The 60,948-nt window shown below is 38.6% G+C and overlaps 4 protein-coding genes and 4 long non-coding RNA genes across 18 annotated transcripts; 4 read left to right on the top strand and 4 right to left on the bottom strand.

Moving 5' to 3' along the window:
• The first annotated feature begins 623 nt into the window (after positions 1–623).
• LOC122294187 (protein PIN-LIKES 3-like) lies at positions 624–11,032 on the top strand. 5 transcript variants are annotated; one of them, XR_006237550.1, is made up of 12 exons: positions 624–842; positions 1,596–1,775; positions 2,089–2,168; positions 2,262–2,386; positions 2,994–3,115; positions 3,384–3,623; positions 4,145–4,237; positions 4,545–4,645; positions 4,996–5,048; positions 5,183–5,368; positions 5,451–5,525; positions 10,705–11,032. XR_006237550.1 is itself a non-coding variant. In XM_043102699.1 (11 exons), exons 2-11 carry the CDS (start codon positions 1,641–1,643, stop codon positions 10,827–10,829), a joined length of 1,260 nt encoding a protein of 419 aa, XP_042958633.1. In that variant the 5' UTR covers positions 628–842; positions 1,596–1,640; the 3' UTR covers positions 10,830–11,032. The 5 variants fall into 5 exon arrangements, 4 of the variants coding, with proteins under 4 accessions (XP_042958633.1, XP_042958635.1, XP_042958634.1 ...); XM_043102699.1 differs by lacking the exon at positions 5,451–5,525 and having other exon boundaries at positions 628–842; XM_043102701.1 differs by lacking the exon at positions 5,451–5,525 and having other exon boundaries at positions 629–842; positions 3,384–3,617.
• A 205-nt stretch (positions 11,033–11,237) lies between these two features.
• On the bottom strand, positions 11,238–12,286 carry LOC122294198. The gene is made up of 3 exons (XR_006237560.1): positions 12,066–12,286; positions 11,597–11,954; positions 11,238–11,456 (listed from the first exon to the last, which is right to left on the bottom strand). It is a non-coding gene; the product is annotated as an uncharacterized LOC122294198 (long non-coding RNA).
• Positions 12,287–13,058: 772 nt separating this feature from the next.
• LOC122294189 (protein PIN-LIKES 3-like) lies at positions 13,059–19,071 on the top strand. 5 transcript variants are annotated; one of them, XR_006237551.1, is made up of 11 exons: positions 13,059–13,305; positions 14,042–14,221; positions 14,531–14,610; positions 14,704–14,828; positions 15,900–16,021; positions 16,298–16,537; positions 17,058–17,150; positions 17,457–17,557; positions 18,122–18,174; positions 18,290–18,494; positions 18,746–19,071. XR_006237551.1 is itself a non-coding variant. In XM_043102706.1 (11 exons), the coding sequence occupies exons 2-11, from the start codon at positions 14,087–14,089 to the stop codon at positions 18,868–18,870; spliced, it is 1,254 nt and encodes a 417-aa protein (XP_042958640.1). In that variant the 5' UTR covers positions 13,063–13,305; positions 14,042–14,086; the 3' UTR covers positions 18,871–19,071. The 5 variants fall into 5 exon arrangements, 4 of the variants coding, with proteins under 4 accessions (XP_042958640.1, XP_042958638.1, XP_042958639.1 ...); XM_043102706.1 differs by having other exon boundaries at positions 13,063–13,305; positions 16,298–16,531; positions 18,309–18,494; XM_043102704.1 differs by having other exon boundaries at positions 13,065–13,305; positions 18,309–18,494.
• LOC122294195 lies at positions 18,492–20,362 on the bottom strand. Of its 2 annotated transcripts, XR_006237555.1 has the most exons (4): positions 20,102–20,362; positions 19,850–19,990; positions 19,394–19,492; positions 18,492–18,896 (listed from the first exon to the last, which is right to left on the bottom strand). It is a non-coding gene; the product is annotated as an uncharacterized LOC122294195 (long non-coding RNA). The 2 variants fall into 2 exon arrangements; XR_006237554.1 differs by lacking the exon at positions 18,492–18,896 and having other exon boundaries at positions 19,177–19,492; positions 20,102–20,356.
• Positions 20,363–29,221: 8,859 nt separating this feature from the next.
• LOC122294192 (protein PIN-LIKES 1-like) lies at positions 29,222–43,126 on the top strand. Its single transcript, XM_043102711.1, has 9 exons — positions 29,222–29,268; positions 29,362–29,486; positions 30,094–30,215; positions 30,485–30,724; positions 31,232–31,324; positions 31,640–31,740; positions 42,179–42,231; positions 42,365–42,550; positions 42,802–43,126. Exons 2-9 carry the CDS (start codon positions 29,369–29,371, stop codon positions 42,924–42,926), a joined length of 1,038 nt encoding a protein of 345 aa, XP_042958645.1. The 5' UTR covers positions 29,222–29,268; positions 29,362–29,368; the 3' UTR covers positions 42,927–43,126.
• A 120-nt stretch (positions 43,127–43,246) lies between these two features.
• Positions 43,247–44,380, bottom strand: LOC122294196. Its single transcript, XR_006237556.1, has 3 exons — positions 44,142–44,380; positions 43,889–44,029; positions 43,247–43,528 (listed from the first exon to the last, which is right to left on the bottom strand). It is a non-coding gene; the product is annotated as an uncharacterized LOC122294196 (long non-coding RNA).
• Positions 44,381–45,209: 829 nt separating this feature from the next.
• Positions 45,210–51,630, top strand: LOC122294643 (protein PIN-LIKES 3-like). The gene is made up of 11 exons (XM_043103546.1): positions 45,210–45,323; positions 46,064–46,249; positions 46,579–46,658; positions 46,751–46,875; positions 47,479–47,652; positions 47,804–48,111; positions 48,633–48,725; positions 49,927–50,027; positions 50,626–50,678; positions 50,812–50,997; positions 51,248–51,630. Exons 2-11 carry the CDS (start codon positions 46,115–46,117, stop codon positions 51,370–51,372), a joined length of 1,380 nt encoding a protein of 459 aa, XP_042959480.1. The 5' UTR covers positions 45,210–45,323; positions 46,064–46,114; the 3' UTR covers positions 51,373–51,630.
• A 43-nt stretch (positions 51,631–51,673) lies between these two features.
• Positions 51,674–52,863, bottom strand: LOC122294197. Of its 2 annotated transcripts, none has more exons than XR_006237557.1 (3): positions 52,723–52,863; positions 52,341–52,480; positions 51,674–52,000 (listed from the first exon to the last, which is right to left on the bottom strand). It is a non-coding gene; the product is annotated as an uncharacterized LOC122294197 (long non-coding RNA). The 2 variants fall into 2 exon arrangements; XR_006237558.1 differs by having other exon boundaries at positions 52,697–52,835.
• Between the last annotated feature and the right edge of the window lie 8,085 nt (positions 52,864–60,948).

Below are 60,948 nucleotides of genomic sequence, written 5' to 3'. Positions count from 1 at the left end.
ACAAGACATATCAAAACATTAATTAAATATAAAATATTTTTTAATTTTTTGATTTTTAATTTTATCTAATTATTATTCAAATAAAAAATCAATATAATTTTTACAAATTTTAAAATAAAAATAATGTTAAGAAATTATATTTAAATAATTTTTTAATTTATAATATTTTTATTCGATTTTTTTGTATTCCCTTTTAAAACTGTATAAAACTGAAAGACATTTACAAATTTATGAGATAGTCCAGCGTCCAAACATACCGTAACAATGTTCGAGCTACTATGAGAGTGGTACTGCAATGATTGTGATTGAAGCTACCCACCGAAAGACCCAGAAGAAAAAAGAAACAGATAAAAGAAAAGAATAGCTCTTTAATCCTGCTTGGGAGGCCACTGAAATGTGGGGCCAGGATTCTTAACTATCAGTCAATGCGGTATCCAGCTTGATTTGGACGAACTTTGTAGAACAATTTACTTAATTAAAGGAAAAAACAGATTTGCATGCATGCTTAAATTATCATGAAGTTATAATGCTCGGAGATTACATTTTGTAGCTTTTTTTTTTTTTTTTTTTAGCTTAAAATCGACAAAAAATGGTGATCACAAGAAAATAATAAGAAAAAGACGGTATCTAAAGATTGTGTCAGCCAAGTATCCAAGGAGTGTTCAACTACAGTAATCTCATCGATGTCAGATTTTTGGGATCCCTGACCGACGGACACCCATACAGATAGAAAAAGACATCCATCCAACGTGAAAAAAAAAAAAAAAAACGTGTTAAAGAGGAGTCTCATCATTTTCTTGGCATCCATGAAAGCTTGAGTGCATCAGCAGCAGCTGTTCAAGGTTAGTCATTCGTAGAGGAAGGAAAATCACTTTTACTAAGCTTTTTGCAGCAGCAACTCTTCAATTTTTTTTTTTTTCAACCAATTATATTGGTTCTGAAAGATGGACATTCATCCAATCTGATGTATATGTAACCACGCTTCTTTGCTAAAGAGAGGAGGCCAAATACAGGAATGAAAATTTGTGAGCACGCACTCGGACATTGTCTAAAGACTCTAAACTGGGATTGGGTTTTGTTTTCTAAATGAACTTCTGGGATCTGAGCATCACATGTTTCCTTGAAGTTATTGCTCTTGTTTTTTGGTAGATTAAACGAGCAAGATCCTTCTGAAAAACTTTGAGAGCAAAAAAACTATAGTGTAACAGTATCTTTAACCCTCTGCCGGCCCTGTTTATTGGATTTGGAGTCTTCCCTACTATTCTCTGTCTTATAATCTATCAGAATTCAGAAGTGACATGATTCTTCGTTTATGTTGTAATTAGTCTTCTAAGAAGATTTATGCATGCTAGGATAGCAATTATTGTTGCATGCTAATTATTTTCATAAGCTACATAATGTAAGTTTATTTTTCAGTTTCTCTGAGGAACATTTGATTTTCTTAGTATGAATTGATTAATGAATCTCATATGAGCTCCATAATTTCTTCTTTAGAAGCGTGAATATTCCGATTAAAGTTAATTGTATAGAACTTGGAACATTTTTGTTACTGTTCTTTAGCTGAGTACTCATGATTTGACATTTGTTTTGGATAGGCGTGCTAAAAAACTTCCACTCGAGTTCAGTGAACGAAGTTTGCAATGGATTTTCTGTCTCTATTCATTGTGGCATTGATGCCAATTCTGGAGACACTCATAGTTACGGGTGTTGGTCTTTTTCTTGGAATGGAGCGTATAAATCTCTTGGGGGCAATTTCCAGGCAGTCTTTGAATAAAGTCAGTTAATTTTATTATTAATTTTTTGACGATGCTGTACTATTTTCTTGGTTTAATTCTTTTGCCAATGTCAAGCGTGTTGGCTACTGATTTATTCATAGCAACCAGCACATGTAAGAATGATGACATTTCACAAGTGAAGATAGCGGCCAAATATTTTCATAATATGCTCTATCAAAACAAGTCTTTTTTTTTTTTCCCTAAAAAAAAGAGGAAATTTAAAAATATGGTATTAGAGCAGTTCTAAGGGATGACTTGATATAATTCTTTATTGTTTCCTTGAGGAATAACGACATTACTTCTTTATATGTAGCTAGTATTTTTTGTGTTCACTCCTTCACTGATCGTCGCCGACCTGGCGGATACAATTACATTAGACAGCTTGGGAACCTTGTGAGTTCAGCTCTGTCATACTTCTAAAGTCTTTGGCCTCAGCCTCTTTTAATTTTTCTTTTCATCACTGAGTAACTTTTGATTGATCTGTAGATGGTTCATGCTAGTGAATGTCCTTATCACATTCCTTATTGGTTCTGCACTTGCATGGATACTCATAAAAATCACAAGAGCTCCTCAACATCTGCAAAGCCTCGTCATTGGTTGTTGTGCTGCAGGTAGACAAAATCCGAATATTTTAGGATTCATTAAGATACCCAGATATAGGGTATATAGAATTGTGATGACTTACTGCAATATGTATTGCACCATAAAAATTTCAATGTGGATCATATCATGCAGGCCAAAAGATTCATGGGATTCATATCTTCAGCATGATTTGTAATTGGGATAATACAAACTCGTTTTAAAATTCAGTCTAAAGCAAAAAAGACTTAAAACTGACTACGTCTACCTTAGTAATTGTAGAATTGGGTAAATCTTGTATTAGTAATAAATATAGAAAAGCTTAGTACTTAAAGTTGATATGTCTGTTATATCTGGTTTCCAAATGCCGGAAGTTTTTTGCACACTTCTTTGAAAGAATACGTTATCAAACCTAAAATTAAATATAAAAAATAAAAATAAGATCGACACTGAATAGGGTTGTAGGAAAGTAGGAGAAAATTATTGCCTGCCAATGCTCAGCCCTCCTGAAGTACATGACTAACTAATTGTGCCACAAGTTTTACAACTGCATCTTTTTACTGTCTTATGCACCAATTTTGTAAATAAGTGAAAGGAACTTGCCCATCATAGTATTTAGGGAGAGATTGTTTTGTGCAGGAAATTTAGGGAACTTGCTCCTGATTATCCTCCCAGCTGTCTGCGAGGAAGATGACAGTCCGTTTGGAGATTCTTCTGTTTGCTCTACTGATGCAGAGGCTTATGCTGCTCTTTCTATGGCGGTAAAAGTCCATTTTCCTTACTCTAAAATCACAAAAATAAACAAATGTCTCAGTAAGCCCAGCTTGATGTAGTGATGAGATATTTCCAGTCCTTCCATTACCATATCTCCAATAGCCACCACCTTGATTGAGATGTCAGTCATGAACTACATAAATTATCAATGGCACAGGCTCTTCAGAACTGGGCTGCCTATTGTAAGTCTTACATTTCCAAAAATATCTCTGGATGAATTTGAATCTTTTTGTAGCTTCTGTCTTGATTATGCAGTTAGGTGCAATATATATATGGTCTTATGTGTATCCTATCATGCGGATATATGCAAACAAGGCAACTAAAGACATTGCCACGGATGGCTGTACGACAAGGGATAACATTTCTGGAGAAACCTTGTGTTTACATTCAGAGATTGGCACAGCACTGCTCCTTCCTTCAGAGGGTTGCCCAAGCTCAGAGGAGTGTATGTATCAAGTTGAAGTCCATTCAACTGGATCTGAAGGAAAAGTAAAGGTTTCTTCTAGCATGTTGTGGTTTCCTTTTTATAATGCTTAAAAGCTTTCTTCTCTCAAAGTTTGATTTCCACTCCATATGATCAATACAATCAATGGGTGCTTAAGAAAACTATACCTGAAATCAGACGTTATACTAAACAGTTAAATGCTATATTAAGATCGGGTGACATGAAGAAGCAGGTTATCACATGTTTTTGTCTGTAAGAAACTGCATCTCAACATATGAAACCATTCACCATTTTATCAGAATAATGGTTGGCATGTGTTCGGTAAAAGAAGAAGTACATCTTTTTGTTAAGCAATTTAACAATGGTTGAGTATACATTGTGAAACGACATCTTCCCTGTTATACATTGTGAAACAATTTCACAATGCTTGGGTTAACACATTTTTCATTCACTAATATCCGATGTTATTAGTCTTTTTTCTACCTAATATCCTTGCTAGTTAAGGCAACTTAGTTTTTCTCCTTCTTATGTCTCCTTGAATGAAATAACCTTTTAAAGATTTTTCTGGTAGGTGATGTTTCTGGAAAACACTATGCTGCACCTTAAGAAGCTTATTGGGCATGTGGATCTCCAAAAATTGTTTGCGCCGTCTACAATTGCAGCAGTATGCTCATAATGCTTGCTTATTTAGGAAAAGCTTTTTCTTTGAGCTGTTATCAATCATCCCTTTTCCCCTATGTAATCCCCATGAAGGGGATAGTTCTAATATCAAAGAAAAAGTAGATGATCTGGGAAATATATTCCATCTTGCCCTCGAGTTGGCAAAATTAGGACTAATGAAAACTAAAACACTGCCACAATCATCTCAAATGCTTTACATAGTTGCATTTGTTTTTTTTCCAAATTTATTTCTTAGTTAATGTGTATATGCCACAGAGGGATCTTAAAATTATTGTGTTTTTCCTTTGTAGATTTTTGGTTTTATCATTGGAATAGTCTCTCCAATTCGAAAGGTACTGATTGGTGATGATGCTCCTCTTCGCGCCATCTACAGCTCTGGGAGTTTGTTAGGGTATGAATCCTACCGCTGGCTCAGTAGAGCTCCTACTCCTTAAGCCTTTGATTGATTTGGGGTTCAAGTTTTTGCTCAAACTTCTAAACTCCAAAATTTCTATATTCGCAACTTGAAGTAGTGTTAATATTTATGTGAACTTTTAATAATTTGAACTTTTTAGTGAAAAGGCGAATGCATCAGCTTTATCATTAATGTACTCAAGGAAACTACATATATGTTTAGCAAAATCTCTCTCTCTCTCTGTGCCAAAGTATTCAAATTATATTAAAAAAACAGGATATGGAAACCCAGTGACACTGATATGGAAATTTGCCTTAATTCCTTTTAGCTTCCTCTTTCTTCTCCAGGGAAGCAACAATACCATCTATGACGCTGATAATTGGAGCAAACCTTCTTAGAGGTAGCTTGTAATACTGATCTGCTATTTATTTTGAGTGTCTTGTGTTGGCTTGGCTTCGTTATAGTTTCTTCATGAATTTCCATGAAGAGTTTCTGATATTTTTTATAAATTATAGACATCATTTCCATTTACAGGTCTAAAAGGTGCCGGAGTAGGTCCTGCACTCATTGTAGGGATTATCGCAATTCGGTACATCATCATGCCTTCACTGGGTATTGGTATTGTTAAGGCTGCAAACCATTTTGGCATTGTGGGATCAGATGCATTATATCAGTTTACACTCATGCTTCAGTATGCTCTTCCACCTGCGATGAATGTAGGTATGTATGCTTACTACTTTCTCATTTTCGTTTAAATGTATGAGTTCAGCTCCAGTCTAACAACAAATCTAAATGAATTTAGCTTGAGCACCTTAGCACTCAAGTCGACTTGGCTCGACTTTTCTACAAACATACAGTTTGGATTCTGAAATGGAAAGTACGGATTGATTTGAATCTAGATTGGTGAAGTTTGGTTTGTTGAGTGCTGTGGAGTCTGGTCCACACCGCTCGAGCGGAGGCATTGGCCGCTCGAGCAAAGTTAGGCAGAGTCGAACGCTCGATGTTGGCTCGACAGTGAGCTCGAGCAGGAGGAGTTCGCTCGAGCGGAGGCATTGGCCGCTCGAGCGAAATCAGGCAGAGTCGAACGCTCGACGTCAGCTCGACAGTGGGCTCGAGCGGGATGCGGAAGGAAAGTTCGCTCGACGCGCGCTCGACACGCCGCTCGAGCGAACATACGATTTAGGGATTCCGCCGTTTGAACTATAAATATGATTTTTGCCTCTTAAGTCTGTAACAGAGCAGCTACGAAAACACTGTGGATGAACAGTGTTGTGACCCATCTTGTAGTGTGATTCCTCAATAATAAAAATCCTCTGCAGCTCCCGTGGACGTAGGCAATTTGCCGAACAACGTACATCCTGTGTCGTGTGTGATTGCGTGTGTGATCGTTTTTCATTCGGTGTTATATTTCAATTCATTGTCATCGTTTTTCACAACAATTGGTATCAAGAGCCAAGGTTCGGGTCTGAGGAGAAACGATGGCTGGAGATGAATTGAAGGTATCGGGGATCGAGAAGTTTGATGGCACGGATTTTGGATACTGGAGGATGCAGATAGAGGACTACCTCTATGGGAAGAAACTCCATCTTCCACTATTGGGGCAGCAACCGGAAAAGATGGATGATGCTAGTTGGAATCTGTTGGATCGACAGGTTCTGGGGGTTATTCGATTAACCCTGTCGAGATCCGTTGCACACAACGTCATCAAGGAGAAGACGACGGCGGATCTCATGGCGGCTTTGTCAGGTATGTATGAAAAGCCGTCAGCGAATAACAAGGTACATCTGATGAAAAAGTTATTCAATTTGAAAATGGCAGATAGTACGTCTGTTGCACAACATCTGAATGATTTTAATACTATCACAAATCAATTGTCGTCTGTTGAAATTGAATTTGATGATGAGATACGTGCACTGATACTATTGGCTTCATTGCCAAATAGTTGGGAAGCCATGAGAATGGCTGTTAGTAATTCTGCTGGTAAAAATAAACTGAAGTATGATGATATTCGTGATTTGATTTTGGCTGAGGAGGTGCGCAGGAAAGATTCAGGCGAGACCTCGGGTTTGAGTTCAGCCCTGAATGTTGAATCTCGAGGGAGATCACATGACAGGAATTCAAACAGAGGAAGATCAAAATCAAAGTATAGGGGCAAGAGCAAGTCGAGGCCTGGTCAGCAGGCAACTTGCTGGAATTGTGGCAAAGCTGGCCACATAAAGAAAAACTGCAAAAACCCCAAGAAGACGGAGAATGATAGTGCTAATGTGGTAACTGAAGAAGTACATGATGCACTATTGCTTGCAGTTCATAGTCCAGTTGATGACTGGATACTGGATTCAGGGGCTTCCTTCCATACATCTTCCCACTGGGAACTAATGAGGAATTATGTTGCAGGTGATTTTGGGAAGGTATATTTGGCTGATGGTGAGGCTTTGAACGTAGTGGGGATGGGAGACATTGACATTGCACTCCCTGGCAAGAACAAATGGACCTTGCAAAAGGTCAGGCACATTCCTGAGTTGAAGAAGAACCTCATTTCTGTTGGGCAGCTTGATGAGTGTGGTCATTCAGTGGTGTTCTCAGATAGCACCTGGAAGGTCACAAAAGGGGCATTGGTACTAGCTCGGGGTAAGAAAACTGGTACACTTTATATGACTACTGGTTTAATTGACACTATTGCTACTACCGTTGCAGAGAGCACAGCAGATTTGTGGCATTGTAGGCTTGGCCATATGAGTCAGAAGGGCATGACGGAACTTCTGTCTAGAGGCAAGATACCAGAACTGAAGACAGTTGATCTCGGTATGTGTGAGAGTTGTGTTATGGGGAAGCAAAAGAAGGTCAGCTTCTTGAAAAGTGGCAGGACGCCAAAGACAGGAAGACTTGATCTTGTGCACACAGATGTGTGGGGTCCTTCTCCAGTTGCATCTCTTGGAGGTTCTCGCTACTATGTTACGTTCATTGATGACCATAGTAGAAAGGTATGGATTTATTTTTTGAAACATAAATCTGAAGTATTTGATGTTTTCAAAACTTGGAAAGCCATGGTTGAGACAGAGACAGGCTTGAAACTGAAGTGTTTGAGGTCTGACAATGGTGGTGAGTATGTTGATGGCGGGTTCAAGGAGTACTGTGCAGCTCAGGGTATCAGAATGGAGAAGACCATTCCTGAGACACCACAGCAAAATGGAGTTGCTGAGCGTATGAACAGGACCATTAATGAGCGTGCTAGAAGCATGAGGTTGCACGCTGGACTACCACCCACTTTCTGGGCAGATGCAGTCAGCACTGCCGTTTATTTGATAAACAGAGGGCCATCAGTTCCACTGGATTGTGGATTGCCTGAGGAGGTTTGGAGCGGGAAAGAGGTTAAGTTTTCTCACCTTAAAACCTTTGGTTGTCTTTCTTATGTGCTTGTTGATTCTGATGCTCGCAGTAAGCTTGAGGCTAAGTCAAAGAAATGCTATTTCATTGGCTATGGAGACGAGGCATTTGGCTATCGTTTCTGGGATGATCAGGGTCGGAAAATCATAAGAAGCAGGAATGTGATTTTCAATGAGAAAATGATGTACAAGGATAAGTCGAGTACAGTTCCTGCAGTAGCTCCTCAGGAGTCTGAGTTTGTAGGATTGGATGACCTACCAGAGGTCACAGTGCAGTGTAGAAATGAGAGTGACGGGGAGAGTGGGTCCAGTACACCCATTCCTATTATTCCGCAGGCAGTTTCAGAACCGTCTACTCCTACAGTTGCAGTTCGCAGGTAAGTTAGGACTATACGTCCCCCACAGCGTTTTTCACCTACTTTGAATTACATTCTGTTGACAGATGGTGGAGAACCGCAGAGTTATGAAGAAACCTTGCAAGATGAGAATTCTAGCAAGTGGGAGCTGGCCATGAAAGACGAGATGGATTCCTTGCTAGGGAATCAGACATGGGAGTTGACAGAACTTCCATCAGGGAAGAAGGCATTACACAACAAGTGGGTGTACCGGGTGAAAACTGAGCATGATGGCAGTAAGAGGTACAAGGCTAGACTTGTTGTAAAAGGCTTTCAGCAGAAGCAGGGTATTGACTACTCTGAGATCTTTTCTCCTGTGGTAAAGATCACAACTATCAGGATGGTACTGGCTATGGTTGCCACTGAAGATCTATTTCTTGAGCAGTTAGATGTGAAAACAGCTTTTCTTCATGGAGACCTTGAAGAAGACATCTACATGCACCAGCCTGAGGGGTTTGTGGTACAGGGAAAGGAAGGTTCAGTTTGCAGACTGAAGAAGAGCTTGTATGGCCTGAAACAAGCTCCTAGACAGTGGTACAAGAAATTTGACAACTTTATGCACAGTGCAGGGTATATTAGATGTTAGGCAGATCACTGTTGCTATGTCAGGCATTTTGGCAATTCTTATATTATTTTGCTGTTGTATGTGGATGACATGCTTATTGCAGGGGCTAGTATTGATGAGATCAATAATCTGAAGAAGCAGATGTCAGAGCACTTTGCAATGAAGGATTTGGGAGCTGCAAAGCAAATCCTTGGCATGAGAATTGTCAGAGACAGAGTCAGAGGTACGTTGAGACTCTCACAGGCTGAGTATGTGAAAAAGGTACTCAGCAGGTTCAATATGGACAAGGCCAAACCAGTTGGCACACCCTTGGGAAGTCACTTCAGACTCAGCAAGAATCAGTCACCAGAGTCAGAGGAGGAACGAGATTACATGAGTAAGGTTCCTTATGCCTCAGCCATTGGTTCACTTATGTATGCTATGGTTTGTACAAGACCGGATATTGCCCATGCAGTGGGAGTTGTGAGTAGATACATGAGTAACCCAGGAAAGCAACATTGGGAAGCAGTGAAGTGGATTTTGAGGTACCTAAAGGGTTCCTCAGAAACCTGTTTATGTTTCTCTGGAGAGAGCTTGGAGGTGCATGGCTATGTTGACGCTGATTTAGCTGGAGATATTGACAGCAGAAAGAGTACCACGGGCTTTGTTTATACACTTGGTGGTACTGCAGTGTCATGGGGTTCTAATTTACAGAAAACAGTTTCTTTGTCTACAACAGAAGCTGAGTATATTGCAGTGTCAGAGGCTGCAAAGGAGATGGTATGGCTACAAGGCTTCTTGGAAGAATTGGGTAAGAAGAATCAGAAAGGCACTCTCTACAGTGACAGTCAGAGTGCCATATTCCTTGCCAAGAATCCAGCATTCCATTCCAGGACCAAGCACATTCAGATCAAGTACCACTTCATACGGTCATTGTTAGATGACGGGCAGTTGTTACTTGAAAAGATATGTGGAAGCAAGAACCCTGCTGATATGTTGACAAAGGGTGTTACGCTTGAGAAACTGAAGTTGTGCGCAACTTCAGTTGGTCTTCTAGAATGAAGACAGGAGCAGTGAGTTGCAGAGGTGGAGGATATCATGTTTGAGGAAGACGGAGATACAGCGAGTGTACCAGTCTCCAAGTGGGAGAATTGTTGAGTGCTGTGGAGTCTGGTCCACACCGCTCGAGCGGAGGCATTGGCCGCTCGAGCGAAGTCAGGCAGAGTCGAACGCTTGATGTTGGCTCGACAGTGAGCTCGAGCAGGAGGAGTTCGCTCGAGCGGAGGCATTGGCCGCTCGAGCGAAATCAGGCAGAGTCGAACGCTCGACGTCAGCTCGACAGTGGGCTCGAGCGGGATGCGGAAGGAAAGTTCGCTCGACGCGCGCTCGACACGCCGCTCGAGCGAACATACGATTTAGGGATTCCGCCGTTTGAACTATAAATATGATTTTTGCCTCTTAAGTCTGTAACAGAGCAGCTACGAAAACACTGTGGATGAACAGTGTTGTGACCCATCTTGTAGTGTGATTCCTCAATAATAAAAATCCTCTGCAGCTCCCGTGGACGTAGGCAATTTGCCGAACCACGTACATCCTGTGTCGTGTGTGATTGCGTGTGTGATCGTTTTTCATTCGGTGTTATATTTCAATTCATTGTCATCGTTTTTCACAACATGGTTGTCCAATGAATGCAATATTTGAGTAACCAATGCTACTGTCATGGACTTGCTGCAGGTACCATTTCTCAATTGCTGGAGACAGGAGAGAGTGAATGCTCTGTCATTATGCTATGGACTTATGCTGTGGCAACATTTTCTCTGACACTATGGTCGACCATCTTCATGTGGCTTGTTTCTTAATCTGGATTACTTGATTCGTTTGATGGCTCTGAAATCATTTTTTATCATTTCTGTATCAGCAAAAATTAGGAAAGAAAAAAAAAAGAAGTTGCTAGATGCTACATCTTTATCTCGGTCCTATCAGTATCTATTGTGTTGGTGTAATATATCTATATCAGTATCTATTGTGTTGGTGTAATATTATCTATTGTGTTCATGGACAATGCCTCGCCAACATAACTCGATTTACCATGTATTGCACCTGTGCCATAAATTCTCGAGAGGAATTCTATAAAACATCAAATTGAAACATATCATAGCCAACTTCATGACAACAAACGAATCAACCAAAATTCATTGAATTATCTGTTATACGAATACAATGCATTATCTATTTTATGAATACAATGCATTATTATAGTAGGGTCTGAAGCTATGAAGGCCTGCAAAAAACTTAACATTCAACCTAATGGAAAGAATCTATCCGTAAGCCTCTAACTGTACAAAGCTTTGAAAACAAGCTGAAAAGAAAATACATTTTGGTTTTACTATCATTTCCATTATACAACAAGGCAGCCAGTGACAGAAATGGAAGCTGGGAAACGTACACAACAACCGGTGTAAATCGTCAGTCGGTTCAAAGCCACCCTGACAACAAAAAAACAAAAATCAAAATAAAATTACTCCCACCTCTATAGATCACAAAAAAACTAAAATAAACTATGAAAAGTTGCTCAAACCACTAAAAAACCTTCCTTTCGGTACAGACATTAATATCCTCAAATTACCCCGGTTAGGAAACAACACGGCAGAGTACAAAGCAATGAGAAAATCTTGTAACTGATATGGAAAGGCATACAGGTTTCTTGCCGCCGTCTTCTTTGCTTTTCTTCCTTTCTTTTTTGGTTGGTAATTTGGGTACTGTCTAAAGTAGCATCAGACTTTTCGAAATTCAAATTTCTGGCTAGTTCTTTTCAAATAATTTTTGTGAAGTATGCTACTTACGTAGCAGTCATCTCCCCCAGGAGGTTTGCAACTGACAATTCTGTTTGCTGATGAAAATAGTTTTGCTCCAACACCGGAATGGTATTTGTTACGATTACCTCTTGAAACAAACCTCTTGATAATGTCTCAATTGCAGGAGGACTGCAAAAAGAAAAACAATGCAATAAGGCCAGCAGAAGATTTCATAATCCATTAAAAGGAAAATTGTTTCACAATGAGAGGAACCAATGCAACATGGATAGTGCAAGGTACCAGTAGTTATAAAATCAGTCCGTTTGAGGAATTTAACGATCAAAAGCGGAAGATTGATTTGGGTCCTTAATCCTATATGTACGCATTTCAAAGAAACAGGGATCCAAGACATATAGATCTGATAATCCAAAAGTTCTTTTCAACCCATTACGTGCATGTGAGGGCAAGACCTCTTAAAAATTCTACATTTTTTTCCCAGACTTTCTCATGCTAAAAGTCCTGTTCGAATAATACCCAGGGCCTAGAAATATACATGACCATCCAACAGTTATCAAGACAGAAGGCACCGATCGACAGTCACTGTTGGAGGCTAACGGTGTTACGTGCACTTCTGATTCCACTGTGCATGCAGTGGGTGGTGCATGTGATACGTGAAACAAAATTATATTTGGTGGGATCGACATTTGTCTGAAAGTAATATTATATACAGTCGTGAAATATGTAGATACTGTCTAATTATTTAAAAAATAAGATCTAAGATTAAAAAATTATTTTTTTATATAAATTTTATATTAATTTATTTTTTTAAAAGAGACTACACGATACTTATACACGACTACATATTTAATTTCTCTTTATCGAATTTATAAAAAGTAAAATATCGCCTCTCAATTTATAACAACGCACCAAATTAAAATATAATTGGTGGTTGGTGCTTGTGTTGAAGTACAGTTATGTCAACGATGACAGATTTTGGGATCGCTGACTGACAGACATACCGACACTTGGAAATAAGGACTGTCTACGTGTTACCTTAAAAGACAATTTTAGTCGTAAAACTGTGATACTTTCAAAAGAATTCAGAGACATCACGCAACAGCTTTTGTAATTCTTTAATAAAACGGTAAGTCACATTGTCTATACTTTAAAAGAATAGTTCATATTGAAAATTTACTGAAATATTATAAACAACTTCTATTTTTAAATAATGTCAAATCTCTTACCCCACTTATATTTTGAGTTTAATAAGAGAAACCAATATTTATAGTTCTGAATTTTTCATTTTCAAAAACGTGAATCTCATGCACCACTTACGTTTTGAGTTTAATCAGAGGAATCAATATTTGTGGTTGGAATTTGAAAAAGAATGGCAGGTGAAATTAGTGTGCAACTACAGTAATCTCATCGATGTAAGACAGCGAAAGACATCCATTAAACGTGACAAAAAATGTGTAAAAGGAGTCTCATCATTTGCTTGCCAGCCATGAAAGCTTGAGAGCATCAGCAGCAGCTGTTCAAGGTTAGTCATTCGTAGAGAAAGGAAAATCACGTTTACTAAGTTTTTTGCAGCAGCAACTCTTCAAAATTTTCTTTTCAAGCAATTATATTGGTTATGAAAGATGGACGTTCATCCAAACTGCTGTGTGTGTAACCACGCTTCTTTGCTAAAGAGAGGAGGCCAAATACAGGAATGAAAATTTGTGAGCACGCACTCGGAGATTGGGTATTGTTTTCTAAATGAACTTCTGGAATCTGAGCATCACATGTTTCCTTGAGGTTCTTGCTCCTGTTTTTTGGTAGATTAAACGAGCAAGATCCTTCTGAAAAACTTTGAGAGCAAAAAAACTTGAGTAGTGTAACAGTATCTTTAACCCTCTGCCAGCCCTGTTATTGGATTTGGAGTCTTCCCTACTATTCTGTGTCTTATAATCTATTAGAATTCAGAAGTGACATGATTCGTCGTTTATGTTCTAATTATTGTTCTAATCAAATGAAGGTTTATGCATGCTAGGGCAGCAATTATTGTTGCATGCTAATTAGTTTCATAAGCTACACAATGGAAGTTTAATTTTCAGTTTCTCTGAGGAACATTTGGTCTTTCTAAGTACGAATTGATTAATGAATCTGATATGAGCTTCATAATTTCTTCTGTAGAAATGTGAATATTCCGATTAAAGTTAATTGTAAAGAACTTGGAACATTTTTGTTACTGTTCTATATCTGAGTACTCATCATTTGACATTTGTTTTGGATAGGCGTGCTAAACAACTTCCACTCGAGTTCAGTTAACAAAGTTTGCAATGGATTTTCTGTCTCTATTCATTGTGGCATTGATGCCAATTCTGGAGACACTCATAGTTACGGCTGTTGGTCTTTTTCTTGGAATGGAGCGTATAAATCTCTTGGGGGCAATTTCCAGGCAATCTTTGAATAAAGTCAGTTAATTTTATTATTAATTTTTTGACGATGCTTTACTATTTTCCTGGTTTAGTTCTTTTGCCAATTTCAAGCGTGTTGGCTACAGATTTATTCATAGAAATCAGCACATGTAAGAACGATGACATTTCACAAGTGAAGATAGCGGCCAAATAGTTTCATAAATATGATATCAAAACAAGTTTTTTTTCTTAAAAAAAAAAAAAAAGAAATTTAAAAATATGGTATTAGCGCAGTTCTAAGGGATGGCTTGATATAATTCTCTATTGTTTCCTTGAGGAATAACAACTTTACTTCTTTATATGTAGCTAGTATTTTTTGTGTTCACTCCTTCACTGATCGTCGCCGACCTGGCGGATACAATTACATTAGACAGCTTGGGAACCTTGTGAGTACAGCTCTATCATACTTCTAAAGTCTTTGGCCTCAGCCTCTTTTAATTTTTCTTTTCATCACTTGGTAACTTTTGATTGATCTGTAGATGGTTCATGCTAGTGAATGTCCTTATCACATTCCTTATTGGTTCTGCACTTGCATGGATACTCATAAAAATCACGAGAGCTCCTCAACATCTGCAAAGCCTCGTCATTGGCTGTTGTGCTGCAGGTAGACAAATCCGAATAGACTCTTTTTAGGAGTTATTAAGAATACTCTGATAATGGGTATGTAGAATTATGATGCTTATATTGCAATGTGTATTGCGTTATAAAAATTTCAATGTGATTCGTATCTTCAGCATGATTTGTAATTGGGATAATACAAACTCGTTTTAAAATTCAGTCTAAAGCAAAAAAGACTTAAAACTGACTGTGTCTACCTTAGTAAATGTAGAATTGGGTAAATCTTGTATTTGTAATAAATATAGAAGAGCTTAGTACTTTTTTTTTAAGAAAGAAACGAGGTCAGCTATCCATGAGTGACCTCTTCTCAATTTTATTAAAAAACTCTCATTTATGATAGAGGAAAACCATAGTTACAACCTGATGCCTGGAGTTACAAAAAAGCCCAAAACCCAGAAATCAAAAAACCAAAACTAACCAAAGAAACCAACAACAGACAAAACCAAAAAACAACCAAAATAAACCAACCTACAAAACAGCTCACACATAAGAATCAAAAGGGAAAAAATAATTACAAGATCATACCTCATTTCGAAAGCCTCAAGTATAAGTATGGTAAGCCAATTCTATCCATACGAAGGTGACCGCGCAACTGGCTAGACAAATTTTCCTTCTCATCAAACCAATCCCGAGTATGGCTCCCAACCCCCTGCTTAGCAAGAAAATCAGCCATAGCATTACCTTCATGAAAAACATGAGTTTGTCTATAATCCAAGCATGCAAGGCACGCACGAAGTCCATCCCAAAAATCCTCAAGATACAAATATTACCGGCACCCTTAGTAACCCAGTTGATACGTCTGTTAGATCTGGTTTCCAAATGCCAGAAGTTTTTTGCGCAATTCTTTCAAAGAATACGTTATCAACACTGGATAGGGTTGTACGAAAGTTGGAGAAAATTATTGCCTGCCAATGTTCAGCCCTCCTGAAGCACATGACTAACTAATTGTGCCACAAGTTTTACACCTGCATCATTTTACTGTCTTATGCACCAATTTTGTATATAGGTGAAAGGTACTTGCCCACCATAGTATTTACGGAGAGATTTATTTGTGCAGGAAATTTAGGGAACTTGCTCCTGATTATCCTCCCAGCAGTCTGTGACGAAGATGATAGTCCGTTTGGAGATTCTTCTGTTTGCTCTACTGATGCAGAGGCTTATGCTGCTCTTTCTATGGCGGTAATAGTCCCTTTTTCTTACTCTAAAATCACAAAAATCAACAAATGTCACAGTAAACCCAGCTTGATGTAGTGATGAGATATTTCCAGTCCTTCCATTACCATATCTCCAATAGCCACCACCTCTTGAACTTGATTGAGATGTCAGTCATGAACTACATAAATTATCAATGGCACAGGCTCTTCGGAACTGGGCTGCCTTTTGTAAGTCTTACATTTCCAAAAATATCTCTGGATGAATTTGAATCTTTTTGTTGCTTCTGTTTTGATTATGCAGTTAGGTGCAATATATATATGGTCTTATGTGTATCCTATCATGCGGATATATGCAAACAAGGCAACTAAAGACATTGCCACGGATGGCTGTACGACAAGGGAAAACATTTCTGGAGAAACCTTGTATTTACATTCAGAGATTGGCACAGCACTGCTCCTTCCTTCAGAGGGTTGCCCAAGCTCAGAGGAGTGTATGTATCAAGTTGAAGTCCAATCAACTGGATCTGAAGGAAAAGTGAAGGTTTCTTCTAGCATGTTGTGGTTTCCTTTTTATAATGCTCAGAAGCTTTCTTCTCTCAAAGTTTGATTTCCACTCAATATGATGAATACAATCAATGCGTGCTTAAGAAAACTATACCAGAAATCAGACGTTATACTAAACAATTAAATGCTATATTAAGATCGGGTGACATGAAGAAGCAGGGTATCACATGTTTTGCCTGTAAGAAACTGCATCTCAACATATGAAACATTCACCATTTTATCAGAATAATGGTTGGCATGTCTTCGGTAAAAGAAGAAGTACATCTTTTTGTTAAGCAATTTAACAACGGTTGATTATACATTGTGAAACGACATCTTCCCTGTTATACATTGTGAAACAATTTGACAATGCTTGGGTTAATACATTTTTCATTCACTAATATCCGATGTTATTAGTCTTTTTTCTACCCAATATCCTTGCTAGTTAAGGCAACTTAGTTTTTTCTCCTTCTTGTGTCTCCTTGAATGAAATAACCTTTTAAAGATTTTTCTGGTAGGTGATGTTTCTGGAAAAGACTATGCTGCACCTTAAGAAGCTTATTGGGCATGTGGATCTCCAAAAATTGTTTGCGCCGTCTACAATTGCAGCAGTACGCTCATAATGCTTGTTTATTTGGGAAAAGCTTTTTCTTTGAGCTGTTATCAATCATCACTTTTCCCCTATATTACCCCACGAAGGGGATAGTTCTAATATCAAAGAAAAAGTAGATGATCTGGGCAATATACTCCATCTTGCTCTCGAGTTGGCAAAATTAGGACTAATGAAAACTAAAACACTGCCACAAGCATTTCCAATGCTTTACATAGTTGCATTCGCTTTTTTTCCAAATTTATTCTTAGTCAATGTGCATATTCCACAGAGGGATCTCTAAAATCATTGTGTTTTTCCTTTGCAGATTTTTGGGTTTATCATTGGAATAGTCTCTCCAATTCGAAAGGTACTGATTGGTGATGATGCTCCTCTTCGTGCCATCTACAGCTCTGCGAGTTTGTTAGGGTATGAATCCTACCGCTGGCTCAGTAGAGCTCCTACTCCTTGAGCCTTTGATTGATTTGGGGTTCAAGTTTTTGCTCAAACTTCTAAACTCCGAAATTTCTATATTCGCAACTTGAAGTAGTGTTAATATTTATGTGAACTTTTAATAATTTGAACTTTTTAGTGAAAAGACCAATGCATCAGTTTTATCATTCATGTACTCAAGGAAAGTACATATATGTTTAGCAAAAACTCTCTCTCTCTCTCTCTCTCTCTCTCTCTCTCTCTCTGTGCCAAAGTATTCAAATTATATTAAAAAACAGGATTGGCAGCACTAGTTCTTCCTTAGTTGTATAGATAGATATAAATTATGTCAGCAGGAGTAGAATAAGTAGATATAATTCCCATATTAAATTAACACTGCCTAGCTAATACCCAGAGGAAAGAAATAACACAGCCTAACATTGACTTCTAAGAGCAGCAGACTCTCTCTTTTGAGCAACTATATTTACATGATGATGAAACCCAGTGACACTGATATGGAAATTTGCATTAATTCCTTTAAGCATCCTCTTTCTTCTCCAGGGAAGCAACAATACCATCTATGACACTGATAATCGGAGCAAACCTTCTCAGAGGTAGCTTGTAATACTGATCTGATGTTTATTTTGAGTGTCTTGTGTTGGCTTGGCTTCGTTATAGTTTTTTCATGAATTTCCATGAAGAGTTTCTGATATTTTTTATAAATTATAGACATTATTTCCATTTACAGGTCTAAAAGGTGCCGGAGTAGGTCCTGCACTCATTGTAGGGATTATTGCAATTCGGTACATCATCATGCCTTCACTGGGTATTGGTATTGTTAAGGCTGCAAACCATTTTGGCATTGTGGGATCAGATTCATTATATCAGTTTACACTTATGCTTCAGTATGCTGTTCCACCTGCAATGGGTGTAGGTATGGATGCTTACTACTTTCTCATTTTTGTTTAAGTGTATGAGTTCAGCTCTAGTCTAACAACAAATCTAAACGAATTTAGCTTGAGCACCTTACTACTCAAGTCGACTTGGCTCGACTCATCTATAACCATACATTTTGGATTCTGAAATTGAAAGTATGGATTGATTTGAATCTCGATTGGTGAAGTTTGGTTGTCCAATGAATGCAATATTTGAGTAACCAATGCTAATGTCATGGACTTGCTGCAGGTACCATTTCTCAATTGCTTGAGACAGGAGAGAGTGAATGCTCTGTCATTATGCTATGGACTTATGCTGTGGCAACATTCTCTCTGACACTATGGTCGACCATCTTCATGTGGCTTGTTTCTTAATCTGATTACTTGATTCGTTTGATGGCCTGAAATCATTTTTTATCATTTCAGTATCAGCAAAAAAAAGGAAAGAAAAAAAAAAAAAGGTGCTAGATGCTACATCTTTATCTCGGTCGTATCAGTATCTATTGTGTTGGTGTAATATATCTATATCAGTATCTATTTTGTTGGTGTAATATTATCTGTTGTGTTCATGGACAATGCCTCGCCAACATAACTCGATTTACCATTTGTTGCACCTGTGCCATAAATTTTCGAGAGGAATTCTATAAAACATCAAATTGAAACATATCATAGCCAACTTCATGACAACAAACGAATCAACCAAAATTAATTGAATTATCTATCATACGAATACAATGCATTATCTATTATATGAATACAATGTATTATAGTAGGGTCTGAAGCTATGAAGGCCTGCAAAAAACTTAACATTCAACCTAATGGAAAGAATCTATCCGTAAACCTCTAACTGTACAAGGCTTTGAAAACAAGCTGAAAGGAGAATACATTTTCGTTTTACCATCAATTCCATTATACAACAAGGCAGCCATTGACAAAAATGGAAGCTGGGAAACGCGCACAACAACCGGTGTAAATCGTGAGTCGGTTCAAAGCCACCCTGACAATAGAAAAACAAAAATCAAAATAAAATTACTCCCACCACTATAGATCACAAAAAAACTAAAATAAACCATGAAAAGTTGCTCAAACCGCTAAAAAACCTTCCTTTCGGTACAGACATTAATATCCTAAAATTACCCCGGTTCGGAAAGAACACGGCAGAGCACAGAGCAATGAGGAAATCTTTAAACTGATATGGAACGGCATACAGGTTTCTTGCCGCCGTCTTCTTTTCTTTCTTTCTTTTTCTTTTTTTGGTTGGTAATTTGGGTACACTAAAGTAGGTTCAGACTTTTCAAAATTCAAATTTCTAGCTAGTTCTGTTCAAATAATTTTTGTGAGGTATGCTACTTACAGATCAGGCATCTCCCCCAGGAGGCTTGCAACCGACAATTCTGTTAGCTGAGGAAAATAGTTTTGCTCCGACACCGGAAAGGTATTTGTTACGATTACCTCTTGAAACAAACCTCTTGATAATGTCTCAATTGCAGGAGGACTGCAAACAGAAAAACAATGCAATAAGGCCAGTAGAAGATTTCATAATCCATTAAAAAGAAAATTTTTTCACAAAGAGAGGAACAAATGCAACATGGATAGTGCATAGTACCAGTAGTTATAAAATCAGTCCGTTTGAGGAATTTAACCATCAAAAGCGGAAGATTGATTTGGGTCCTTAATCCTATATGTAAGTACCTCAAAAGAAACAGGGATCCAAGTCATATATAGATCTGATAATCCAAAACTTATTTTCAACACATTACGTGCGAGGGCAAGACCTCTTAAAAATTCTACATTTTTTTCCCAGAGACTTTCTCATGCAAAAAGTCCTGTTCGAATAATACCCAGATCCTAGAAATATACATGACCATCCAACAGTTATCAAGGCAGAAGGCACCGACAGTAACTGTTGGAGCTAACGGTGTTACGTGCACTGCTGATTCCACTGGGCATGCAGTGGGTGGTGGATGTGATACGTGGAACAAAATTATAATTGGTGCGAGTCGACAAATCGAGTCGACAATAAGAAGTAAAATATCTCCTCTCATATTCTAATCTAAACGTAATAAAATTTTAAAATCTTATCTCATCTTAATTCAATAATTTCAATTCAATAATTTTATTGATATTTATAAACCATCTCCACCAATCTTTAAATTTGAACCCGTGTTGAACTACAGTAATGTCATCGATGACAGATTTTTGGGATCGCTGACTGACAGACATACCGACACTTGGAAATAAGGACTGCCTGCATTTTACCTTAAAAGACGATTTTAGTCGTAAAATTGTGATACTTACAGAAGAATTCAGAGACATCATGCAACAGCCTTTGTAATTCTTTAATAAAAATGTAAGTCACAATGTAGTTGGAATCTCTTACCCCACTTATATTTTGAGTTTAATAAGAGAAACCAATATTTGTAGTTCTGAATTTTTCATTTTCAAAAACGTGAATCTCATGCACCACTTACGTTTTGAGTTTAATCAGAGGAATCAATATTTGTAGTTGGAATTTGAAAAAGAATGGCAGTGAAATAAGTGTGCAACTACAGTAATCTCATCGATGTAAGACTTCAAAAGACATCCATTAAACGTGACAAAAAACGTGTAGAAGGAGTCTCATCATTTTCTAGCCAGCCATGAAAGCTTATGAGCATCAGCAGCAGCTGTTCAAGGTTAGTCATTCGTAGAGAAAGGAAAATCACGTTTACTAAGCTTTTTGCAGCAGCAACTCATCAATTTTTTTTTTTTTTTTTTTCTTCTTTTCAAGCAGTTATATTGGTTATGAAAGATGGACATTCATCCAAACTGATGTGTGTGCAACCACGCTTCTTTGCTAAACAGAGGAGGCCAAATACAGGAATGAAAATTTGTGAGCACGCACTCGGAGATTGGGTGTTGTTTTCGAAATGAACTTCTGGAATCTGAGCATCACATGTTTCCTTGAAGTTCTTGCTCCTGTTTTTTGGTAGATTAAACGAGCAAGATCCTTCTGAAAAACTTTGAGAGCAAAAAAACTAGAGTAGTGTAACAGTATCTTTAACCCTCTGCCAGCCCTGTTATTGGATTTGGAGTCTTCCCTACTATTCTGTGTCTTATAATCTATCAGAATTCAGAAGTGACATGATTCGTCGTTTATGTTGTAATTAGTCTTCTAATCAAATGAAGGTTTATGCATGCTAGGATGGCAATTATTGTTGCATGCTCATTAGTTTCATAAGCTACACAATGGAAGTTTAATTTTCAGTTTCTCTGAGGAACATTTGGTCTTTCTAAGTACGAATTGATTAATGAATCTGATATGAGCTTCATAATTTCTTCTGTAGAAATGTGAATATTCCGATTAAAGTTAATTGTAAAGAACGTGGAACATTTTTGTTATTGTTCTATATCTGAGTGCTCATCATTTGACATTTGTTTTGGATAGGCGTGCTAAACAACTTCCACTCGAGTTTAGTTAACGAAGTTTGCAATGGATTTTCTGTCTCTATTCATTGTGGCATTGATGCCAATTCTGGAGACACTCATAGTTACGGGTGTTGGTCTTTTTCTTGGAATGGAGCGTATAAATCTCTTGGGGGCAATTTCCAGGCAGTCTTTGAATAAAGTCAGTTAATTTTATTATTAATTTTTTAACGATGTTTTACTATTTTCCTGGTTTAGTTCTTTTGCCAATGTCAAGCGTGTTGGCTACAGATGTATTCATAGAAATCGGCACATGTAAGAATGATGACATTTCACAAGTAAAGATAGCGGCCAAATAGTTTCATAAATATGATATCAAAACAAGGTTTTTTTTTTTTTTTTTTTTCCCCTTAAAAAAAAAAAAAGAAATTTAAAAATATGGTATTAGCGCAGTTCTAAGGGATGGCTTGATATAATTCTCTATTGTTTCCTTGAGGAATAACAACTTTACTTCTTTATATGTAGCTAGTATTTTTTGTGTTCACTCCTTCACCGATCGTCGCCGACCTTTTTTTTTTTTTTTTTTTTTTTTTTTTTTTTTTTTATAAAGAGGATGGGCCACATGTCCAAGAGTGACCCCGCCCCAATTTTATACAAAAGACCCTCACGTATGGCGGAGGAAAACCGTAGAACAAAGCAAACACTTGGGGGGCTACAAGAAGCACCCAAAACCCAAGTGTAAGAAAAGATATACTAAGCAAAAGCCAGAACCAAACAAAAAAAGAAAGCCAAAATAAGATCCGTGTTTTACTTTCTGAAGGCATACATACCCATTTTGTCCACTTTTAATATTCCTTTTAGTATGTGAGGGACATCGTTGAAATTAGTCCAAGTTCCAGATTTCTTTTCCGAAGCCAAGCGAGCCAGAAAATCTGCCCCTGCATTACCTTCTCTAAAGACATGCATCACCTTAAAAACCAATGTTTTTAGAATGTCCTGTATTTCTTCCCAGTAGTCTTCAAGGTACCATATGCTACATCTCCCTCCTCTCAACCAATTTGCAACTAACAAAGAGTCCACTTCAATCTCTATTTTCTCAAGTGCTAAATCCTTACAATATTTTAGCCCATAATACAACGCTCGTAGTTCGGCTTCATTATTAGTCCCAACCTCCATCTCTTTTGCATCTTCCCTTCCATACGAGCTTTACATCTCCAAACCCAAAGAGACCAGGTTATAATAACAGGCACAATGCCTAGAAGTGTACCTTTTTGGGTTGAAAGTGATGCTTTGCGAAACCACAGTTCCATATTTGCCTTCCACGGTCTCCTATGATCATACGGCATGCCCATAAGTATAGAAGCGCGTCTCCATATGTCTGAAGCAACCTTCCCTGTAGCAAGGACATGGTCTTGATCTTCTATGCACCTATGCTCACAACACTCGCATCTGGAAGCTAGAGGAATTCCCAGGTGTCGAATGCGAACATCCACACTAAGGCTATGATTCAAAGCTTTCCAGATTGTAATCGAATACTTCTTGGGAAGGGCGGGATGCCATATCCAGTTTGCCCATTCCAATTTTGGCGCGTGAACCCGAATACACTCCCAAGCCGACTTAGATGAAAAAACCCCATTCAAAGCCGGTTTCCAAACTAGCACATCAGTGCCTTCTTTGTGTGCCCCTAGGCTATTTAGAATTTCTTCTGCTTTTGTTTCCCCCACCAGATTTATTAGCAAATTCACATCCCAGCCATTTTGTATTCTACACTCCCTTACCCTTAAAGACGATTGTGCAGTTATCTCGCAAGACTCTACCAAAGGGCCAGTCTTTAACCAAGGATCTCGCCAAAAGGAAACCTGTCCTTCCTTAATCCGCCACCAAGCATTATTAAGGATCTTCGGAACCATGGTCATAATACACTTCCAAAGAGATGATCCTTTAGTGTTATCAACTAATGTCACATGCTCTCCTTTACAGTATTTCTTCCTGAAAAAATTTGCCCATAGAGAATCACTGGATAATAGGTTCCAAGCAAGCTTCATAAATAGAGAAGACTGAACTTCTTCAAATTTTCTTAAACCCAGTCCCCCTTCCTTGGTCGGCATACAAACCTTTTGCCAGGCTACCCACTTACGTTTCTGTTTACCATTTAATATACCCCAGAAGAAATTACTCATAATCCTGTTTAGCGAAGATACCACTTTCTTGGGAGTATGTAACACTGAGAGTAGATGGACCGGGATGCTTGATACCACATGGCGTAGTAAAAGGAGCCGAGCACCTGCTGATAGTAGCCTATTTTGCCACCCCTCTAGACGATCACATATACGGTTCATTAAATCCTCAAAATAAGACACCTTTAACCTTCCACTAAATAGAGGGACACCCAGGTATTTAACCGGAAATTGGCCTTCCGAGAAGGAGGTCAACTGAAGGATATTTCTTTTTCGGACCGAGTTGACATACTTGGGGAAAAAAATGGAGGACTTCTCCTTACTAACCACTTGACCCGACCAGCTTTCATACAAGGCAAATACGTCAGAAATGGCTTGCATGGAGGCTCTACCCCCGTTTGCAAAGACCACTATATCATCAGCATAAAATAAATGGGAGATCAGGGGTGTGCCCCGAGGGTGGGAGTAAGGTGCAATTTTCTCCATCTCAAAACTATGTTTTATCAAGCGAGACAAGGTTTCCTGAGCAAGTATGAACAAGTAAGGAGACAAAGGGTCACCTTGGCGCAATCCACGACCACTGGGGAAGAAACCCTTAGCCGACCCATTCATGACCACTGAGAACCATGGAGTCGAAATGCATTGTCTGATTAATTCGCAGAACCGGGTTGAGAAACCAAAAGATGTCATAACATGTAATAAGAAATCCCAGTCAAGACTATCGTACGCTTTGGCTATGTCGACTTTGATGAGAACATTTCCCCCACGGACCTTTCTGTTTATCATATGGATCATTTCTTGGGCCAAAGTGATGTTTTCAAAGATGCTTCTCCCTGGCAAGAAAGCCCCTTGCTCAGGAGATATAATTCTGCTTAGAATAGGGGACATCCGTCGCACAAGAATTTTTGCAAATACCTTGTATATGACCGAACACAAACTTATGGGTCGAAACTTATCAAAACCTGTGGGTTGTTGCATTTTCGGAATGAGAGCGATATACGAAGCTGAGTAGAATCTTGGCATTGGGACCCCACTATACATGTCTCTGACTGCTGCCACCACATCATCCTCAACCACATCCCAACATACTCTATAGAATCCTGATCCAAACCCATCAGGGCCAGGACTACTGTCCACAGGGATGGAAAACATAGCCTCTTTTACCTCTTGGGTGGAAGGAAGCTTCAGGAGGCTATCATTCTCCTCTTCCAGAATAGTTATCTGAACATAGGTCGACAAATCTGGAAGATCTCTATGAGGTCTCGCTTGTAGGAATGTGCTGAAGAAGTCCACCGCACCTGAATGAATGGATTCCGGGGTGGTCAAATGTGAACCATCCCGACATCGCATCTCCTGAACCACAGGCTTGGATCGTGAAACATAGGTCCTGAAGAATTGTGCCGATGCCTCCCCTTTTTCTGTCCAATTAATCTTTGCCTGTTGGTTTAGTCTAATCTCTTCTCTCTGAAGCCATGTATCAAGATTTTCTCTAGCACCTATCAATTCTGATTCTACAGATTCTGAAAAACCAATCTGTAGTTGGTTTTCTAAATCCTCGATCCGCTTCTCTAGATTCTGTATGTTGGTTTCAGTATGCCCGAAAACCCGCCTGTTCCACTCCTTTAAGATCCCTTTCATTTTCTTCAATTTGGTAGTCAAACTGAACATACCCCTGGGCAAAATTGGCTCTTTCCACGCATTCTTTACCACATCTATGAAGTTCTCATGAGAGGCCCACATTTGTTGGAACTTAAAGGGGATGGGGCCATACCGAGTATGAAGGGATTTTAGGACAAACGACATTGGGGCGTGGTCCGAAGTCGTGAGAGCCAAGTACCTGCAAAAAGCATCTGGTAGAGAGGTGACAGCCAGTGAGTTCATCATACATCTATCAATCTTCGACCAACTTCTAGAGAGACCCCTCTGACCATTACACCAAGAGAATTTACTTCCTACTGACTTCATTTCCATGAGTCCACAAGTATCAATAAACTCATTAAAATCATCCATAGCAATCCTCAAACGAGGTCTCCCACCTCTTCTCTCCTCCTCCCTGCGAGTAATGTTGAAATCTCCAAGGCATAGCCAAGGAATATCTTGTACGGCATCCAAAAGTAACGACCTCCAGAGTTCTCGCCTTTCCAAATAACTACATCTGGCATAAACTCCTGATATGACATAATGTTGAGAATTTATAACCAAAGAAATGGTGATGTGTTGGGAGCTGAAATTAGTGACTGTGATGTGTAAGCCACCTCCCCAAAGCACCCAAAGTTTCCCACCAGCACACTGATTGGAAAAACTGTGTTCAAGCTTCAGTGTATTTTTCAACATATTCAAACTATTCTCATCTGCAAAAGGTTCAGCAAGCATAATTAAATTTAATTTCAACTTTCTAACCAACTTACCCAATCTTATCCGAGATGTTTTGAGTCCCCGGATATTCCAATATAATGGACTACAATTCATAGATTCAGGCATACGGGCTTGCGAGGAACCCGAGTTGAGCTTCTGAGTTTTTTCCTTCCCTTTCCTTGATTTTTCTCTTTTGTTTCATCACTGTCCGATGGGTATTGTTTATTTTTACTCAGGTGTTCCGCCATTTCATTTTCTGGTTCCGAGTAACTTTCTTCGGCCCTACCGCCTTGCATGTTTCCGAGATTATATAGATCCCCTTGTCTGGTATCTTGCGACTCTTGAACAAACATTTCCTCTGGCCTGGTTTCCGGCACCATTTCCACACTTATTTCATCACTACCCACAATGGCATCCCCATTTAATCGAATGAGAAAATTTGCAGTCTGTTCCCCTATCGGTGAGAGTTCCGGAATTTCACGAGAATTGCCTTGAGCTTTCGTTACTTGATTTTCAGTGTTTCTCATCACTACTTCCTGTTCCCTTTCATACGATCTCAGTTCCACTGTATTTACCTCCCCGTTAGCATGATCTTGTATCTCTTCTCTTTCCGTCAAAGGCTTTTCTGTTATTGGTTTCTTCCCTGTAGCCGAGTTGGTCCCCATTCTCGGAATTTCAGTTTCTGTCTCTTGGGTTGGCTCAGCATTCCTTGATTCAGTATTTCGGCAGTTCAGCAACTCAGTAATTACTGGGTAGTTGTTCTCTCCATTTTTCCGGTTGGCTACCTCCCCCATTTCCGTTCGGCAATTCGACAAGTCAATGATACCTGGTTCATTATTTTCACCATTTTCCCCGTAAGCTGCTTCCCCCATTTCCGACCACACCACTAATTCGTTAGCCCCTGTTTCGGCCTCTACGTCTTCCGCCTGTATAATTGGTTTTTCCACATCCATTTCCATCATACAATTTCCTGCTTCCCTTTGTAACCTCACAGTATTATTCCTTTTTAAACCACTCGGGCCAGCACCTCCACTTTCAACCCATTTCAGCTGCGGTAAGAACTCTGTTTCTTTACCTTCTTCTTCTTCATTTATTAAATTCTGAGGCTGACTAATTTTTCTATTTTCCTCCCTTTCTTTTCCCTTTTTACCTCCAATGTTCCTGGCCCCCTCTTTCCGTTTACACTTTTGCAAATTGTGACCTTGGACTCTACAATTTGAGCAATAAGCGGGGAGTGTTTCACACTCTATCTTCACATACAATCTGGAGCAATGATTGGGCGTGCCAATCCAGATTCCTCGGATTGGTTCTACAGCAGCATCCATCTCCAAACAAACCCTCGCTCCGTCTGTCTTGGTGGCGCATCTTGTGGCATTATCACGGCGTAGAAAACGCCCAAGAGGAGAAGTAATATTTTTCAACATAGATTCATGGTAAAAGTTAGGAGGCAAACCTGGAAGGAAAACCCACACCGGGACAAGGGATGGTTCGGCCTCCTCATCAAAGTCTGGGTGCCAGTGGAAGCCTCGGTAAGGAGCTCCATTAACGTCCGTTGCTTCCCTCGAAAAAGCCTTGACAAAATCTGGTTCATTTGAAAACCGAATGAATACGTTTCTAGCTCTTCTCATAGCCGAAATCACAGGTTGAAACTCTAAGCCCCATCTATTCCGAATGAAGGCACGGATGACATCTAGTGATGGCTTTTGCTTGAGAAACTTCAAAACCATGGAATATTTGAAAGGTACAGCAGACCTCTCAATTTCTTCTTTGGAAAAAAACACACAAATTTCTCCATCAACAACCTTGGCCGGACGAAATGGTTTCGACCTCCGGTAATGGCTGAGGGGATTGTGCCACCATATCTGCAAAATTTCTCTGCCTTCCAGCATTCGCTATTGGCCCAGGACCCCCAGCGGCAACCATACGCGCCGCCCTGGTTCAAAACAGAACCACTGACTCCGGTCAAAGCGCCGAGTAAGGGAAAATTTCCCCCTTATCCCGTACCACCGGCCAGACCGAAATAATCAAGGTACCCCCACCGCCCCCAACAAAACCTCTGCCCCCCCCCCCCTCGATCCCCTGCCCCTCCCTTCAGCCCCCTGTCTTCCCGTCCAAGCTCCCCGATCTGAGAATGGCATACGACACAGTGAGCTCAAAACCGAGCTTCCGTATCGCCGATCTACCAACAGCTGCCCCTCCTTTCGATCCGCTGCAACCCCCCTCGATACTTCGCCCTCCCCTTAGATAGCGGCCGAGCGCCGACCTGAGAGAGGCAGACGGAGAACGAAGACTTCGATCTGTCCGTATCGCCGATCTACACCAGATCCGCCCCCCCCTTCGATCCTGCCTCCCCCTTCGATCGGCCTCACGTCCGTCGCCAATCTGAGAGTAGCAGATCTCTCAAAAGGCTTCAGTGGTGGCCGTGGGTGGATTGAAGGGAAGTCGACGGAGAGGGTGGGTTTCGCGAAAAACTTTGGCCGTGGGATGGGTTACGGGTCAAGAGGCTGTTTCATCTGGTTGTTTGGTTGAAGTACACCAAACCAGATCCGCCCCCCCCTTCGATCCTGCCTCCCCCTTCGATCGGCCGCACGTCCGTCGCCGATCTGAGAGTAGCAGATCTCTCAAAAGGCTTCAGGGTGGCCGTGGGGTGGAGGAGGCTTGAAGGGGAGTCGACGGAGAGGGTGGGTTTCGCGAAAAAGGTCTCTTTGGCCGTGGGATGGGTTACGGGTCAAAAAAAAAGATGATCAATCTAGGTAACTAAAATGATAGTTAAATGTTGAAATCTTATCGTCGCCGACCTGGCGGATACAATTACACTAGACAGCTTGGGAACCTTGTGAGTACAGCTCTATCATACTTCTAAAGTCTATGGCCTCAGCCTCTTTTAATTTTTCTTTTCATCACTTGGTAACTTTTGATTGATCTGTAGATGGTTCATGCTAGTGAATGTCCTTATCACATTCCTTATTGGTTCTGCACTTGCATGGATACTCATAAAAATCACGAGAGCTCCTCAACATCTGCACAGCCTTGTCATTGGTTGTTGTGCTGCAGGTAGACAAAATCCGAATATTTTAGGATTCATTAAGAATACCCTGATATAGGGTATATAGAATTCTGATGACTTATTGCAATATGTATTGCACCATAAAAATTTCAATGCGGATCATATCATGCAGGCCAAAAGATCCATGGAATTCATATCTTCAGCATGATTTGTAATTAGGATAATACAAACTCGTTTTAAAATTCATTCTAAAGCAAAAAAGACTTAAAACTGACTATGTCTGCCTTAGTAGTTGTAGTATTGGGTAAATCTTGTATTTGTAATAAATACAGAAAAGCTTAGTACTTAAAGTTGATATGTCTGTTCTATCTGGTTTCCAAATGTCAGAAGTTTTTTGCACACTTCTTTGAAAGAATACGTTATCAAACCTAAAATTAAAAAATAAAATAAAAATACGATCGACACTGGATGGGGCTGTAGGAAAGTAGGAGAAAATTATTGCCTGCCAATGTTCAGCCCTCCTGAAGTACATGACTAACTAATTGTGCCACAAGTTTTACAACTGCATGTTTTTACTGTCTTATGCACCAATTTTGTAAATAAGTGAAAGGTACTAGCCCATCATAGTATTTAGGGAGAGATTTTTTTGTGCAGGAAATTTAGGGAACTTGCTCCTGATTATCCTCCCAGCTGTCTGCGAGGAAGATGATAGTCCGTTTGGAGATTCTTCTGTTTGCTCTACTGATGCAGAGGCTTATGCTGCTCTTTCTATGGCGGTAATAGTCCATTTTTCTTACTCTAAAATCACAAAAATCAACAAATGTCTCAGTAAGCCCGGCTTGATGTAGTGATAAGATATTTCCAGTACTTCCATTGCCATATCTCCAATAGCCACCACCTCTTGATTGAGATGTCAGTCATGAACTACATAAATTATCAATGGCACAGGCTCTTCAGAACTGGGCTGCCTTTTGTAAGTCTTACATTTCCAAAATACCTCTGGATGAATTTGAATCTTTTTGTTGCTTCTGTTTTGATTTTGCAGTTAGGTGCAATATATATATGGTCTTATGTGTATCCTATCATGCTGATATATGCAAACAAGGCAGCTAAAGACATTGCCATGAATGGCTCTATGACAACGGATAACATTTCTGGAGAAACCTTGTATTTACACTCAGAGATTGGCACAGCACTGCTCCTTCCTTCAGAGGGTTGCCAAAGCTTAGAGGAGTGTATGGATCAAGTTGAAGTCCATTCGACTGGATCTGAAGGAAAAGTGAAGGTTTCTTCTAGCATGTTGTGGTTTCATTTTTATCATGCTCAAAAGCTTTCTTCCCTCAAAGTTTGATTTCCACTCAACATGATCAATACGATCAATGGGTGCTTAAGAAAACTATACCTGAAATCAGACGTTATACTAAACAGTTAATGCTATATTAAGATCGGGTGACATGAAGAAGCAAGGTATCACATGTTTTTGTCTGTAAGAAACTGCATCTCAACATATGAAACCATTCACCATTTTATCAGAATAATGGCATGTCTTCGGTAAAAGAAGAAGTAGATCTTTATGTTAAGCAATTTAACAATGGTTGAGGATACATTGTGAAATGACATCTTCCCTGTAAGGTTAAATGCCAATGCTTGGGTTAACACATTTTTCGTTCACTAATATCCGATGTTATTAGTCTTTTTTCTACCTAATATCCTTGCTAGTTTAGGCAACTTAGTTTTTTCTCCTTCTTGTGTCTCCTTGAATGAAATAACCTTTTAAAGATTTTTCTGGTAGGTGATGTTTCTGGAAAAGACTATGCTGCACCTTAGGAAGCTTATTGGGCATGTGGATCTCAAAAAATTGTTTGCGCCATCTACAATTGCAGCAGTATGCTCATAATGCTTGTTTATTTAGGAAAAGCTTTTTCTTTGAGCTGTTATCAATCATCCCTTTTCCCCTATGTAATCCCCATGATCCCATGAAGGGGATAGTTCTAATATCAAAGAAAAAGTAGATGATCTGGGCTATATGTTCCATCTTGCCCTCAAGTTGGCAAAATTAGGACTAATGAAACCTAAAACACTGCCACAATCATTTCAAATGCTTTACATAGTTGCATTCGTTTTTTTTCCAAATTTATTTCTTAGTTAATGTGTATATGCCACGGAGGGATCTTAAAATTATTGTGTTTTTCCTTTGTAGATTTTTGGGTTTATCATTGGAATAGTCTCTCAAATTCGAAAGGTACTGATTGGTGATGATGCTCCTCTTCGTGCCATCTACAGCTCTGCGAGTTTGTTAGGGTATGAATCCTACCGCTGGCTCAGTAGAGCTCCTACTCATTGAGCGTTTCTTTGATTTGGGGTTCATGTTTTTGCTCAAACTTCTAAACTCCGAAATTTCTATATTCGCAACTTGAAGTAGTGTTACTATTTATGTGAACTTTTAATAATTTGAACATTTTAGTGAAAAGACCAATGCATCAGTTTTATCATTCATGTACTCAAGTAAACTACATATATTTTTAGCAAAAACTCTCTCTCTCTCTGTGTGCCAAAGTATTCAAATTATATTGAAAGACAGGATTGGCAGCTGTAGTTCTTCGTTAGTTGTATAGATAGTCATAAATAATGTCAGCAGGAGTAGAATAAGTAGATATAATTCCCATATTAAATTAACACTGCCTAACTAATGTCAGAATATTGTGTGAATGGCCGAAATCGGTTGGCCTTTGAGTGATCTGTATAGTTTATATCAGATTTAAAAGATAGCTATACATGGAAAGAAGTAATTTACGAATGATTCTAGTAGTCTAGCCCTATATGGAAACTATACTCTGACAGTATGCTAACTGTACACGCCTAAGTAAATTAAGGAAATGTGAAATAAGGAAAGAAGAATAGAAGAAGGATTATGGACAACAAAGCTGCCCATTGATAGCCCTCCTCAAATTGATGCGGGTTGATCAACAAGTATCAATTTGCTGCTCAAGAAGCTTTGATGAAGATGCCAGCAATTTGTAATTCAGTGGAAACATGTGGAAGAGTGATAACACGAGGTTCAAATACTTCACAGATAGAGTGATTGTCGACTTTAATATACTTCGCACACTCATGATAGATAGGATTGGCCATGATATGAATAGCATTCATATTATCAGTATGTAGAGGTGTATGATTGGTCTTAGAAAAATCTAACTCAGCTAGCAAACCTCGAAGCCAAATAATTTTGAAACAAGCAAGAGATATCACCCGATACTGTATATGACTTAGAGACTTTGTCTTGCTTTTTACTCTTCCAGGAGATCAATGCATCACCTAAGAACATACACCAACCAGTGATGAAGCGACGTGTATCCGCACAACTAGTTCAATCAGCGTCACCATAAGCAGTAAGACAAGGAGAAGTACTGGTAGGAAATAATAAGTCACGTGCAGAAGTGCCTTGAACATAACGTATGATCCTACAGACAGCAGCCAAATGAAAATGACGAGGAGTCTGAAGAAACTGACTGACTTACTGTACTGTAAAGGAAATGTCCGGTCTAGTAATGGTGAGATAGACAAGGCTACCTGTCAAATGGATTCAATGATCATTTCAGAGGATTTCCTCCCATTTTATAGAACAAATTTACATGGCTATGTACTGTCTATTTTGAGCGGGAATACCACCTAATATGTGATTCCTTCAATTACGTCTAATGCTTGACAACATTGTGTGTAGCACCACCTAACATGTGAGGCCCTAAATTACTCCTAATATTTAGCAGTGTCCTGTGTAGCCTACAATCTAAAATACTACAATTATACAATATTACAAATAACGAGAGGACTGTTGTACGTTGACAGCCCCCCTCAAATTGATGCGGGTTGATCAACAAGCATCAATTTGCTACTTAGGAAGCAATGTTGATGACAAGTGAGAGCCCTGATGAAGATATCAGCAATCTGTAGTTCAGTGGAAATATGTGGAAGAGTGATAACACGAGCTTCAAATGCTTCACGAATAGAGTGGCAATCTACTTCAATATGCTTCGTGCGCTCATAATGGACAGGATTGACTGTGATCTGAATAGCACTCGTATTGTCAGCATGTAGAGGCATCGGATCGTTCTCAGAAAAATCTAACTTAGCAAGCATACCTCGAAGCCAAATAATTTTAGAACAAGCTAAAGACATCGCTTGGTATTCAGATTCTGTAGATGACTTAGAAACTCTGTCTTGCTTCTCACTCTTCCAAGAGATTAATGCATCACCTAAGAACACACACCAACCAGTGATGGAGCGACGTGTATCCGCACAACCAGCCCAATCAACATCACTATAAGTAGTAAGACGAGTCGAATTGCCGGCTGGGAAGAATAAACCATAGACAGAAGTGTCCTGAACATAGCGTATGATCCTACGAACAACAGTGAAATGAAGGTGACGAGGAGTCTGAAGAAATTGACTGACTTGCTGTACAACAAAATAAATGTTCGGTCTAGTAATGGTGAGATAAACAAGGCTACCCACCAACTTTCAATATAAACTGGGATCAGCAAGTAAGTCACCCTCCTCTTTGCAAAGCTTGACATTTAATTCCGTGGGAGTATCAACAGAAGTAGCCTCCTGTAGGCCAGTTGTAGCCACTAAGTCACTAGCATACTTATATTGATTGAGTGAAATACCAGAGGAACTATGATGCACATCAAAATCAAGAAAATATGTGAGAGATCCAAGATCTTTCATATGAAGGACTTGAGAGATGAGTCTTGAGCTGGCCAAGTAAAACAGAATCGGAACCAGTAATCACAATATCATCAATATAAACCAATAGCACAACAATACCCATGTTTGAGACTATAAAGGGAGCGACGAAACTTACACACATGTGAGTTTGGAGAGGGTTCCAATCTCGGGGGTGGCTTCATATAAATACATTCTTTAAGATCCTCGTGAAGAAAAACATTCTTGACATCCATCTGATGTAGTGGCCAATCACTGGAAGCAGCAAGAGGTAGAATTGTACGAACAATGGTCATCTTAGCCACAGGGGCAAAGGTTTCTTCATAATTGATACCATATTCTTGATTATTTCCAAGTGCAACAAGTCGAGCTTTATAACGATCCAAACTCCCATCAGATTTAACCTTAATGGAGTAAACCCATTTGCAACCCAGAGGAACTATGTGGAAGGACAAGGTGCAATGTCCCAGGTGTGATTGGCCTCTAGAGCAGTAATTTCTTCCTGCATAGCTTGTAGCCAACAATCATGCTTGACAGCATTTGAGTAGCATGTGGGAATATTAAAATTGGACAATGTAGCAGTAAGAGCAGAAGCAAACCACCCATACCTATCCGGAGGTACAGATACTTGAGAGGAGCGACATGCTGGGTGCTCTGAAGCTGCTGTAATGGACTGATTTTGGTAAATGGTAGGATCAGATATTGATTGAGCCATTGGAAGAGACTGTGGGCAGGAGTGTCTTGTATACACAAGACCTGGTTTAAAGCGAGAGTTGATTTGATGAAGATTTGAAAACTGTTGCTCAAAAGATGGGAGGACCACAGTAGAAGAAGAGAGAACAGATGACACAGGAAAGAAATGTTGATTTTCAAAGAAAATAACATTCCTAGAAATGCGTGTACGATGTAAAGTAGGATCATAGCAAACAAATCCCTTTTGACACACATTATATCCCAAGAATGCACATCTAACAGATTGAGCAGATAATTTATGTCGCTCATGAGAAGGTAAATGAACAAAACATACACATCCAAAAATACGAAGATTCTCATAACTAGGTTGTGTAGCAAACAAGCGAAAATAGGGAGACTCCATGTGTAAAACTTGGGACGGTAACCAATTAATCAAGTGACTAGCAGTTTTCAAAGCCTCAACCCAGAACATGGATGGAACAGAGGATTCTAATAAAAGAGTACGTATCACATAAAAAAGATGACGATTTTTACGTTCGGCTACTCCATTCTGTTGGGGAGTAGCAGGACATGTAAGTTGATGAATAATACCTTTAGAAGCCAAAAATGCCTGAAATTCAGTAGAAAAATATTCACCACCAGAATCTATGCGTAATGTCTTAATAGTTCCAGAAAATTGATTGTCAACATACGCTAAAAACTTAGTGAAAGTTCGAAAAACTTCAGATTTAGAGCAAATAAAATAAACCCAAGTGAATCTGCTATAATCATCAATGAAAGTCACATAATATTTAAATTTTTCATGTGATCTAACCGGGGAATGTCCCCAAACATCACTATGAATGAGATCAAAGCAGTGAGAAACTCTACTAGCATTCAAAGGAAATGGAATAATTTTACTTTTACCAAGTTTACAAGAATCACACTCAAGAGATAAAGATGAATGTATTTTATTATCAAGAAAACCCGAGTGCAAGACATGAGAGAAGATTTGAGTGCTAGGATGACCTAAACGACGATGCCACACCATACTCAGATCAAGAACATTATTACAAGCAAAAGACTTAATTGACAAAACTGAAGAAAGTGCTGGAACAGGTAAAAATAATGGAAACAAGCATCCCACTTTAGGTCCCTTCGCGATCGGCTCCCCCGTTACCTGGTCTTGCACAACACAATCATTACTAGAAAAATTAACAGCACAATTAGTATCAACTAATTGACCAACAGAAATAAGATTTGTGGAAAGTTGAGGGGCAAGAAACACATCAGTAAATTTGGAAGAGACATCTCCGATAGCAGCGATGGGCAAAGAACTGCCATTGGCAGTCTAAATGGCAGATTGACCAGCATAAGGCCGTACATGACATAGAGCACTGGCAGTATTCGTCATGTGATTAGAAGCACCCGATCTGCATACTAGAGTTTAGTATAATTTTTACCTTGAAACCCCATTGCAGATAATGCCGGAATTAGCATCTGTTGCACCATTTCTGGTGTGCAGTAATTTGTTGCGGGAGGTGCAGGATAAGAGGAAGCACTTGAGGAAGAGCCATGTGCTACAGAAGTCCCAACGGGAGGAACAATAACAGAAGTCTGAAATGCTTGGGCCTGATGATTTTGGGGACGAATACGACAGTCTTTGATAATGTGACCCTTCTTCTTGCAATAAGAACAATATTTCTTAGGACAATTAGCAGCAATATGCCCATATTTCTTGCATCAGAAACACTGTAAGGTGCTAGAATATGCAAGTGGTCCTCGTTGTTAAGCAGCATTGGCTACAGGAGCGGACCCTATCAGAGAAGCTTGAGTACTAAGCCTTTGTTCTTCACGAAATAACTCACCAAAACAAACATTAAGAGAAGGAACAAGAGAGCGATTCAGAAGAGAAAAGCGAACAGATTCATACTTGGAATGAAGTTTCATAAGGAACTGATCACGATGACGAGTCTTGTGAATACTTTGAATAGTGGAAAGAGAGGCAACAGGAACATCTGTGGTAACCAAATCAGAATATTCGTTCCGAAGAGTCAGGAACGTGGAATAATAGTCTTAGATGGAACAATTGTCATGTTGAAACATGACAATTGTACAATCGTATGCTCTAACTGAAAATGACGAGCACAATTATCTTGATGATAGACTTTTTTTAAGTAAGTCCACATTAATTGAGAGGTGCGATGAGGTCATAAGTGGGTGACAACATGTGACTCAACCGAGCCAAGAAGCTAAGACATAATCCTAGCATCAAGCATAGCCCAATCCTTGGATTTATCAGGATTGGATGCATAATCAGTGTCATCAATATGACCCCAAAGATCTTTTTCTTTAAGAAAAAATTCAAATTGAAATGTTCACATAGAATAATTGTTGCCCGTAAACTTGGTACACACATGTGTAAAGTCCATGCTAATTAAATGGTATACACAAAGGCCAAAAAAATATCATAAAGGGCGAGACAAAAGAATGGACTAAATGAATTATAATTATAAATATCACATAGGCCACGTGGAAGACTAATTAAAGGGAATCCAAGACAAGACAAAAGATTTATAATTATCAAGACTAAATGACCCACGGCAGAATAAAAAACAATTATAGTTAATGTGTTTGACTATGCTTAACAGCCTTTACTCAAGCTGTATTCCAAGGTGAAAGAAATAAGCAAATGGCCAAAAATAGTATTGCCGAAAGCAGGAAATAGATTTGCAGGAAAAAAAATCAGCTAGCAGAGTTGCTGAAAAATAAAGAAACAGAGTTGCTGAAAAACAGAGAAAGAGTTGCCGATAGAAAAAAAAAAATTGCCTAAAACAGAGAATCAAGCTCAAGAGACGCTGAAATCAAGCACAGAACCAAGAAAATAAAGAAACAGAACAGACCCAGCCGAGACACAAAACCAAAGATACTGAGGACACCAAATCACAAGAGAAATAGATGAAACATGAGAGAAACTTAAAAATTTGATAGAGACAACCTTAAGCTCTGATACCATGTCAAATGGATTCAATGATCATTTCAGAGGATTTCCTCCCAATTTATAGAACAAATTTACATGGCTATGTACTATCTATTTTGAGCGGGAATACCACCTAACATGTGATTCCTTCAATTACGTCTGATGCTTGACAATACTGTGTGTAGCATCACCTAACATGTGAGGCCCTAAATAATGCCTGATATTTAGCAGTGTCATGTGTAGCCTACAATCTAAAATACTACAACTATACAATATTACAAATAACGAGAGGCCTGCTGTACGTTGACACTACCCACCAACTTCCAATATAAACTGTGATTAGCAAGTAAGCCACCATTCTCTTTGTGAAGCTTGACATTCAATTCCATGGGAGTATCAACAGAGGTGGCTTCCTGCAAGCCGACCATAGCCACCAGGTCACTAGCATACTTTTGTTGGTTGAGTGAAATACCTGATAGACTACGATGCATCTCAAGACCAAGAAAATATGTGAGAAACCCACGATCTTTCATATGAAAGGACTCAGAGAGATGAGTATTGAGCTGGCCAAGTAAAGCAGAATCGGACTAGTGATCACAATATCATCAACATAAACTAAAAGAACAACAATACCCAGGGCGAATTTTTGAAGAAATAAGGAAGTGTCATACTTGCTCTGCTTGAATGGAAATTGTAATAAAGTGGTTCAAAATTTATCAAACTAGGCCCTCGGAGCTTGTGAGACCATAAAGGGAACGACAAAGCTTATACACGTGAAGTCGCAGAAGAAAACAATCTCAGGGTTGGTTTCATATAAATACACTCTTTAAGATCCTCGTGAAGAAAAGCATTTTTGACATCCATATGATGTAGTGGCCAATTATTGGAAGCATCAAGAGCGAGGATAGTACGAACAGTAGTCATCTTAGCCACAGGTGCAAAGGTCTCTTCATAATTGATGCCGTATTCTTGATTATTCCCAAGTGCAACAAGCTGAGCTTTGTACCGATCTAAACTCCTATTAGATCGGACCTTGACTGAGTAAACCTATTTGCAACCCAGAGGATTAATGGTGGGAGGATAGGACTCAACGTCCCAGGTATGATTGGCCTTTAGAGCGGCGATTTCTTCTTGCATGGCTTGTCGCTAACATTCATGCTTGGCAGCTTATGAGTAGGATGTGAGAATATCAAAATTGGACAATGCAGCAGTAAGAGTTGAGATAAAATAGACAGAACTAGAAGGAAACCCATACATATCTGTGGGTATTGACACTAGAGGAGAGCGGCGTACCAAAGGCTCCGAAGATGCTGTAACTGACTGAATTTGGAGCATGGAAGGATCAGATATCGGAGAAGCCACTGGAAGAGAATGTGGGTGAGGACGTCTCGTATACACAATACCTGGTTTAAAGCGAGAGATGACAGAATGAGGATCTGAGAACTACTGCTTAAAAGAAGGGAGGACCACAGAAGAAGATGCGGACAAAGAAGACATAGGAAAGAAATGATGATTTTCAAAGAAAATAACATTCCTAGAAATATGTGGACGATGTAATGTAGGATCATAACAAACAAAAAATTTTTGACACACATTATATTCCAAGAACGCACATCAAACAGTTTGAGCAGATAATTTATGTCGCTCATGAAGAGGTAAATGAACAAAGCATACACAACCAAAAGTACAGAGATTATCATAACTAGATTGCTTAGCAAACAAGCGAAAATAAGAAGACTCCATGTGTAGGACTTGGGAAGGTAAATGATTAATAAAATGAGTAGCATTTTTCATAGCCTCGACCCAGAACATAGAGGGAACAGAGGATTCTAGCAAGAGAGTAAGTACCACATCCAAAAGATGGAGATTTTTACATTCGGCTACTCCATTTTATTGTGAAGTAGCTGGACACGAACGTTGATGAATAATATCTTTAGAAGCCAAGAATTCTTGAAACTCATTAGACAAATATTCGCCATCAGAATTGGTGCGTAATGTCTTGATAGAAGCAGAAAATTGATTTTCAACATGCGCTAAAAACACAGTGAAAGTACGAAAAAACCTCAGATTTAGAGTGAAGAAAATATATCTAAGTAAATTTGCTATGATCACCAATGAAGGTCACATAACCAATGAAGGTCACATAATATTTAAATTTTTCATGTGAACTCACCAAAGAAGGTTCCCAAACATCACTAGGGATAAGATCAAAATAGTGAAAAGCTTGACTATCATGCAAAGGAAAATGAAGAGTTTTGCTTTTACCAAGTTTGCAAGAAGCACACTCAATAGAGGAAGAACAACATTCTTTATTATCAAGTAAACCAGAGTTCAATACATGAGATAAGATCTGAGTATTTGGATGGCCTAAACGACGATACCACACCATATTAAGATTTTGGAACATTATTACAAGCAAAGAACAAAATAGAAGAAATTGAATAACATGCTGGAACAGGCAAAAATAGTGGAAACAAACGCCCCACTTTAGGTCCCTTCGCGATCGGCTTCCCTGTTACCTGGTCTTGCACAGCACAACTATCACAAAAAAATTAACAGCATAATTGTTATCAACTAACAGAAATAAGATTCATGGAAAGCTTAGGAGTAAGAAACACATAAGTGAACTTAGAAGAGACATCTCCGACAGCAATGATTGGCAAGGAACTACTATTGGCAATTTGAATAGCAGATTGGCCAGTGTAGGACTGAACATGACACATGGCTGTGGGATTATGCATCATGTGATTAGAGGCACTCGAGTCCACATACCAGAGTTTAGCATAATGGTTACCTTGGAATCTCATTGTCAATAATGTTGAGATTAGTATCTGTTGCATCATTTTGGGTGTGTAGTAATTCGCTGCAGGAGGTGTAGGAACAAAAGAGTCACCTGGTGAAGAGCCATGGGCCTTAGAAGTTGCTGCGGAAGGTACAATAAGAGAAGTTTGAAATGCTTGAGCTTGACGATTCTGGGGGGCGGATACGACATTCTTAGATAATGTGACCTTTTCTTGCAATAAGAGCAGTATTTCTTGGAACAGTTCGCAGCCATATGTCCAAATTCCTTGCAGTAAAAACACTGCAAGTTGGTAGACTGCATAGGCGGTCCTCGTCGTTGAGCAGCATAAGCCACAGGGGTTGACCTAAACTACCATGAGATTACTCCAGAGTAACTTGAGTACTAAGATATTCTTCTTCACGAAGTAATTCACCAAAACAAACATCAAGAGAAGGAACAGGAGAGCGATTCAGTAGATAGGAGGGAACATATTCATATTCGTGGTGGAGTTTCATAAGAAACTGATCACAACGACTGGTCTCATGAAGATTTTGAATAATGGAAAGAGAGGCCACATGAACATCTGCGGTAACTAGATCAGAATATTCATTCCAAAGAGTTGAAAACGGCGAATAATAGTCTTAGGTGGAATGATTGTCATGTTGAAACGTGGCAATCGCATGTTCTGACCAAAAATGACGGGCACCGTTATCTTGATGATACACTTTCTTTAAGTCCACATGGATTGAGTGATGCAATGACGCCTCAAGTTAGTGACAATATGTGGCTCAACTGGGCCAAGAAGCCAAGACATAATCTGAGTATTAAGCACAAATAAGTGAAAAGCATGACAAGAAATAACCAAAAAAGAAATTGTCGAGAAGTAAACAGCACCAAAAAATACCCACAAAGCTGAAACCTGGGAAGAAAAAAAATAGACGAAAGCCAAGACCTGCGGACTACTGTTTCGAGAGTAACCAGCATAGAGGGACGCCGGAACCACAAAGAGAAGGCTGTGCCGACAGCCAACAAGCCACAACATTGCCGATAAACCCAGAACAAAACCACGAAAAACTAAGAAGAAGAAATTGTGGGTGCACCACAGGACAACACAGACCCGACCAAAACACACGAGAGGCACCTCTGAACCGAGAAGAAAAAAAATTGAGGAAAAACAATAATTAGCTGTCGGCTCTTGATACCATGTCAGAATATTGTGTGAATGGCCAAAATCGGTTGGCTTTTGAGTGATCTGTATATTATATATCAACTTTACAAGATAGTAGACATGGAAAGAAAGTAATTTACGAATGATTCTAGCAGTCTAGCCCTATATGGAAACTATACTCTATCAGTTTAAGCCTAGGTAAATTAAGGTAAGGTGAAATAGGGAAAGAATAATAGAAGAATAGAAGGAGGACCATTGACAACTAATACCCAGAGGAAAAACAGCCTAAAATTGACTTCTAAGAGCAGCAGACTCTCTCTTTTGAGCAACTATGTTTACATGATGATGAAACCCTGTGACACTGATCTGGAAATTTGCATTAATTCCTTTTAGCTTCCTCTTTCTTCTCCAGGGAAGCAACAATACCATCCATGACACTGATAATTGGAGCAAACCTTCATAGAGGTAGCTTGTAATACTGATCTGCTGTTTATTTTGAGTGTCTTGTGTTGGCTTGGCTTCGTTATAGTTTTTTCATGAATTTCCATGAAGAGTTTCTGTTATTTTTATAAATTATAGACATCATTTCCATTTACAGGTCTAAAAGGTGCCGGAGTAAGTCCTGCACTCATTGTAGGGATTATCGCAATTCGGTACATCATCATGCCTTCACTGGGTATTGGTATTGTTAAGGCTGCAAACCATTTTGGCATTGTGGGATCAGATTCATTATATCAGTTTACACTTATGCTTCAGTATGCTGTTCCACCTGCAATGGGTGTAGGTATGTATGCTTACTACTTTCTCATTTTCGTTTAAATGTATTAGTTCAGCTCCAGTCTAACAACAAATCTAAACGAATTTAGCTTGAGCACCTTAGTACTCAAGTCGACTTGGCTCGACCTATCTACAACCATACAGTTTGGATTCTGAAATGGAAAGTACGGATTGATTTGAATCTCGATTGGTGAAGTTTGGTTGTCCAATGAATGCAATATTTGAGTAACCAATGCTAATGTCATGGACTTGCTGCAGGTACCATTTCTCAATTGCTGGAGACAGGAGAGAGTGAATGCTCTGTCATTATGCTATGGACTTATGCTGTGGCAACATTCTCTCTGACACTATGGTCGACCATCTTCATGTGGCTTGTTTCTTAATCTGGATTACTTGATTCGTTTGATTTTAGACGGCATAAAAACATCCAAACAGTGAACTAGTTCTTTATGATTTCTGTTTCAGCAAAAATAAGGAAAGAAAAGAAAAAAGTGCTAGATACTACATCTTCATCTCAGTCCAATCAGTATCTATTGTGTTGGTGTAATATATCTATATCAGTATCTATTGTGTTGGTGTGATATTATCTATTGTGTTCATGGACGCCAACATAACTCAATTTACCATTTGTTGCACCTGTGCCATAAATTCTTGAGAGGAATTCTATAAAACATCAAATTGAAACATATCATAGCCAACTTCATGACAACAAACGAATCAACCAAGATTCAGTGAATTATCTATTATATGAATACAATGCATTATAGTAGTGTCTGAAGCTATGAAGGCCTGCAAAAGAACTTAACATTCAACCTAATGGAAAGAATCTATCCGTAAACCTCTAACTGTACAAGACTTTGAAAACAAGCTGAAAAGAGAATACATTTTGGTTTTACTATCAATTCCAAGGCAGCCATTGACAAAAATGGAAGCTGGGAAACGCACACAACAACCGGTGTAAATCGTCAGTCGTTTCAAAGCCACCCTGACAATAGAAAAACAAAAATCAAAATAAAATTACTCCCACCACTATAGATCACAAAAAAACTAAAATAAACCATGAAAAGTTGCTCAAACCGCTAAAAAACCTTCCTTTCGGTACAGACATTAATATCCTCAAATTACCCCGGTTAGGAAAGAACACGCCAGAGCACAGAGCAATGAGAAAATCTTATAACTGATATGGAACGGCATACAGGTTTCTTGCCGCCGTCTTCTTTTCTTTCTTTTTTTTTTTCTTTTTTTTTTTTGGTTGGTAATTTGGGTACTAGTAGGTTCAGACTTTTCAAAATTCAAATTTCTGGCTAGTTCTTTTCAAATAGTTTTTGTGAGGTATGCTACTTACAGAGCAGTCATCTCCCCCAGGAGGCTTGCAACTGACAATTCTGTTAGCTGAGGAAATTAGTTTTGCTCCGCCACCGGAATGGTATTTGTTACGATTACCTCTTGAAACAAAAGTCTTGATAATCTCTCAATTGCAGGAGGACTGCAAAAAAAAAAAACAATGCAATAAGGCTAGCAGAAGATTTCATAATCCATTAAAAAGAAAATTGTTTCACAAAGAGAGGAACAAATGCAACATGGATAGTGCATAGTACCGGTAGTTATAAAATCAGTCCGTTTGAGGAATTTAACCATCAAACGGAAGGTTGATTTGTGTCCTTAATCCTACATGTAAAACTACCTCAAAAGAAACACGGATCCAAGACATATATAGATCTGATAATCCAAAAGTTATTTTCAACCCATTACGTGCATGTGAGGGCAAGACCTCTTAAAAATTTTACATTTTTTTCCAGAGACTTTCTCGTGCTAAAAGTCCTGTTCGAATAATACCCAGAGCCTAGAAATATACATGACCATCCAACATTTATCAAGGCAGAAGGCACCGACAGTCACGGTTGGCGGCTCACGGTGTTACGTGCACTTCTGATTCCACTGTGCATGCAGTGGGTGGTGCATGTGACACGTGGAACAAATTATATGTCGAATATATAAAAAGTAAAACTATCTCCTATCATTTTCTAATCTAAATATACAAAATTTTTAAAAATTATCCCATCTCATTTCAATTCATTCAATAATCTCCACTCAAAAATCTTATTTCTATTCATAAACCATCTTAATTCGTCTCTAAATCCGAGCTCGTGTTGAACTACAGTAATGTCATCGATGACAGATTTTTGGGATCGCTGACTGACAGACATACCGACACTTGGAAATAAGGACTGCCTGCATTTTACCTTAAAAGACAATTTTAGTCGTAAAATTGTGATACTTACAGAAGAATTCAGAGACATCAGGCAACAGCTTTTGTAATTCTTCAATAAAAAGGTAAGTCACGGTGTATATACTTTAAAAGAATAATTCATATTGAAGATTTATTAAAAGAGTTAATACAAATTAAAAAAATATAATATGTAGAGGTTGTATAAATAATAAAAGATTATGTAGATTTTTTTATTAAAATATTATAAACAACTTCTCATTCTTATATTTTGAGTTTAATAAGAGAAACCAATATTTATAGTTTAGAATTTTTCATTTTCAAAAACGTGAATCTCATGCACCACTTACATTTTGAGTTTAATCAGAAATCAATATTTGTAGTTGGAATTTGAAAAAGAATGGGAGGTGAAATAAGTGTGCAACTACAGTTATCTCATCGATGCATGACAGCAAAAGACATCCATTAAACGTGAAAAAGAACGTGTAAAAGGAGTCTCATAATTTTCTTGCCAGCCATGAAAGCTTGAGAGCATCGGCAGCAGCTGTTCAAGGTTAGTCATTCATAGAGAAAGGAAAATCACGTTTACTAAGCTTTTTGCAGCAGCGACTCTTCAAAAATTTTTTTTTTTTCAAGCAATTATATTGGTTATGAAAGATGGACATTCATCCAAACTGATGCGTGTGTAACCACGCTTCTTTGCTAAAGAGAGGAGGCCGAACACAGGAATGAAAATTTGTGAGCACGCACTCGGAGATTGGGTATTGTTTTCTAAATGAACTTCTGTAATCTGAGCATCACATGTTTCCTTGAAGTTCTTGCTCTTGTTTTTTGGTAGATTAAACGAGCAAGATCCTTCTGAAAAACTTTGAGAGCAAAAAAACTCGAGTAGTGTAACAGTATCTTTAACCCTCTGCCAGCCCTGTTATTGGATTTGGAGTCTTCCCTACTATTCTCTGTCTTATAATCTATCAGAATTCAGAAGTGACATGATTCTTCCTTTATGTTGTAATTAGTCTTCTAATCAAATGAAGGTTTATGCATGCTAGGATAGCAATTATTGTTGCATGCTAATTATTTTCATAAGCTACATAATGGAAGTTAAATTTTCAGTTTCTCTGAGGAACATTTGGTCTTTCTAAGTACGAATGGATTAATAAATCTCATATGAGCTTCATAATTTCTTCTGTAGAAGCGTGAATATTCCGATTAAAGTTAATTGTAAAGAACTTGGAACATTTTTGTTACCGTTCTATATCTGAGTACTCATCATTTGACGTTTGTTTTGGATAGGCGTGCTAAAGCTAAACAACTTCCGCTCGAGTCCAGCGAACGAAGTTTGCAATGGATTTTCTGTCTCTATTCATTGTGGCATTGATGCCAGTTCTGGAGACACTCTTAGTTACGGCTGTTGGTCTTGTTCTTGGAATGGAAAGTATAAATCTCTTGGGGACAATTTCCAGGCAGTATTTGAATAAAGTCAGTTAATTTTATTATTAATATTTTGACGACGCAGTACCATTTTCTTGGTTTAGTTCTTTTGCCAATGTCAAGCGTGTTGGCTAGATTTATTCATAGAAACCAGCACATTAAGAATGATGACATTTCACAAGTGAAGATAGCGGCCAAATATTTTCATAAATATGATATCAAAACAAGTTTTTTTTTCCCCTAAAAAAGAAAGAAATTTAAAAATATGGCATTAGAGCAGTTCTAAGGGATGGCTTGATACAATTTTCTATTGTTTCCATTTTACCTTCCCAGTACCTGTAAATTGAGGAATAACAACATTACTTCTTTATATGTAGCTAGTATTTTTTGTGTTCACTCCTTCACTGATCGTCAGTGCCCTGGCGGATACAATTACATTAGACGGTTTGGGAACCTTGTGAGTTCAGCTCTGTCATGCTTCCACAGTCTTGGCCTCTGCCTCTTTTAATTTTTCTTTTCCTCACTGAGTAACTTTTGATTGATCTGTAGATGGTTCATGCTAGTGAATGTCCTTATCACATTCCTTATTGGCTCTGCACTTGCATGGATACTCATAAAAATCACAAGAGCTCCTCAACATCTGCAAAGCCTTATCATTGGTTGTTGTGCTGCAGGTAGACAAAATCCGAATATTCTAGGATTCATTAAGAACACCCTGAAATAGGCTATATAGAATTCTGATGACTTACTGCAATACGTATTGCACTATAAAAATTTCTATATGGATCATATCATGCAGGCCGAAGGATTATGGGATTCATATCTTCAGCATGATTTGTAATTGGGACAATACAAACTCGTTTTAAAATTCAGTCTAAAGCAAAAGACTTAAAACTGACTATGTCTACCTTAGTAGTTGTAGTATTGGGAAATCTTGTATTTGTAATAAATACAGAAAAGCTTAAAACTTAAAGTTGATATGTCTGTTATATTTGGTTTCCAAGTGCCAGAAGTTTTTTGCTCACTTCTTTGAAAGAAAACGTTATCAAACCTAAAATTAAAAATAAAAATAAAAATACGATCAACACTGGATAGGGTTGTAGGAAAGTAGGAGAAAATTATTGCCACCCAATGTTCAGCCCTCCTGAATTACATGACTAACTAATTGTGCCACAAGTTTTACAACTGCATCTTTTTACTGTCTTATGCACCAATTTTGTAAATAAGTGAAAGGTACTTGTCCATCATAATATTTAGGGAGAGATTGTTTTGTGCAGGAAATTTAGGGAACTTGCTTCTGATTATCCTCCCAGCAGTCTGTGAGGGGGATGATAGTCCGTTTGGAGATTCTTCTGTTTGTTCTACCGATGCAGAGGCTTATGCTGCACTTTCTATGGCGGTAATAGTCCATTTTTCTTACTCTAAAATCACAAAAATCAACAAATGTTACAGTAAGCTCAGCTTGATGTAATGATAAGATATTTCCACTACTTCCATTACCATATCTCCAATAGCCACCACCTCTTGATTGAGATGTCAGTCATGAACTGCATCAAATAATCAATGGCAAAGGCTCTTCAGAACTGGCCCGCCTTTTGTAAGTCTTTTATTTCCGAAAATATCTCTGGATGAATTTGAATCTTTTTGTTGTTTCTGTTTCGATTATGCATTTAGGTGCAATATATATATGGTCTTATGTGTATCCTATCATGCGGATATATGCAAACAAGGCAACTAAAGACATTGACACGGATGGCTCTTCGACAAGGGATAACATTTCTGGAGAAACCTCGTATTTACATTCAGAGATTGGCACAGCACTGCTCCTTCCTTCAGAGGGTTGCCCAAGCTCAGAGGAGTTTATGGATCAAGTAGAAGTCCAGTCGACTGGACCTGAAGGAAAAGTAAAGGTTTCTTCAAGCATGTTGTGGTTTCATTTTTATAATGCTCAAAAGCTTTCTTCCCTCAAAGTTTGATTTCCACTCAACAAGATCAATACAATCAATGGGTGCTTAAGAAAACTATACCTAAAATCAAACGTTATCTAAACTGTTAAATGCTATATTAAGATCGGGTGACATGAAGAAGCAGGGTATCGCATGTCTTTGTCAGTAAGAAACTGCATCTCAACATATGAAACCATTCACCATTTTATCAGAATAATGGTTGGCATGTCTTCGGTAAAAGAAGAAGTACATCTTTTTGTTAAGCAATTTAACAATGGTTGAGTATACATTGTGAAACGACATCTTCCCTGTTATACATTTTGAAACAATTTAACAATTCTTGGGTTAACACATTTTTCATTCACTAATATCCGATGTTATTAGTCTGTTTTCCACCTAAATACTTTGCTAGTTAAGGCAACTTAGTTTTTTCTCCTTCTTGTGTCTCCTTGAATGAAATAACCTTTTAAAGACTTTTCTTGTAGGTGACGTTTCTGGAAAAGACCATGCTGCACCTTAAGAAGCTTATTGGGCATGTGGACCTCAAAAAATTGTTTGCGCCGTCAACCATTGCAGCAGTATGCTCATAATGCTTGTTTATTTAGGAAAAGCTTTTTCTTTGAGCTATTATCAATCATCCCTGAAATTTCCAACGTACCCCTATAAAACCACAAAATTGTCTACCAATTTCCTTGAACAAATAAGTTAGATCTCAATTATCAAGATTATGAAACGAATCAAATGCTTTAAAATAAATACTCAAACTTGCAAGACACAACGATTGGTTACGAAGGGAAACCCTTTAAAGAACTCTTTAAAGGTAAAACCCTACGGGGCAGCCAAATTCAGGAAAGTCAATCTTATTATTTGAAGAACAATTACAAGCAATAATCAATTACAAAACCTTTGCAATTCGACTCTCTTACTTGCCTAGACAAATGACCCGTTTGTCTTCTACCACAGTAGCAGCCAGAAGCTCTGGTGATTTTCAAATGTTGACTTCCCTTCTGGAACTCCAGAGGCTGAAATCCAATCGACGTTCCTTCACACTCAAAGCATGATCACACTCAAGAAGATATGAAAAACCTCATGAAAATTCTCAAGTGAATTTTCTCTCATAAATGCTCAGAATATCCTCTTTGAAATTCGTGGCTCAAAGTCCTTGAAAAGATACAAAGCCGAATCCCTTTAAATAGAAAGTCTGGAAAGAGTTCTAGTCACAGTAGGACTCTGCTGACGGTTAGCAACAGACGCGAAAACGTGTTTGGACGGACTGCTAACATTTCGCAATAACATCTTCTGTTATTGACTAAACTCTGTTCAGCTTTCTTCTTGATAAATACCAATCTTCCTGAACTCGATTTTAACCTCAAAGACTTATTTAAACAACACCTAAGACTTCTAGATAGACTCAATATTGTTTAGATACAAATCAATACTTATTTTACATTCATCCAAATTTAATCAAATAATGATAAGATAAATCTTATCATTTAGTTATCTAATCCTAGCCAATTTTTGCCTTTACAATCCCTTTCCCCTTATGTAATCCCCATGAAGGGGATAATTCTAATATCAAAGAAAAAGTAGATGATCTGGGCAATATACTCCATCTTGCCCTCGAGTTGGCAAAATTAGGACTAATGATAACTAACACACTGCCACAATCATTTCAAATGCTTTACATAGTTGCATTCGTTTTTTCTCCAAATTTATTTCTTAGTTAATGTGTATATGCCACAGTGGGATCTCTAAAATTATTGTGTTTTTCCTCTCTAGATTTTTGGGTTTATCATTGGAATAGTCTCTCCAATTCGAAAGGTATTGATTGGTGATGATGCTCCCCTTCGTGCCATCTTCAGCTCTGCAAGTTTGTTAGGGTATGAATCTTACTGCTGGCTCGGTAGAGCTCCTACTCCTTGAGCCTTTGATTGATTTGGGGTTCAAGTTTTTGCTTAAACTTCTAAACCCCAAAATTTCTATATTCGCAACTTGAAGTTGTGTTAATATTTATGTGAACTTTTAATAATTTGAACTTTTTAGTGAAAAGACCAATGCATCAGTTTTATCATTCATGTACTCAAGGAAACTACATATATGTTTAGTAAAAAGTCTCTCTCTCTCTCTCTCTCTCTCTCTCTCTCTCTCTCTCTCTCTCTCTCTCTCTCTCTCTGTGAGTGTGTGCGTGCCAAAGTATTCAAATATATTGAAAAACAAGATTGGCAGCAATATTTCTTCCTTAGTTGTATAGATAGTCATAAATAATGTCAGCAGGAGTAGAATAAGTAGATATAATTCCCATATTAAATTAACACTGCCTAACTAATACCCACAGGAAAAAAATAACACAGCCTAACATTGACTTCTAAGAGCAGCAGAGTCTCCCTTTTGAGCAACTATGTTTACAGATGATGAAACCCTGTGACACTGATCTGGAAATTTGCATTAATTCCTTTTAGCTTCCTCTTTCTTCTCCAGGGAAGCAACAATACCATCCATGACATTGATAATTGGAGCAAGCCTTCTTAGAGGTAGCTTGTAATACTGATCTACTATTTATTTTGAGTGTCTTGTGTTGGCTTGGCTTTGTTATAGTTTCTTCATGAATTTCCATGAAGAGTTTCTGATATTTTTATAAATTATAGACATCGTTTGCATTTACAGGTCTAGAAGGTGCCGGAGTAAGTCCTGCACTCATTGTAGGGATTATCGCAATTCAGTACATCATCATGCCTTCACTGGGTATTGGTATTGTTAAGGCTGCAAACCATTTTGGCATTGTGGGATCAGATTCATTATATCAGTTTACACTTATGCTTCAGTATGCTCTTCCACCTGCAATGAATGTAGGTATGTATGCTTACTACTTTCTCATTTTCGTTTAAATGTATGAGTTCAGCTCCAGTCTAACAACAAATCTAAACGAATTTAGCTTGAGCACCTTACTACTCAAGTCGACTTGCCTTGACTTATCTACAACCATACAGTTTGGATTCTGAAATGGAAAGTATGGATTGATTTGAACTCGATTGGTGAAGTTTGGTTGTCTAATGAATGCAATATTTGAGTAACCAATGCTAATGTCATGGACCTGCTGCAGGTACCATTTCTCAATTGCTTGAGACAGGAGAGAGTGAATGCTCTGTCATTATGCTATGGACTTATGCTGTGGCAACATTCTCTCTGACACTATGGTCGACCATCTTCATGTGGCTTGTTTCTTAATCTGGATTACTTGATTCGTTTGATGGTCTGAAATCATTTTTTATCAGCAAAAACAAGGAAAGACCAAAAAAAAAAAAAAGGGTGCTAGATGCTACATCTTCATCTCAGTCCAATCAATATCTATTGTGTTGGTGTAATATATCTATATCAGTATCTATTGTGTTGGTGTAATATTATCTATCGTGTTCATGGACAATGCCTCGCCAACATAACTCAATTTACCATTTGTTGCACCTGTGCCATAAATTCTTGAGAGAAATTCTATATAACATCAAATTGAAACATATCATAGCCAACTTCATGACAACAAACGAATCATCCAAAATTCATTGAATTATCTATTATCCAAATACAATTCATTATCTATTATATGAATACAATGCATTATAGTAGGGTTTGAAGCTATGAGGGCCTGCAAAAAACTTAACATTCAACCTAATGGAAAGAATCTATCCGTAAACCTATAACTGTACACGGCTTTGAAAACAAGCTGAAAAGAAGATATCCTCTCACTTGTACATTTTGGTTTTACTATCAATTCCATCATACAAGGCAACCAGTGACAGAAATGGAAGCTGGGAAACGCACACAACAACCTGTGCAAATCGTCAGTTAGTTCAAAGCCACCCTGACAATAAAAAAACAAAAATCAAAATAAGATTACTCCCATCACTGCAGATCACTAAACAAAAATAAACTATGTAAAGTTGCTCAAACCATTAAAAACCCTTCCTTTCGGTACCGACATTAATATCCTCAAATTACCCCGGTTAGGAAAGAACACGGCAGAGCACAGACCAATGAGGAAATCTTTTAACTGATAAAGAATGGCATGCTGCCGTCTTCTTTTCTTTTCTTTCTTTTTCTTTTTGGTTGGTAATTTGGGTACTCTAAAGTAGGTTCAGACGTTAAAATTCAAATTTCTGGCTAGTTTTTTTCAAATAATTTTTCTGAGGTATGCTACTTACAGAGCAGTCATCTCCCCCAGGAGGTTTGCAACTGACAATTCCGTTAGCTGAGGAAAATAGTTTTGCTCCAACACGGAATGGTATTTGTTACGATTACCTCTTGAAACAAGCCGCTTGATAATGTCTCAATCGCAGGAGGACTGCAAACAGAAAAACAATGCAATAAGGCTAGCAGCAGATTTCATAATCCATTAAAAAGAAAATTGTTTCACAAAGAGAGGAACAAATGCAAAATGGATGGTGCATAGTGCCAGTAGTTATAAAATCAGTCCGTTTCAGGCATTTAACCATCAAAAGCGGAAAATTTATTTGGGTCCTAAATCCTATATGCAAGTACTTCAGAAGAAACACTCTACCTACGAGATTAATTAACTAGTACTACCTAAACCCTAGTGAGAGAAGCTCCTCTTTCTCTCTAGAAACAAGGCAGCTCTCTTCCGTCCGAGGGAGGTGGGAGCCTAGGCTTCCCCTCCCTCCATCTTTGTTATCTTTTCCGTATAGCTTAGTTTCCTTTCTGTTATCTTTCCTCTGTTTTCTACCGTATAGCTTAGTTTTTCTGTTTTAAATCAAGCGTCGTTTGGGTGGTGGTTTCGGTGGTCGACAGCTCCACCTCCCGGTCAAGGAGCCCGAAGTCATTCTCCAACATATCTCGCGGTTGGCGCAGTGGTGGTTGCACGGTGGAGGAGGAGGGCATCGTCTGCGTCTTTGGCCATGGCTTGGTGTGGTCTGAAATGTGTTTTCTGAGTCTTTGACCACCTATTCAAACTACGTAGCTGGGCGTGGTGGAAAACAGAGTATCCAGTGTGGACGGAGTCCGGGTGCTTATCGCCAGAGGTGTTTTGGTTTCTTGCAGGCTTGGATGTAATCCTGTGGGGATAAGGTACTCTGTTTCATCCATGGAAAACAGAGCGGTTTTCGGGATTTAGGCTGAGGTGCATGGGAGGAAAAGGTGAGCCTCTGGGGTGAAGTCCGAACTTAACCCAGCATGGAGACTCTGTGGGTGGCGGCCGGAGAGGGGAGACGCAGTTGTTTGAGGTTTTGGCTTTCGGTTTTTGGTTTGTTTCTGGAATAAATTCTGTGCTGGGCTCCGTTTTTTGTTTCTGATTCTGTTTTCACCTAGCCCAGGTGGTGTACGGGCTGGTGGGCTGGTTATGGTTACGGGGATGAAGCCGGCAGTGGTGAGAAGCCCTTGTGACCTTGAGGGGCTGGCGATGGTGACGGGATGCAGAAAGTGGTTGTTTTGGCTTGCAAGGTGGTTGTTGTGAGAATCTCTTGTGCAGGACTTGCAAGGTGCAGGCTACCGGGGCGTGGCGCAGGCTACCCGTGCGTAGTGCAGGCTGAGAGTTGCGCAGAAAGTGGTGCAGGCAAAAGGCAGTGAGCGTACGGCGCTGAGAGAGTGTTTTTATTTTGTTTTTTTATTAATCTGTTATGGGAGTTTTAATTTGGTTTTAATAAAATTTTGAAATAGGCAAGTACCTCTCCTCTTTGAGGAGGAGGGTTGTGAGTCTTTTCCTCTTATTGAGGGTGAAGGTTGGGTAGTGCCTCTCCTCCTTTGGAGGATGATGATGTTTAGTGTTGTTTTCTCGTAGACGAGTCGAGATGAACACTTCTGTTTTGACAGAGTCTCTCATCTCAGTATGGTGTCGTCATTGGAGAGCTTATAAGGTTTAGACACAGTCTGGCGCAATGAAAATTGTGTACGGGGGAGCGTACAACTGATGGATAGTTGGCTTGTAATCGGAACTTGGTATCCGTCATTATTGGTCACAGCTGTATTTTTCTTCATTCAGTAATGAATTGAGGTCTATTTCAAAAAAAAAAAAAAAAAGTACTTCAGAAGAAACAGGGACCCAAGACACATATGGATATGATATTCCAAACGTTATTTTCAACCCATTACGTGGATGTGAGGGCAAGACCTCTTCAAAATTTTAAATTTTTTTCCAGAGACTCTCTCATGCTAGAAATTGTGAATGATATCTATATATGACAGTAAATATTTATGTAAATAGCAGTAGTTGTACATATGTGTATAGCCGCTAGTATTATTTCCTTTCCTGTATTGCTTTATTCTTTCCTATTTTACAGATAATTCCTAGACTGTAATTAATGCTCAGTAAATATTTATGTAAATAGCAGTAGTTGTATATATGTGTATAGCCGCTAGTATTATTTCCTTTCCTGTATTGCTTTATTCTTTCCTATTTTACAGATAATTCCTAGACTGTAATTAAGGCTCGGTTTTATATAATATACGGGGAAAACTCTCATCGGAGGGTATTGAAGCAAATTTGATACGGTACCAGAGCTAAGTTTTCTGGTCTAAGTTTTCACTATTGTCGGCATCGAATATCTATGGGTTAGTGTTCCTAAAGTTTTCCTTTTCGATACACTGTTCTTGGCTATTTCTGATATTTCGGCACTTTCTGTCCTTAGGCCAGAAGTCTTTGGCTGTTTCGGTGCTTTCTGTCGTGGGTCAGTGGTCATGGGGTTATCGGCACCCTCTGTTTTTCAGAGAGGTGTTCTTCGACTATTTCGCTGCACTCAGCTCGTGGGCCAGTGTTATCTCGCATTGGAAAATGCTATGCAGCCTGCTCCCAGCTCCCCACCGCTGCGAAAAAAAAAAAAATCTTTTTAAATTTTTTTTACTTAGTGATTAAGTAAGTGTTTTTAAATGATGTTGTAATTTTTTTTTTTAAAAAATTATTTAATAGTATTAAAAAAATACATCTAAACAAATATGAAAAAAAACATTTTTCATTTTACACTAATGGTAGCTCCCAGCAGGAGTTGGGAGCGGTAACCCTAACACTGTCCATCTGGCATTTTGGTGCACTTTGTTTTTATAGGCAATTGTTTCTTGGTTGTCGGTACATTTATCTCTCAACAGTTTTTGGGTTGTCAACCATTTCTATTTTTTGTGGTGGAAAATTTTTTTGGTTCAAATCCTGGTGTTGTCTATTGACAACTAATTTTTGTACTCATTCTGATTCTGTGGTAATCATCTCGGTGAAATTCAATCATTCGCTTTATTGGAAAGAATTATGGAAGCTGAAAATTTCAATTCCGAATGTTTGTGAAAGAAAAGTAATTATGGGGTCACTTGGATGGATCTTCTGCGGCTTCTGCTGATCTCAAATAATTTATTTCTTGGTCTACCAAATATGCCAAGATTGTTTCATGGCTATTAAGTTCTGTTGAATCACATATGGTCAACAATCTTTGATCATTTACTGCTGCTAAGGAGATGTGGAACTATTTTGGCATGTATATTATCATGATAATACTGCATGCAAATTCAAGTTGGGTTAGAGATTTTCACCTACAGCTAAGGCAATCTCTTTATCGAACAATTCTATGTTGGATTTCTAAATTTATGGAGTGAGTATTTTGGGATAGCTTATTCTAAAGTTCCTAAGGCAGCCCTAGAAGCATTCCAAGTTGTTCATGTTGAGAGTCAAAGAGATCAATTCTTGATGAAACTAAGACTTGAGTTTGAGACTGCATGAGTTGGTTTGATCAACCGTAATCATGTTCCTTCCTTGGATGTGTGCTTGGGGGAATTATTGATAGAAGAGCAGCGTCTTGGTACTCAACATGGACTCACTCAAGAAATCGTGACAACTGAGATGGTTAATGTGGCATATGTTGTTCAAGGGAAAGGAATATCCAAGACACAGATACAATGCTTTAGTTGCAAGGGATTTGGGCATATTGCAAAGTATTACAACAGAAAATTATGCAATTATTGCAAAAATAAGGGACATATTATTAAAATATATCGCGTGCGACTTCAGAATTGACAAGGCCAAGGATTTCACACTGTTGCCCAGGCTAATTTAGCTGTTGTTCCCTTTTGTTTTTGCTCCGGGGCAACCACCTTCAGCTAGTTCTTCATCTACTCTTCACTCGAGATGGTCCAATAGATTATTATTTCCGCTTTTTCTACTATTGGTCTTTAAGGTAAAGGGAAATTTCCTCACCTCTCCTTAGTTGGTTGACTCTGCTGCTACCAATCATATGACTGGAAATGCTGATACTTTACATGATGTTCGTAAATATAAGGGTGATCAACACATTCAAGTAGCCGATGGTAATACTCTTCCTATCACTGCAATTGAAACTTTGGGATCCCCTTTCAACAATGTATTTGTGTCACTAGAGTTATCTACAATATACATGACCATCCAACTGTTATGAAGGCTAAACCATTGCAGCCAAACTAGGATGATTAATTAAAGGAATTGGAAGATGGAAAAGTATTTCTACAAGCTAATAAACAATGAGTAATTGAAGTGTAAAAGTAAAAATTGGTTAGAATTAGATGACTAAATGATACGGTTTATCTTATCATTATTTGATTAAATTTTGATGAATGATAAGGTTTATCTTATCATTATTTGATTAAATTTGGATGAATGTAAAATAAGTATTGATTTGTATCTAAACAATATTGAGTCTATCTAGAAGTTTTAGGTGTTGTTTAGATAAGTCTTTGAGATTAAAATCGAGTTCTGAAAGATTGATATTTATCAAGAAGAAAGCTGAACAGAGTTTAATCAATAACAGAAGATGTTATCGCGAAATGTTAGCAGTCTGTCGGAACACGTTTTCACGTCTGTTGCTAACTGTCAGAAGAATCCTACTGCGACTAGAACTCTTTCCAAACTTTCTATTTAAAGGGATTCGATTTTGTATTTTTTCAAGGACTTTGAGTCACGAATTTCAGAGAGGATATTCTGAGTATTTATGAGAGAAAATTCACTTGAAAATTTTCATGGGGTTTTTCATATCTTCTTGAGAGTGATCATGCTTTGAGTGTGAAGGAACATCGATTGGATTTCAGCCTCTGGAGTTCCAGAAGGGAAGTCAACATTTGAAGATCGCCAAAGGTTCTGGCTGCTACTGCGGTAGAAGACAAACAGGTCGTTTGTTTAATCAAGTAAGAGAGTCGAATTGCAAAGGTTTTGTAATTGATTATTACTTGTAATTGTTCTTTAAATAATAAGATTGACTTTCCTGAATTTGGTTGCCCCGTAGGGTTTTACCTTTAAAGAGTTCTTTAAAGAGTTTCCCTTCGTAACCAATCGTTGTGTCTTGCAAGTTTGATTATTTATTTTAGAATATTTGATTCGATTCATAATCTTGATAATTGAGATCTAACTTATTTATTCAAGGAAATTGGTAGACAATTTCGTAGTTTTTACAAGGGGTACATTGGAAATTTCACGAAGGAATTGGAAGCTAACAAAATTAGAATATTCAAACGAATCATAGGATTCAAAACCACTTGAAGGAATGTAATAGATTTACAATCCAACTACAAAATCACTCAAAAATGAACTAAATATGGACGCATATGGTACTTAAGAAGAAAGAACTGTCTCTGCCACCCCCTTTTTATCCTAAAATAAGATATAAGCAACTGCTATTGTCTCCCATTGCACCTTCCAATTATGTATATTATATAAGGCAATTTGCTGCTTTAGATGTCATTTTTTTTTAATATATGCCAGAATGAATAAAAGAGAATGCTCATTTAAGAAGTATTCGGATACCTAAAAACAGCATGTGTACTGCATGCAAAGACTTCCCTTGCCCCCTCTTGGTGCAAAAGAGATGCACCTTGGAAATAGTCCCTGCAACCCACGAGAAAACTAGTTACACAAACAACAAAGGAAAATAACAATAACTATGAACTAAGCAAGAAAGAGCAGTCTGTATGATCATTTAAAAAGATAAAAATCAGTAGTGCACTAGTAACAGTGAACATACTAATTTGGCTATGAATTGCAAGATATTCAGATGCCAACCACGTGCTGTCTAAAGCACAAATCAAGTTGATCATACCCATAAGACTTAGCCACAAAGTCACCTAGTACTGCAAGTGCAAGCCCAAGATAAGCGTCACAATAATTGGCAAAAGCCATGCTAAAATCCCCAAACATAAAAAGCATCATGATATACCTTAAATGACCTTCATAATAAATCATGTTTCTTTTTTAGCCCTTTATTTAAAAATGGAAACAAAATCATGTTTGGCTTCCATTTGCAATACAAGTGAGAAAAAACATTAAAGACTGCCATATCTGAGTGTTTACTTAAATTCACATCAGGGACCATTTCTAACCAATAGAGAAGTGAGAGAATAAAGACCCACCAGTTGTGTCGATAATGTCATCCACCATTACTGCTACTTTCCCCTTCACATCACCAGTCAGATTCATCACCTGCAAGATGACAATTAAAATACGTTTGAGGGTCTGAAAATTTCTGTTTCACAAAGAAATCAAAGAAAATAACATGGCAAAAATTGTAGGCGTAAAATTATTCTTGGTTTCTTCCAAAAATATCATTGCTTTTTCATGACTTGGATCCTCACAAGGTTAGGGCTCTTCAATGCCACCCTTGGAGAGTAAATCCTGGACACACAATATATGCGGTTTAGCAAATTGTTTACGTCCACAGAACTGTAAAAATCTTATTAACCAGAGGAGATTACAATCACTCAATCTCAACTCATACTCTCTAGGGCTTTTTACTCTCTAATACAATATGCACTCACTTAACAATTGTTCATTCTCAAAATATGCTGAAAATCATACAAAACAAGTGAGAATATCACACACACACACATATATATATATATTAAACGACGTTGGAAACCCTAATTAGCCAAAAAATAAGTCATTCGCTCGAGCAGCGTGTCAAGCACGCCTTAAGCGAGCAACCAATGAGCATTGGTTGTGCCGAGCAAAGCTTGAGCAAACACTAGCGCTTGTGTCTCGCTCGAGCCTAGTGTCGAGCAAGACTAGAGCGAACTCACGGGTTGAGCTTTGCTCGAGCTCACTGTAGAGCTCACATCAAGCGACAGTCAAATGAATTCTCTGTTTCTCGATTTTTCTACTTCGAAACCAGTCTCCACATGCAAGCTAGCAATATCCCACTTGGAGACTAGGTTTCCACATGACAACCACTGTTTCCAGCCAAGCCCTATCATCTCTGTAGCTCACAGATCCCGTCTTCAATCCTGAATATGCACTAAAGTCGAACCCGACTTCAGTCTCCCACGTACATCGCCCTTAGTCAGGACATCCACTAGGCGATCCATAACTCCCACTGCACTAGGAGTATCCGATCTCAAATCGATCTTGGCAACTTGAGCCAACTTTCCCAAGCTTACATGAGGAATGGCAAAGTTGACGCCCTTTGGCTTCCTCATTTATTTCACGCGATTAAGCCTGCCTTTTTGTACTCTTGTATTTCCCTGTATATCACTGGACCTTGATGTTAAATACAAAGAGTTAGATCTCTTACAATATGCTAAGACTAGCACACCCTTAGTGTTCTTTCAAGCTCCTCCAGAGAATGCTACTGAATAACTGCTATCATAAAGCTGTTCCACAGAGATCAAGTTTTTCTTCTGATTTGGAATGTGTTTGACTTGCTGTAAAGTCCACACGCCCTTGTTTGGAAGTGTGATGCACACATCACCCACTCCCACTACATCTAGTGCTTCTCCATCAGCTACATACATCTTCCCAAAATCACCAGTAACATAATTCTTCATGATCTCTTGATGTGAGGTGTTATGAAACGAAACCCTTGAATCCAACACTTGATCATCAATTAGACTGTGCATTGCAAGAGTTAGGGCATCGTGTATTTCTTTAGCCATTACATTCACCGCATCATCCTTAACACTTTCTTGACCTGCAGTTTCTCTTGATGTGGCCCGGATTGCCACAACTCCAACACGTGATCTGCTACCCAGATTTTTTCTTACTCTTCCTTGCTATTAGAGCTTGACCTGTCATGTCCCCTGCCCCAATTGTCAACATTCAAGGCTGATCCTGAACCCGAGATCTCACCCAAGTCACTTCTACGTGCCTCTTGAACAAGAATCATGTCACGTACATTGTCGTAGTTCAGTTTCATCTCGCCAGCTGAACTACTCATAGCCATCCTCATGGTCTCTCAACTATTTGGTAATGATGCTAACAGAATCAACGCTCTAATCTCATCATCAAACTCAATCTCTACAGAAGACAGTTGATTTGTGATCGTATTGAATTCATTCAAGTGTTGGGCCGCAGATATATCTTCCGACATCCTCAGATTGAACAATTTCTTCATCAAGTGCACTTTGTTATTTGCTGACTGCTTTTCATACATACTTGACAAAGCCGCAATGAGATTTGTCGTGGTTCTCTTCTTATTGACATTGTATGCCACTGTTCTGGACAAGGTCAGTCAAACAATACCATGAACCTATCAATCTAACAGGGTCCACTCAGCATCATCCATGCTCTCCGGCTTCTTTCCCAACAGTGGAAGACGGAGCCTCTTCCCATAGAGTTAATCCTCGATTGGCATATTCCAGTACCCAAAATCAGTGTCGTTGAGCTTCTCGATCCCTGGTGCTTTCACTTTATCTCTAGCCATCGTTCTCCTTTATATCTGACCTTGGCTCTTGATACCAATTGTCGTGCAAAACACACACCAACGATAGCAAACAAAGCAAAAGCAATCACGCACGATCAAGCACATGACACACAATATACGTGATTCGGCAAATTGCCTACATCCACAGAGCTGTAAAAATCTT

This window comes from Carya illinoinensis, chromosome 14 (assembly GCF_018687715.1).
Source record: "Carya illinoinensis cultivar Pawnee chromosome 14, C.illinoinensisPawnee_v1, whole genome shotgun sequence".
NCBI classification, from domain to species: Eukaryota; Viridiplantae; Streptophyta; class Magnoliopsida; order Fagales; family Juglandaceae; genus Carya; species Carya illinoinensis.
This window is presented reverse-complemented; position numbering and strand designations above follow the sequence as displayed.

Bases quoted from the DNA above. Each gene is read 5' to 3' on its own strand.
- LOC122294187 (XM_043102699.1), top strand. From the start codon at position 1,641: ATGGATTTTCTGTCTCTATTCATTGTGGCATTGATGCCAATTCTGGAG. The intron at 1,776-2,088 runs GTCAGTTAATTT...CTTTATATGTAG, and splicing joins CCAGGCAGTCTTTGAATAAA to CTAGTATTTTTTGTGTTCAC. The intron at 4,646-4,995 runs GTATGAATCCTA...TTTCTTCTCCAG, and splicing joins AGCTCTGGGAGTTTGTTAGG to GGAAGCAACAATACCATCTA.
- LOC122294189 (XM_043102704.1), top strand. From the start codon at position 14,087: ATGGATTTTCTGTCTCTATTCATTGTGGCATTGATGCCAATTCTGGAG. The intron at 16,022-16,297 runs GTAATAGTCCCT...TTGATTATGCAG, and splicing joins ATGCTGCTCTTTCTATGGCG to TTAGGTGCAATATATATATG. The intron at 18,175-18,308 runs GTAGCTTGTAAT...TTCCATTTACAG, and splicing joins CGGAGCAAACCTTCTCAGAG to GTCTAAAAGGTGCCGGAGTA.
- LOC122294192 (XM_043102711.1), top strand. From the start codon at position 29,369: ATGCTAGTGAATGTCCTTATCACATTCCTTATTGGTTCTGCACTTGCA. The intron at 29,487-30,093 runs GTAGACAAAATC...TTTTTTGTGCAG, and splicing joins CATTGGTTGTTGTGCTGCAG to GAAATTTAGGGAACTTGCTC. The intron at 31,325-31,639 runs GTATGCTCATAA...TTTCCTTTGTAG, and splicing joins CGCCATCTACAATTGCAGCA to ATTTTTGGGTTTATCATTGG.
- LOC122294643 (XM_043103546.1), top strand. From the start codon at position 46,115: ATGGATTTTCTGTCTCTATTCATTGTGGCATTGATGCCAGTTCTGGAG. The intron at 46,659-46,750 runs GTGAGTTCAGCT...ATTGATCTGTAG, and splicing joins TTAGACGGTTTGGGAACCTT to ATGGTTCATGCTAGTGAATG. The intron at 47,653-47,803 runs GTAAGCTCAGCT...GCCTTTTGTAAG, and splicing joins AAAAATCAACAAATGTTACA to TCTTTTATTTCCGAAAATAT.